Source organism: Tasmannia lanceolata, unplaced genomic scaffold, assembly GCF_043159265.1.
Source record: "Tasmannia lanceolata isolate RefF3 unplaced genomic scaffold, GAP_Taslan_0.1 ptg000015l, whole genome shotgun sequence".
Taxonomy (NCBI): Eukaryota; Viridiplantae; Streptophyta; class Magnoliopsida; order Canellales; family Winteraceae; genus Tasmannia; species Tasmannia lanceolata.
This window is the reverse complement of record NW_027518692.1, coordinates 1,696,088-1,768,176: the sequence shown is the minus strand read 5'-3', so window position 1 is coordinate 1,768,176 and position 72,089 is coordinate 1,696,088. Positions and strand designations below refer to the sequence as shown.

Here is a 72,089-nt window from a genome sequence, read left to right as displayed (position 1 = left end):
GATCAGAAGACAAGTCGAGGTCACTCGACGATTCTTGGGGAATACAGACCTTGCCCCTGATTCGCGAAGGGGAACCAGACATGTTGTTAAAGAAAGCACGAAAGAACGCCTGCTACGAAAAAAGGGGGAACGGAGAGCCACAACGAAACGCCAGGATAATTTCCTTTTCTTAAGCTCGAAAAAGGAAACCCGGCGCCTCAAAACAAGGCGACCCACCTAACGACGCCACCGCTTCCCGGGGATGGCTGCCGGATAAAACGGCACGTCTCCTCATACTCCGGGGCCCCCATAAATGCCCTCATCATGACGTCGCTCGAACGAAACGTTACTCCCTTGGCCCATTCAATGGACCAAAAGAGTAAGGGGGAGTTATGATGGGACACAAATACGGCGTCGCCCCCAGATATCGCCACGTGTCGTCCATGCACAAATAAAGCACAGATCATCATGAAGAAAGGTGTGGGAAAATGGCAAGACCATACGGTCACAACACATGTTGTTTCTCCGCCGTCCAGGCCTCATCATCACAAGTTATGGAAGGAAACACCCGGCAAGGCCACCCGCGCCGGCGAAGCAGGGGAACGGCCCAATCTCGGAAAGGATGGTTTTCTTTCCATAATGATAAAAAGGCCCGCCCGCCTCCCTTTAAAAAGGAGGGACGGAAAGAAGGAAGGGATCCGCACATTCTCGGAAAAGGTTTCCCCCATTCTCAGCTCCACAAAAACAACCGGAAAAAGAGGCGAGGCAACGACAGAGGAGATTAGGAACTTGATCTTACTCTCCTTGCTAGTCCCCTCCGACCCACTCATTCCCACCCCAAAAAGAACCCGCGTTTTGGTCCTGGTAACCCTGATCAAACCCCTTCCTCTTCTCGTTGTCCTTTATATTGATTGGTCGAAGGATTTGACTTGGGTGTCGAAGTGGTCGTTCGGGACCCACCCCGGACCCCCTGACCCCCTTTGTTTGTGATTGGAGACCCCGCGGAGGCCCTCTACCAACCGTGCGATCGCAGACCTGGATTCAGACGCCATCTGGTTGCGCCCTCTAAATGATTTCCAATGTACAATCCAATCCATCCAATTCGGTTTCATAGAATGATCCATACCACCCATTAAAGAAGACCACTATTCGACTCCTACAAAATACGGATTGGGCGGCTACAATTTAGGAAAGGAGAGTGAGTAAGGTCTGTTGGAGTTATTTGGGTTAATCCGAACCATCCAATTTCGTTGGGAGAGATGGGAGAGAGAAAGAGACAAATTAGGGGAGGGTGTTGGGCAGCTAAAAAATAGGGGAGGAGAGAGAGATACGAAATTTTTAGAGAGAGAATTCAAAGAGAAAGAGAGCTAAGTAGTAGGAATTATTTTCCTATTTCTTCTCTTGGTTCCTTGTGAAACTACCAAGTTATCCCCACTTTTCCAATTAATTGTAAGCATGCCACACATTTTTGCAAATGGCTAATCTACCCCTCCTTTGTATTGCACACAAAACAACTAATAATTCCCTTCTCCCCTCTTGATGACCAAGGAATGATCCAAGCCATCCAATTGACTGTCAACTTGTAAATTATTTGCACCAATAAACAATTCCAATTAGATGATCTGAACCGTTGAATTGATGGATCCCAATGTGAATTTCAATCTTACCAATGATCGCACCTCTTGAATCATTTTCATGGGCTAATCATAACCATTCTGAATTAATTGCACCTCCAAGCCTATTGCCCTAATACGATCTCAACTGCACAATTAGTGGGCCTTGTGATAAATTGCTTGTACCATTGTAAATTATTTTCCAAAGCTATTCTAAACCAACCAATTGGTGGGCAATAGATGATCTAAAGCCTTCAAATGATCAAAAATTCATTGGATTTTCATCTCTTTAGCTCCTTTTTCTACAAAAATCCATATATAATCCTGAAACATAGAAAACAAGCAAAATACCTTAGTAGCACCACTCTAATAAAAAATATGCGTATTTTTCCTACCTACAATTCACACATACATGTGCTCATCAAAAGTCATTTTCAATTACTTTTGATAACTCACTATCTAGACTCTTGAGATGAGACCTCATACGGATCGACCAACATCCATAGTCGGTTCCATCAAAACAAGGAAGTCTAGAAGCTATTAGGTTGCCAATATAGATCTTTTCTCTTGAAGAAATTTGAAAGTTCAAAAATCTATATAAGTGCCCTTAGCTTTGATACGAAGTGAATATATGAGTCTCGGTTTGGCAACCTAGAGGGGGTGAATAGGTTGTTTAGAAAACTTTTGCCTTTTAAATTTTTTTACCAAAATCACCTTAGTTTTATCCCTTCTTAATTAAGTTTAATTAGTTGAGCTAAAAATAAATACCAATTTTCCAAGCTCAAAACACAAGTTGTTTAACAAACTTAATTAACAAGCTTGATGGCTTAATTAACAAGGTTAAGATATTTAGGTTTAATGCCAATACTAATAACTCTCACAAGACAAGATATGAAAATGCAAGCACAAATAAGTGAGAGAGAGAGAGAGAGGGAGTGAGAGATATGTACCAACATAAGTGATACAAGGATTTTCAAGTGGTTCGGTCTTAAATCTAGGACCTACTCCACTCTTCTCAAGGTTGCACTTGAGGATTTTCACTAATGAAGACCACACCATGCCGGGCTCCAAGGCTCTTTACAGCCGAAGGGAATTAATGTAGGATGCCCTTGCCACCTTTACAATCCAAAGGGAATTAAATACGGATGCCCTTGCCACCATTACAATCCAAAGGGAATTAAATACGGATGCCCTTTCCACCGATCAACCGAAGGGAATTAAAAAGTATGCCCTTGCCACCGATACAAAGGAAGAAGAAGAAAATAACTTTGCCTCTAAGTAGGCTAGAGTGCAAGTTGAAGATCCTAATATACTCTCAAAGATGAATATAAATAAAGCCTAAACCAATCTCAAAAGATTTTCCTTAATCAAGGCACAATGAGGTTGGTGAGAAATTTTACCCAAAAATAGTTGCAAATGAATTTCTAGGATTTCTTAAGGTTGGAACATGTTCATCATCATTTTTAGACTCATACAATGGGTATATATAGAGTTCCAACTCAATATGACCGTTTGGGGGGTCTCTCAGCGGCTAGTACGGAGGCACTGCACGGAGCTCCATCATAGCCGTTGGGGCTTTTTTATTTTCGGACAGGTTATGCCACGGAGCTCAGTGAGGATCCACGGAGTTCCGTGCATGGAGCTCCGTGGAATCCCACAGAGTTCCGTACTGGATTTTCATGATTCAGCACCTATCTTGTAAAATTCATATCTCCTTCGTTTCTGATCAAATTTCGACGTTCTTATACTCGATTTGAATGGAAATGATGAGATCTTTCTGTTAAAAATATTTAAAAAAATATTTGAAAATATTTTGGACCAGTTATGATAGGATTTAGTTGATGATCCAGGTTTGCCCCTTAGAACTTGTTTTTATACTATGTAATGGAATGCCATATGGGTCCTGAAATGCAAGTGTGACGACCCAAGAGGGGGGTGAATTGGTCAATTAGAAATTTTAGGCTTAATTAAGGGAAGTTTAAAAGTTATTCCACTAATTAAGCACTAATTAATCTAACCCTTGTTCAAATAGATATATTAATGAAAGCTAGGGTTTAGACATTCTAATCATGCACATTTACTAACCCCTGTTCAAATAAACATTATAATGCAACTAGGGTTTATATATATTTCAATCAAGTGCATTTACTAACCCTTGTTCAATCAAAAGCATAAATATAAGTTAGGGTTAGAGTTTACCGATCACCATACGTGCAAAGGAAGAAAGAGAAGAAGAGTCATCCACAAAAGACACGAGATTTTTATAGTTGTTCTGTCTATCACAAGACCTACTCCACTCTTCCAAGTTTTCCTCCTTGGATGCTCCACTAAAGTTGGGATTCCTGAATGGCGAATCACCAAGCCGTACACCACAACTTCTCCAACTTCAAAGGGCACACACCCTTTCTGAACGAAGCCTTGCGAGGGACACGCCCTCTTACATGATTCACCTTTGTTAATGGGTCGAATCGGAGACCCTCATCTTCATAATTCTTAACGTGCCGAAGAGAAGACCCTCAATGAAGAACAAAAGAAAAGGAAAACTCTCAATGCCTCTTAATAGGTGGATTACAACATTTAAGCTCACAATCACTCCAAAGAAATAAGCAAATAAAAGCCCTATAGAGTGCCTCTTGATAAGATGTAGAAATACAAGCTCAAATAGGTTTTTGCTTTTGATTTTCAAAGATGAAGCTCAAAGAGAAGTGGGATTTTTTCTTTCTCAAATGTTCAAAAGCTTGTTTAGATAGGTTTTGATAGTGTATATATAGTGTATTTGAAAATATGACCGTTTGGGGGTAAAACTGTAAAAAACTGGGTTGAAAAAGTCAACCTGTGCAAGCCCCAACGGCTAGTTTGCCCGACTGTTGCGGTCGACCGAGCCACCGAGGTCGCCCACCCCTATCAGGCGCCCTTTTTTATTTTCAAATTTCTTACCGTCACAGTTGACCGACCCATGGCGGTCGTCCGGAGAGGTGAACCTGTTTGCTCAAAAATTCGGCTAAAAAACCTATCTCGGTCGACCGACCCACGGTGGTCACCCTGCCCAAACCCATGATGGAGTGTTCCTGACTTTCTAGGGACACCTCCACGGTCGCCCGGCTTTCCCCTGTCTACCAACCCGCTAAAATTCGCAAGAGCTGGATTTCCAGCTATCTTGCCGCGGTCTCCCAGGACACCCCGGTCAACTGGCCCTGTGTAAAATTCCATTTTAACTTTAAAGATCAGGGGCTTTTGGGCCATGGTCTTTGGGCTTAAATCCTAGGTTTTCAAACACAGTTTTGGTTACGTGTATGGTTTTCAAAGATGTAAAAAGTTAAGTATGAAAACCATTTGTAAACCTTTGAAAGTGCAATTTACAGAATATCAAGAGGACTCTAAATACATTTTAAAATGATACCGTTGAGTCTTCTTGGAATGTATTCGCTCCTTTGCACTTCCTTGGACTTCTTCGGCTTGAGTGAACATCTTGAACTTGATTATATTACGGATATTCTAGATATTCTCCGTGATTCCCTGTATCATGTCCATATTTAGCTCATTAACTTGCTGCTATTAGGACCTTGATTATACGACATGATTCACTGTAATTTGGTTGATTTACTTTCCATATTTATCTCCTTGTATTTTCTATTTAACTGGCAGTCTGTACATCGATTGATTCAATCAATATATGAGAATTGTGCATTGCCCTATACTAAGAGTTTATCATGGTATCAAAGCCAGGGTTGAAACCTACTTCTTCTATCTTTTAATCTTCTCTTTTCTTTATATTGCTACCATGGAAGAATCACATTCTTCAACAGTAAAGAAATATTCACAAGTGGTTGATCCATTCAACAACCCTTACTCTCTCCACCATTCCGACAGCCCCACCGTTGTTCTCATCTCTCCATCTCTCAATGGTGATAATTATGCTACATGGATTCGAGCCATGAAAATGGCTTTAAGGGCCAAAAATAAGTTGGGATGGATCCATTACAATTCCGAGTAAAGATTATGAGCAGTGGATTAGGGTCAACGACATGGTCATCTCTTGGCTCTTGCACTCTATCACGCCGGAGTTGGCTTCAAGTGTGATATATGCAGATTCTGTACATGAGATATGGGAGGACCTAAAGGATCGATTCTCACAACCTAATACCAAGAAGGTTTATCAGATCAAACAAGACATACTGGATTTGAAACAGGGTAACCTTTCCATTTCAGTGTACTTTACACCTCTCAAAATTCTTTGGGATGAACTATCTTCCTACATCTCTCCACCGGATTGTCAATGTGGTGCTTCTAAAAAGTTTGTTGAATTCATTCAACAAGATCAAGGCATGAAATTCTTACAAGGATTGCATGAGTGATATGCCCCGTTAAGGAGTCAATTGCTTCTCACGGACCCCTTGTCGTCTCTTGCTAAGCTACATTCTTTGGCTCTCGAAGAAGAGAAGCAAAGAGAGATATCATCAGCACATCAAACCAAAACGGAGGATGCTGCTCTTGCATCCAATGCCTCTAAAGGGAATTACTGTCCCTCGAATTCACCATATCGAGGACAATAAAATCTATTGCATTGTGATCATTGTAACATTGATGGTCACACTATTAACAATTGCTATAAAATTCATGGATACCCACCAAAGAAGACCACAGCAACAAGCACAAATCGCTGCACTCATTGCAATCGAGACGGCCATACTGTCGAGACCTGTTGTAGAATTCATGGCTTTCCTCCCAAGAAAGCACCAGTCCTCAATCCATGGAACCAATCCCAGCTGAAAGGTCTCCAAGTTGTGGGATCCCAGGACAATAGCAACAATAGGCAGATGAGTACCAGCACTAATTGTCCATCCATCTCACCTGATCAGTATGCTCAAATTCTTGCTATTCTGTAGCAAGGTAATTCTCAACCCTCATCGCAATTGGAAGGTATTGCTCTCACAACTATAGCTTCATCAAATAATGATTGGGTAATAGATTCCGGAGCAAATGAACACATGTGTTCATCTCTTGATTCATTGCATGTTGTGAAACATGATTTACAATCCATAAATGTCCAGTTGCCCAATGGTTCACATGTTCCAATCTCTCACATTGGTTCAGTTCGTTTTTCATTTGATTTGCACCTAAACAATGTTTTGCACATTCCGTCATTCAAATTTAACTTGCTATCCATCTCTCAGGTTACCAAAATATTGCATTGCTCACTCACATTTTTCCCTGATTTTTGCATTTTTCAGGATCTGTTATCGAAGAGAACGATTGGACTGGGCCATGTGCGTGATGGACTTTATTACTTGACGAGACCTACCACCCTCTTTGCTGCATCTCAAGACTCCCTTGATGTTTGGCATCGAAGTCTCGAGTACCCCTCAATTTCTCGAATGGAGACTTTTGTTAAATTGTTAGATCCATCTATTAAAGTGCACAATAAACATTTTTGTGATATTTGTCCTCTAGCCAAGGACTCCCATGCACCCTTTCCTTTGAGTACTACTAAAACATATGTTCCTTTTGAGCTAATTCATTGTGATATTTAGAGAAATTTATTATTCCTAGTAATTCGGGTTGCATTATTCTTATTATTGTTGATGATTATACCTGTAAGCCCAAGGGTCTACTCTCCTATCTTGTTTTGATGATTCTAAACATAATTGATTATGGTATTGAATACTAATCAATTTGCCTTGAAGTGTTGTGTTTAAGATAGGATTGATCATTGAAGAAACCAACACACTACATGGTCATGCTTGAAGATGTACCACACAAGAGTCAAAGAAACTAAGTGGAGCTCACATCATCTCTCAAGCAAGCATACACAAGACCAATTGAAGACCAAGGCTAAAGAGAGGTTGAGGTTTACCTAGAATTCAATGTACATCTTTTCTCTTTAGATTTCTAAGTCAAGGCAAAGTGTTTTAAAATAGTTTTTCAAAAACACTTAAGAACTTAAAAGGTTTAGTGAATGGTTATGTGGTGTACCAACATGTTGGGACCCTCTTAGACAATCAAACACATTAGTGATCATAAATCACTTGTGTATAGGAATCATCAAAATAAGATGGGAATGCCAAGGTGGAAACCATTGAGCTTTCAAAAAATTAGAAGCTCGTTCTTCTCTAGTCGAATCAGTGAAGGATTGACCTAAGTTTCACTATCATCATCATCTCTTTGAAGCTCTGATTTTTTTTATATATATTCAATAGCAGACTAAGAAAAAGGGGTAATTAGAGGAAAATTTCATAATTCAGCGTGCAATTTTGAGGAGCAAGGAAAATTAGAGAGCCAGAGTTCCAGATAAAGAAGGAGGATTTAATTTCTGTCTTTAGAAAGAAAACGAAAAGGCATTGGTTCAGGTAAGTTGTTTCCTTCTTCATTTGATTTCTATGATTCAATCTCTGTTTATGTCTCGTTCATATAATCTTTATTTTTTTTTACTTTTTTTTTTACCTAATTATCCTTGCAAATGAGTTTCATTACATAAATTTCTTCATCCAGTGTTGATTAATTTTAGTTATTCTTTGCCTAGTAGTTTCTTGAATCACCTCTTTCTTATGTTATACTACGCTTGCTTGGATTTTTGTGAACAATACTTGTATCTGCTGGTTGTATCCGTAAGGCTGATATCCAAATTCTTTATTTCTTTGAGAATTCAAGTTTTGGTGTGGAATTTATTATTGTTTTGGCCGTTCCATCATGTTAGGGTTATTCGGCTAATTAGCTTTCTATTTCATCATATTAGATGCAGGTTTATGTTTGAGTGCAAATGAAGTGTGACATGTCATAGTCTCGACAGTTACCAATATGATGTTTTCAAGTTGAAAAGATTAAACCTTACTTGTTTGGTTTCTGGAAATAAATGGGACATTATCATTGCGATGCTTGATGGAAATTGTCTTCTTAACCTTCATCATAATTTGCTCACCTTATAGTTCAGATCTTTAGCATTAGAGAATGCCCTTTATTTTAACGAAATGATTACTTCAGGCCAAACCTTTAAGCAATTTAAGTTGGATAAAAATGTCCAGATCCTGTGTTATCCTTAAATCAATTCTAGAACGTTGAAATGAGTATGGATGGTTATGTAAAGAAGGTAGGATGAGAGAGTATATTTGATATATTTTTTGTCTTGTGTACTTATTCACTTGGTTTTAATAGAGAACAATTGTTAGTAAACCTGCATGAATTATTGAACATATAGATCTAAGTCATCTAGTGGAAGATTGGAATAAGATTTCATTGAAAACAGTAAGATAGGGGAATGCCGAAAAGATTATGTGTATAAGTTGTTTTCATCCTTTCATTTTTTTTTATTATTCAATGATACCTGTCAGTGTACACAACACATATAATGACACTCATATTGTTTTCTTCAGAGGATTGTATAAAAATGACATTGAAAACGCCTTTGTATTTGGAGAGATCATAAAACCTGTAATCATATTCTTACTTGGAGAATGTAATGTTATATTGCATTGTTCTTACTGGTGTCATAATATCACCTCCATTTGGACATTGCTGTAGTGTCCTCACTTTGGCATGTCATAAGTTTTAGCAATTATTGGTTGGTGTTATAAATTGGATGTTACCATCTGGTTGTGTTTTGAGGTGATGAGTCTATTTCCTGTGTTGCTGTGATAATATGCTCATATAGTTAAGTCTAATTGTCCAGGTCATCCCATAAGAAAATGCCGCTTGTTGTATGTCATTTTATTTAAACTTTATAGGTTTAGGATGTCATGTGTAACATTGTTGGTATTGCTTTTGTATATGCATTGCTTTAATGTTTGGAGAATTGGAGAAGACTACAATTTTACCCTGATTTTGAACTTTTGCAGCCATGAGTTGGGAATTGTGTTGATGAGCTGCTAAAATTGATTCTTTTAGGTATTGACTATAGCTAAGGATATTTTATGCTATATGTTAAAATTGCATGTTCAAGGGTTAATGTAAGGGGCATAGAGTTGGAATGGGTTCAATGCAACTAATTTAGCGGATGCCTTAAGCTCAGTTGGCTTTCCCACCTTATTCCATGTGGTTGGGTCTACAGGCTTGTACCTCTTTTTCTGCTACACATGATATATGTATAACCATGTTTTGTTCTGCAATATGACTAGTTTCATATTGATCTATCTTATTTGTTCAATATATGGGATGACATGGGTTGTAGGTCTGCTATCACTGTTTTAGTGTCTAGTAAAGAAAATGGGGATAGTGGCAGGTTCGAATTAATGTTTGTGAGGATATCAAATATTCAGATGAGAGTTTATGAATGGCTACATTTCCTAATGAGTGCTTATTGTTAAGTGTTGTTCATATTGTTTGAGTTTATTTTAAAAAAAAAAAAAATTCTTCCAAAATTTTAGCTAAATGCTTACAATCTCAATTCAACTCTTGAAGCTTCGTCAAGGCTTGTCACTTTGATAAAATTCGTGTCTGTTATAAATAATTAGAGTAGATGTTTAGCCCTGGCCTCATAGATAATCAATTTTCTTGATAAATTGTTTGTTGGATTATTCCTACGAGGCCAAAATATGCCTGAATATTATCTTCAAGCTTCTTGCTTCAGATGTACATTCCTACTGATTTTTAGTTATAAAGGATGTTGGATTCTTGCACTTTTTATAAAAAAAAACTTGCTTAGCCCTGATTTGTTTCACCCCATGAGTTGATGAGGTTTTATATAGCTCTTATTCTACCACTGTTACTTTTTTCCGTTTCTTTCTGTCTCTCTTATTGGAGATTAACTCAGTTTCATGATTCATCTGTCATGTCACATTCATTTTGGCATCTTGAAATAGTTGTACCGAGTAGATCCTATCTGACCTAATTTTGTAGCCTAAAACTTTGTGAATATGAGTTAGTTTACAGGTGGTTGATTTTCATGTTGTTATTCAAAGTAATCCTTATAATGTGCTCACAAGTGTAGTGGTTATTTGTGTTTCTAACTATCTCAAGTTTTTCTTTACTCTGTATTGAGGGGTACAGTACATTCACTGGTTTCATTTTGAGTGGTGCTTATGATTTTTATATTCCAAACATATATATCAGGCTTCAACTGGCATAAATTGGAATATATGCTTGAGATATTAGTAGCATGGACGTCCTCATATAATTTTGTTATTATCTGGAGAGGATGGATAACAATGATTTATGATTCAAATCAAAAGGGTTCATCTGTAGTCTTTGAGATTCAAATGCCTTTCCTATTTGATTGGAGGGGTATGCCCTTGCTAATAAGAGGGTGATATTTGTTATGACTTCTTTAATTACAGATAGGCTTAGTATTAGTAAACATTCTGAATTGTTCACTTATAAAAAAATTCTCTTCTCACCAGGTGATTGGAAATAGTACTAATTCAGTCACATTATGTTAATTGTCATATTTAATTTAGTTCTCCTTCTATAGATTTTATTTAGTAAGTTTGGCATAGTCTCTTAAGATTATCTTAGATGTTCTTCCTTTATTGCAAACAGCGATGAAGGCGTTAGCCCAAGCCCATCATTAGGGGACTTGCTCAGTCCAAGTGTCACTCCCCTCTTTTATTTAAAAGACTTGCCCAGTCTTTTAGATGTGTCTCCCTTAAGACCTTAGTTTCCATTATTCATTGCAAGGGCAATGAAAGAGTCATCTGGAGCCCCCATTTAGGGAGACAAGCTATGTCTCGTAGAAAATCATACATTTAGGGAGACAAACTATGTCTCATATAGAAAGTCATACCCTTTGGAGACAGGCTATGTCTCATTAGTAGGTTAACCCTTTAGGAGACTATCCAAGTCTCACAAGTCACGACCTTTATTATTGGAAGACCGACTTGGTCTGGTAGATACTCTATCCTTTCATCATTGCAAGAGCAATGATAGTGCTAGCTAGAGTCATACCCTTTTAGGGAGATAAGCTATGTCTCACGAAAGCAAAGTTGTATCCTTTAGAGACAAGCTTTGTCTCATTAGTGACTCCATCCCTAGGAGACATGCCATGTCTCATTAGCACCCCTCTTAGAGTCACTAGTCTAGGAATCAGTCATTTCGTATACGAGTCAATCTTTAGCTAGAGAGTCCGTCCTTAGTTAGAGAGTCATTCTTTAGCATAGGAGTAAGTTCTTCAGTCTTTCAGGAGTCTGTCCTATCATCATAGGGGTTAGGATTCTGTCGAACCTCTCATCAAGTCATGTGATTTTATCCAATCTTGCAAGGTATAGGATGTTGTCCAACCCTTGCAGAGTCGTGATTCTGTCTACCCCCTCGCAAAGTATAGGATTCTGTCCAACCTTTGTGGGATATCAGGAGTCTGTCCTACCCTTATGATCATAGGATGCTGTCCTCTTGAGTCAAAAACATCAAAAACATCTGAAAACATTTTAAAATCCAAAACATCTTAAAAGTCTTGAGTCATTAGGAGTAGTTAGGAGAGACTGTTTCCGAACTACGTTGGCTTGATCTTCTTCCACGAGGTACGTAGTGCAGCTTGGGATCTTTATCCCAGGTCCAGGCAAACCTTAAAAAATAAACATTTCAAACCTTCTAAAAATACAAAAATTCTTCAAAACCTTTTAAAAAAGATCTTCCCTAAGAGTTAGGAGTCTGTCCTAGATATTTGGGGTGTCTTAGAGTTAGGAGTCTGTCCTGGTTATGTTGATGCTTTGTGTGTCTTGTCGTGTGAGTGTCCCTAGAGTTAGGAAGCCTCGAGTCGTGGTCGGTTAGACAATTAGTCGAGCCGATGGATAGACTAGGAAACACTTAGTTTGCCCATGGTTTTTCGTAGGACACACAGCCTAGTTACACATAGGATATAGGAATCGCCTGCATTAGCTTAAGGCTAACCAACTTGCATTAGTTAGGACATATAGAGAGTCATAAAAAGTTACAATTCACTTGAACTTAAGCAATCGTGCAAAAAACTTTAAAAACTAGTCGGGTCTAGTTGATCAAGTCTAAGATAGCGGTCTTGGATGGTTAGGCATCGTAGTTTAGAATAGATCACCGAACTATGTCGACTCTGATTCTTACCGAGGCCGGGATACATAGCGAGACGGATGGCCAACTTGGTCCGAGTCAAGTATCACATTAGAGTTTAGGGTTTGTCATGTCAAGTCGTGTGTGAAGTCGAGTTGTGTTGTGTTGTGTGTTTTGTTATGTTTTCTTACTTTCATATACAGACCTTATACCTTTAGCTGTAGCATGCATGTGTTTGTCCATCATAACTTAGACACCAATTAGGCATGACACTCATAACCTAGTTATTCTTAGGTGACATTTCTTTCATTTCTTTTGCGTGTGCTTATTATTCATCTCCGAGACATGCATGATTAGATAGACGTCTTCTCGGAGATATATGTTCCCATTTCACAAGACTTTCGCCCAAAACTCTTCAAAATCAATAAATAAATGACATAAGAGACCAGGTGCTTGCACTTGGGCAGATGAGGTGCTCTTCGGACCTTCCAAATTCGTAACCAGGCACGAACCTTCTTTTATATCTCTGGTTATCCATTGCAACAGAGCATAGTATGGGATCCAGGGCCTACTTCCTTGAATGTCGACTCTTCTTTGTTTAAGGTACGTCTCGAATCAGGGCTAGTCCCCGAATCGAGAGGTATCTCACCTTTCATCGCCACTCATGCTGTGAGAGGCATTCTTTTTTAGAGTTCCTTGGTAGAGCTCTCCTTCACGTGGATGATCTAGAGAGACTTTTTGGGGGCTCGTCCCCCGCCTCTCTCGGATCGGGGTCCATACCAGCAAAGGTAATCGTACGATGAAGGAAAAACACAGCGGGTTCCCTCCCGCCTCAAAAGGATCAGCATCCGAAGCTCAGTACTCCGTGTACTAGACAAGGATATTCAAAAGAATATATTCTCACAGTCAGGGATGCTCAGAATGTACTTTCATTTACATTGCAATGAAAATTGCTACCTTTGTTTCTTACCTTGTATTTAACTTTCTCTTGTCTATGGGAATAAATACACTAGGGGCATTTTGTATTATTAACCATAGAAGTATGATTAATAACACAAAATGCATGATCAAATCATTAAAGAAATCATGCAAGGGGCATTTTGCATTATTAGTCTTCACTAATAATACAAAATGTCCAAAATCAAAGTACCCCATTGCTAATAAAGCAAAATGTCCAAAAATCCAAGTTGTTCAAAGAACTAAAAACACCCATCTAGAATAGATGTCTTTTTATACAAAATTACTCTTTAACAACTACACAAACAATTGCAAATAAAAGCAAACAAATCAAAACTGATCCATATATATATATATATATATATGTTTGATCAAAATGAAAATACATCTCGTCCCCTACTAAGGGAAACCAAAAAGAAAAAAAACAAAATACATCACTGCTCAGGTGGTGGAGGATATCTCGGACCCTGCTCTTGAGGATCTTGTACTACCCCTGGGGTGGACGCAACGTCTGTCATAGGCTGGAAAACTGAAGACTCTTCTGGCCCTTGAAGCCAAGAAGAAAGAACATCGCTCAATAAGCCATCTAGCGTGCTGGACCCCATCTCAATGTCAAGCATGTCTCGGGTCGAACCTGGCGTCACCATAGGAGTCGTAGCAACCCTATCAGCAGGGTCGGCCTCTGGCTCAGAAGGATAAGGAGCGAACATGCCTCCTAGGCCTACCCCGATCCTCACTCTCTTCGCCGGGGAGAGCACACTCTCTCTCATCGGTCTCTTAGCCCGCCCTCTTTCAAGCGGGGTAGTCTCCTCAGCATCCAAGTCCTCAACCTCTGCGACATAGTCCTCGTCGGACGTGTCATCTCTGTCGTCAGAGCTGCCTAGGCCCTCTCGTGCTGGCATCATTGACCTATACACCTCCTCCTCCTACACCCACAAATATGTTAGAATATTGATGATATATCGAAGCATATGGGTAGAATTCCAAAAAATCAAATAAAGGACATGGATGAACTCTCATACCCTGTCTAGCTGGCTAACCCTCGTATGCCTCCAGCCTCTGTCTCAAAGTATCGATCCCCTACTGAAGCTCGAGAATGACCTGGCTGTCCTCGTATCGAGCCCCCTCAAGTCTGCCAATAATATCGAACTGCTTGCCAACGAGGGCCTTCAGGCACCCCACTAACAGCGGTAGATTCTCTGCCTAGTGGCATGGAATCTATAGTAGCAAGAGAAATCAAGTCAAATATAAAAACAATTTCAAAACACTAAAATAAACACGTAAGTAAATTTACTTACCTTGGAAACAGTCTCCAGAATGGGATACCCACATACCCCTCGCGGTCGTACCAAGTCAAGCTCCCCTCTCCTGTCAAAGGTCAGTACATTCCAACCTGGCATCGGGTAATACTCTTGGAGCGAAGAAGGACCGGCTCCTGACGAAGTCGGAGGAGGAGCCCGCCTGCTCAATCCTCGAGCTGGAACTCTTGGCACAATCGGTGGGCGGCGAACTGGCCCCACCGGAGAAGTAGACCTCGAAGAATACACCTCCATCGGTGCCTTTCCTCGGCTACGTGTAACAGGCCCCTCCCTCTCTACTCTGCTCTCTGGCGCTGGTGCGGCGGGAGCAGACTCTCTGATCACTGGACCACCTCTGACCTCGGCGGTTGTGGCCCTGATGGCCTCATCAAAAGCCCTACCTTTTTCATAAGGCTCCCCTACAAAAGCACGAGCCTCAAGGGCAGCATCTGCCTCAGGATCCTTCTGTAGAAGATAGGGTGGTCCATATCAATGATTGCATTTTAGTAGCGAGCAAATCAAAACTGAAAGGAAAGGGAATGGTAAAGAAGAATACATCTCCCGAGGTCAAAGGACCTATCAGCTCTACAGAGGCCCAGGGTCTGTAGTCTTCAGGCCGGAAGTGGTCACCAGGGATGTTGAATCCCCGCGTCTGCAAGATCTCTAGGTGGTTAGACGAGATCCACTCTAGAAGCCTCAAACTGCCAAGTGGATGAGGAGATATCCTCTGGCTCTCATGCCCAAGCGACTGTTGGGCTATCCTGTCTGGCATATAGACCACCAGACCCAAATGGCAAACAAACACTGGCATATAACCCTCCGTGTCACCCTCCGTGTAACTATCCTGTCTCTCATGATCTCCTCGTGATCATCTAGAGGTCTCCACCGGACCTGTCAAGATGCAGGCTATGTGTCAAAGGCATAAATATAATTCAAGACAATATGAGTGCAGTACTGAAAATAAAATCAATTTAAAGTACTCACAACGTCTGGCTGAATCCGGTCAATGGTTCGACGAACCTGCTCTGCCGAGTAAAGGGGGTGTGACCCCGTCTATCCTACAGTCCAGCGTATCTGCACTGGAAAGAAGACTCTCGCCGGCTCCTTCGGCATAGGAGCGAGAAGGCCAAAACACTCATAGGCCCATGCATGTTCAACAGTCATCAAAATTGATTCACTTGCTTACACAATTCATATTATAAGCATTGAATTAAAAGGAGCAAGTAGAATAAATTCAAAATTAAAGAGAGAAAGGTTAAAAGCGTACCGCCCAAATGTACCAGTGGCCACACAAAGAGTGTGATCCGTCTCGAGATAGAACATCCATCTCTTCGATCAGGAAGGCATAAGCTCCTCTCCCCAATCATAGTCCGCCAATCTGTCCATGTTGCAGACTATGCTCAGAAAGTCTCTGCTAAACATGTTCCCTGTGTTGCTAAACAGGGTGCGCCCTAGAAGGGACAAAACAAAACTCATCGCCAACTACCAATAGTACACATCGCCTGTCTCCACTGGTCTCACCGGCCAGTGATCTAATCTACTCATCCGTAGCCTCGGCGTAGAAGCATGTGAGGCTTCCAGGCCTGGTCCCGCTGGTTCTGCTCTGGCACCCCAAAATCTCTCTAACCTCTGCCTCTGTAATTGATGTCGGCAAAATGGGAATCCCTCCCATCTGAAGTCTTGTCAGCGCCGAGAAGGCCACAAGAGTCACGTAACTTCACCTAACAGAAAGTGAAAAGTGTGGGTCGTGTCCCACCATCACTCTGCAAGAGCTAGCACGTAGCCTGCCCCCACACCCTCTGAATTGGTGTAGACTACTCTATCTAGCCCTGTCCCCTGTATATACGCCTGGGCTCTGGGATGTAGGGCCTCCCATCTCGTCCTGGTATCCCTCACTGACCCTCTCTAGGTCATGACAGGAAGAGCCTGTGCAAAAGACAAGAGGCAAATAAACAGCTATACTACCTAAATGGGAGTAAACATCATAAGCAAAATGCAATCCTAGAAATCTAGGAGTCATAAAAAGCTATATCCAAAGGACATACCTATCCAGCGCGATAGAATCACGAAAGATGACCGACCGTACCCGTCAAAAGAGTACCCCGATACCACAGAGTGTGATCCCGCTCCTCATCCCCGGAGGACTCTCTCCCTATATCTCTCCTCCCTCGAATGTGGGGCCGGCGCACCATATCTGCTGACGACCAAAGAAAACTCAAAAAGCGTGCGAGGATGCGAAGAAAACACAAAAACCTTAGAGCAAAAAGAGGTTGAAACAAGTTGAAAATGAATGAAATAAACATTGTATGGATATTTATATCTGTACGACACCTCCAATTTCGCCTAGGGAGAAATTGGGATTCACCTGGGGCGAAATCCCATTTTGCCTGGGGTGAAATTTGGGGAATATTCCCCAGATTCATGGAATATTCCACCATTTGTCGTTCATTTTCGCTCTATTATGGCTCGTTGTTATGTCATTTGTTCGCGAATTTTTACGATCTTTCAAACAACAAAGCCATCAACTCTTTGGGCATTCGCCAATCCTAAAAGATACATTTATTCGGTATCCCCCTGGCGAAATTAAAGCCTCTTGTACACCTGAATGGCTGAAGATATGCATATGTTCCCCGCAGTGTCTGTATAAAAACATTCTCAAGGAAACCAATGCCTCTAAAAAAAATCTCTTCCACCAGGAACTGTCGAGACAATCCAATGTCTCTTACATCATCCATAGCTAAAATTCGATGTGAGTCTCGGTTTGGCGACCTAGAGAGGGGGTGAATATGTTGTTTATAAAAAATTTGCCTTTTAAAAAGTTTTACCAAAATCACCCTAGTTTTTTCCCTTCTTAATTAAGTACAATTAGTTGAGCTAAAAACAAATGTCAATTTTCTAAGCTCAAAATACAAGTTATTTAACAAACTTAATTAACAAGATTGATGGCTTAATAAGCAAGGTTAAGATATTTAGGTTCACTGGTTGGATGATTAAAGATTACAAATATAATGCAAATCCCACAACAAGATAAAGGAATAAGATGAATGGTTTCGTTTAGGCCTTTTATCAAACACTTGGTGGAACCCTAGTTGATCTACTCTCTTTAGTTCCTTTGACAAACACTTTGTGGATGGTTCATACAAGTAAAGCAAAACCAATAATAAACACCATAGCAAGATAATGTAAAATGAGAGAAAGAGCGAAAGAACATACACACAGGATTTATAATGGTTCGGCCTTCAAACCCAAGGCCTACGTCCACTCTTCTTGAGGTCGCACTCAAGGATATCCACTATTCGAAGACTACACCACACCCGGCTCCAAGGCTCTTTACGACCGAAGCAAATTAATGTACGATGCCCTTGCCACCTTTACAATCCAAAGGGAATTAAATACAGATGCCCTTTCCACCGATCAACCGAAGGGAATTAAAAATGGATGCCCTTGCCACCAATACAAATGAAAAAGAAGAAAATAGATTTGCCTCTAAGTAGGATAGAATGCAAGTTGAAGCTTTTAAGATACTCTCAAAGATGAATACAAATAAAGTCTAAATCAATCTCAAAAGATTTTTCCTAATCAAGGCACAACGAGATTGGAGAGAGATTTTACCCAAACATTGTTGTAAATGAATTTCTACGGTTTCTTAAGGTTGGAACATGTTCATCATGAAGTTTTAGGTCCGTACAATGTGTATATATAGAGTTCCAACTCAATATGACCGTTTTTAGGGTATTTTGGTTATTTTCGGGTAAAAAAACTACTAGCCATTAGACCCCCAACTGCTATATTTTTTTGAGTCCAGGTTGTTTTCTCGGAGCTCCGAGGAATTGTCTCGGAGTTCCGAGCTCGGAGTTCTGAGAATAATTCTCAGAATTCCGAGTAGGCCATTTTTAGCAGGATTTCATATTTTGTAAAATTCATAACTCACTCGTTTCTTATCAAATTTTGACGCTCTTATGCTTCATTTGAATGAAAACGATGAGATCTTTATGTTAAAAATATTTTCAAAAATATTTGAAAATGTTTTAAACATGTTTTGTAGGATTTAGTTGCTGGTCCAGGTTCGCCTTCGGAACTCGGTTTTTGTTCAAATGTGATGGAATGCCATATAGGTCCCAACATGTTAGTACACCACCATGGCCATTCACTTATCCATTTAAGTCCTTCTTTAAGCTTATTGGTCTCTTTGAAAAATATATTTTTAGGGGTTTTAAGATGTGCCTTGACTAGAGAAAACCCAAAAGAGATAGGTGATACAATCTACCCTTTTCACCACTCTCTTGAATGAACTCTTGAGGTAGCCATTGCTTGATCTTCTCTTTGAGTGCATGGCTTGCTTTGCATAGCACAACACTCAAGGCAAACGATCATTCCATTAATGACTAATCAATTTGAGTTTGTTAATCATCAAAACAAGGTGATTGAATGAACCCATGAGAACCCTTAGACTAATAATCTCCCTTTTTTTATGATGACAAACCAAATTGATTAGAGAGGTGGGAGGAACCTCTTATGAGGATTAGATAAACAATGTAAGCATAACTACTCCCCCTCAACGTATGCCCCTCAACAATGCATAATTTAGATTTATCAAATTATAGTATAAAATGCATATGAATTATGGACATCTAATCAATTTCATAATTCTGCCCCTTTTGGCATAAGCAAAAAGGAATGATTAACAGTTAAGCACAATACAAAGCATGAAAGATATTCAATAAATATAGATACTCCCCTTAACTTCTTATCATGAATACAAGATAAATAAGGTATAGATGCCATGATAAGAGCATAACATCATAGAAACAAGATACCAAATGTAAATCAAGTCTATGTTGGAGAAAAAGCAAAGAGACATTACATTTTAGCTCAAATATGTAGGGTATATGAATAAAACAAAAAAATTGAATAAACCAATGACCCGTAATTAATTTCACAAGAATAATATGGCAATATAAAGCTCATGATATACTTATCATGAAGAACATAGACTAAATGTAAAGTTTAGCATGATAAGCTCCCCCCCCCCCTTATTAAGATATGAAAATTTAAGTATAATAAGTGGGGAATGTCAAAATGGATAATGCAAACATATCATTATGGTCCATATGAACATAAAGATATCAAAAATTATCTCTCCCCCTAAATATGTAACATACAAGCAAGCCAGCGAGATCACACAAATACATATATCTATCCATGATTGAAATGTTGGCACAAGGCCAAATGATTAAGTATTTTAATTTAAGGTGAATGTACCGTTCCTTCAAAAGAAGGCATGAGCACCGATTGAATAGCTTTTAACATTAAGGTTTGAAATCTCATACATGTAGATAATACCAATCAAGGGGTGATAAGTACATATAGAGTGCTACATAATATAATTAATATCAACACACCAAGGATAGGAAATGTAGTCATTTAAAACACCTATCTTAGGACAAGCAACTTTAAGATAACTAGTTTACTTTGATTTTCTTAGAGGGACAAACTAGTTATTCATGGAGGGAATTGTCAAATACATTCAAGTTTTAAATTTTAGTTTTATTACCCTCATACTTTTAAAATCATTTAGTCTTAAACATTACATCAACATTGTATAAGTGTGATAAGACTAATGTTTAATTTTTTTTAACCCAAGAAGTATAACCTTTGAGTTTCAAGTTGGGTTATTACTCATTTATGTGCATTTATGTGATATATCAATCTAGAATATGCTCACACTCTCTTGATATGATTAAGATTATCTTTTCAGTTTAGATCATGAGATACGAGTTTGAGAGCTTTTAGATAAGTTAAATCACTCAAACTATCATGTGAGTATTCTAACATGATATACATAAATCAAAATACATAAAAGGGAAAGAATATAACAATTAGATCCAAATGCCTTTAATTAAAGAGTTTTAATGAGTATTATTTTTAATGTTCTTTCTTTAATTATGGGTTCACATATACTTGCATTTTTCATGTGTAAACATTCTATGTGAGCATCTTGTAGATCACATGGATATTAATGATAGGAAAGCAAGATGATCCATATCAAAACACCCATGGATAGTCTACTATGTTTGGACACAAAGAACATGACACATAAGGTACATGGACCAAACATCTACATCCACAAACCACATGTAACAAGATAAGGCATTAAGCACAAAGTGCATAGGCCCATTGAAAACCAAAATGTGAGGGAGTCAAGCACTCCCATCACAATGCATTGTGTAACAACCACCACTTTTTAGTAAATGCCCAAATATGATACTAGATTCTTCAATATTCTATGATATTTTCAATTTTACTCGAGTGGGTTTCATACATTAAATCTATACTCATTTTCAACTTCCCTACAACATGTGTTCTTATATGAATCTAGGGAATGATCCAAGGACTCTAACGATATACTCATTAAGTGATAAAAACCTTGGACACATGTATTCCAACATAAACTATCATGACTAAACATAATATATCTAAATTTCAAAATTCATATTAGTCATGAGAGGATATTCAATATAAGCTTTTGGAACACATACACATATAACTCATCTAAGACTTCATATTACATATAGTGATAATCATTTAGCACATAATAAGAAAGTCTTGTGAGTGGATGTGAAGGACAACTAGGTGCATGGAAATAGATATATTTTCTCACTTAAGGCATAAAAGATGTCTAAGAGGTCATCATTTTCCTAGACATGGCATTTAATTTCTTAGTTTTGCTAGAAATGATAAATAAATGTCAAATAATCTAGCAAAAGCCAATTTTGTCCAAACGAGAGTTCAAGTATGAAAGACATATACTTATGAGTTTAACATGAACTCATGGACAATGGTGAGGTTGATAATCATTCAAGCATAGATATGGTTTTCACATTAAGTTCTCTATTGTGGCTTGTCATGTGGATGAATACTAAGTGCAAGGTGGTATAAGTTATAGTGTGTGCACTTAGCCAAAATACATATAGATACGTATCAATCAAACAATATAAGTCTATTGTATCTTTACTACATTTTCTAATGATGTCATTATTAGGCTCAACCTAGATACATAGAGATAGTTTAAGATGTACACATGTATCTAGTAACATATTTTCTAATATTTTCACATTAAAGCTCAAATATAAACTAGATATTAAAATGGGATATCTAGGAAACCTTTTCCAATAGATATTGCAATTAAGTACAACATATCAAAGTCTTATTGTACACAAGTTTAAGCATATAGACTTTGAATATTTAAAAAAAGATATTCATCAATTAAGCTCATATACATATAGATACATGGGAATCAATCAAAGATAAGCTCATGGTATATCTACTACTTTATTCAAAAGATTTTCAAATTAAAACACATACCCCTAGATCTAAGATAAGCAAGATATATTCATGTTGGGGGTTTTGAAACCCAAACCATGTTGGTTCTACCCAAATTTGTCCTAGAAGATAAGTCTTTTCTAACCCAAATAAACTTGCTACTTTTTACAAATCTAAACCTACATTTAGATTTGTAATGTCCATATCTACCACAATAATCAGAAGAAGCACATGAATAGGTAGATGAACAAGATGATCTACAAGAATGTATATGATGGCAAGCATGTTTTGTATTTTCTATTAGATTATGATTTTCCAACTCAAGATTTTTATTTTTAGCTTTCATCTCTTCAATATTATTTTTCAAATTTTCAATCTCATGAGATTAGCTCATTTTAAACTTTTCTTCTGAGTAACTTTCCTCAAATTTCATTTTTCTTAGGTTGCCAATAGGTCATTTTCTTATAGGTTTTCAAATGAAAGCCTCTATAAGAGCCTAAGCTCTGATACCAAGTGAAATTTGATGTGAGTCTCGATTTGGCAACCTAGAGGAGGGTGAATAGGTTGTTTAGAAAACTTTTACTAAAATCACCCGAGTTTTATCCCTTCTTAATTAAGTACAATTAGTTGAGCTAAAAACAAATGTCAATTTTTCAAGCTCAAAACACAAGTTATTTAACAAACTTAATTAACAAGATTGATGGCTTAATAAGCAAGGTTAAGATATTTAAGTTCACTTGGTAGATGATTAAAGATTACAAATATAATGCAAATCACACAACAAGATAAAGGAATAAAATGAATGGTTTCGTTTACGCCTTTTATCAAACACTTAGTGGAACCCTAGTTGATCTACTCTCTTTAGTTCCTTTGACAAACACTTTGTGGATGGTTCATACAAGTAAACCAAAATAAAGAATAAACACCATAGCAAGATAATGTAAAATGAGAGAAAGAGAAAGAACATACACACAAGATTTATAGTGGTGCGGCCTTCAAACCCAAGGCCTACGTCCACTCTTCTTGAGGTCGCACTCAAGGATATCCACTATTCGAATACCACACCACTCCCGGCTCCAAGGCTCTTTACAACCGAAGGAAATTAATGTAGGATGCCCTTGCCACCTTTACAATCCAAAGGGAATTAAATACGGATGCCCTTTCCACCGATCAACCGAAGGGAATTAAAATCGGATGCCCTTGCCGCCAATACAAATGAAGAAGAAGAAAAAAGCTTTGCCTCTAAGTAGGCTAGAATGCAAGTTGAAGCTTCTAAGATACTCTCAAAGATGAATACAAATAAAGCCTAAACCAATCTCAAAAGTCTTTTCCTAATTAAGGCACAATGAGGTTGGTGAGAGATTTTACCCAAAAATTGTTGTAAATAAATTTCTAGGGTTTCTTAAGGTTGGAACATGTTCATCATGAAGTTTTAGGTCCATATAATGTGTATATATAGAGTTCCAACTCAATATGACCATTTTGGGGGTATTTCGATCATTTTCGTGTCAAAATACTACTAGCCGTTGGACCCCCAACGGCTATATTTTTTTGAGTCCAGGTTGTTTTCTCAGAGCTCCGAGGAATTGTCTCAAACTTCCGAGCTCGGAGCTCTGAGAATAATTCTCAGAATTTCGAGTAGGCTATTTTAAGCAGGATTTCCTATTTTGTAAAATTCATAACTTACTCGTTTCTTATCAGATTTTGACACTCTTATGCTTGATTTGAATGAAAACGATGAGATCTTTCTCTTAAAAATATTTTCAAAAATATTTAAAAATATTCTCAACATGTTTCGATAGGATTTAGTTGTTGGTCCAGGTTGGCCTTCGGAACTCGGGTTTTGTTCAAATGTGATGGAATGTCGTATGGGTTCCAACATATTGGTACACCACCATGGACATTCACTTGTCCATTTAAGCCCTTCTTTAAGCATATTGGTCTCTAAAATCCAAGTGTGACAACCAAAGAGGGGGTGAATTGGCCAATTAGAATTTTTAGGCTTAATTAAGGAAAGATTAAAAGTTAATCCACTAATTAAGCACTAATTAATCTAACCCTTGTTCAAATAGATATATTAATGAAAGCTAGGGTTTAGACATTCTAATCATGCACATTTACTAACCCTTGTTCAAATAGATATTATAATGCAACTAGGGTTTATATATTTCAATCAACTACATTTACTAACCCTTGTTCAATCAAAAGCATAAATATAAGTTAGGGTTAGAGATTACCAATCACCACACGTGCAAGAGAGAGAGAGAGAGAGAGAGAGAGAAGAGACATCCACAAGAAACACGAGATTTTTATAGTGGTTCGGTCTATCACAAGACCTACTCAACTCTTCCAAGTTTTCCTCCTTGGATGCTTCACTAAAGTTGAGATTCTTGAATGACGAATCACCAAGCCGTACACCACAACTTCTCCAACTCCAAAGGGCACACACCCTTTCTGCACGAAGCCTTGCGAGGGACACTCCCTCTTACATGATTCATCTTTGTTAACGGGCCGAATCGGAGACCCTCACCAGGTCTTCACTTTTCTTAACGGGCTGAAGGGGAGACCCTCACCATGTCTTCACAATTCTTAACGGGCCGAGGAGAAGACCCTCACAAATGAAGAACAAAAGAAAAAGAAAAACTCTCAATGCCGCTTAATAGGCGGATTACAAAGTTTAAGCTCACAATCACTCCAAAGAAATAAGCAAATAAAAGCCCTATGGAGTGCCTCTTGATAAGATGTAGAAATACAAGCTCAAAGAGGTTTTTACTTTTGATTTTCAAAGATGAAGCTCAAAGAGAAATGAGATTTTATCTTTCTCAATTGTTCAAAAGCTTGTTTAGATAGGTTTAGATGATGTATATGTAAGCCCAAGGGTACCCATGGGTTCAATCATTCACCTTTACCTTCTTGTTTTGATGCTAGCAAAACCAAATTGATTAGTCTTTATGGACTAATCTGTTGGCCTGTAGTGTTGTGCCTTAGACAGGAATTTCACATGTCAATCGCCATTACACAACTCACTCAACTCAACACATCGCTTGCGGATCAACATGCACAAAGGAACCAAAGAGATTGTACACACATGGGAGACATCATCCTTGGAAGATGTTCAAGTCAAAGAGCTCAAGTTGAAGATCCCACAAGCATGCCTAGCAATGTGCTAGTAGAAGCTTGGAGTTGAACAAGCATTGGTGACACCTCATGGACCACTCAACATGCTCAAGGAATGGAGGAAGTCACAAGCACCAAAGAATGTTGAAGAGTTCACTCACAAGTGGAAGATGTTTAAGAAAGTGCGGAGGAGCCAAGCAATCCAAGAAGACTCAAGGTTTACATTTTTAGATTGTAATTGGAGTCCTCTTGTTTTATGCATTTGCACTTTCAAAGGTTTTCAAAATGGTTTTCATAATTAATTTTAACATCTTTGAAAACCATTCACACTCCCCAAAACATATTTGAAAACCTTGGACAAAAGCCCAAAGACCATGGCCCAAAGCCCTTGATTTTTATAAGTTAAAAAGGATTTTCAAACAGGGCCGGTCGACCGAGGTTCCCCGGGCAACCGCGGCATTAAGGGTGGTTATTCGGTTATTACCGAACCGAAATAACCGAAATAATTTCGGTAACTGAAACCGAACTGAAATTTTTAAAAAGCAAACCGAATAGTGGGAGAAAAACAGGAAAAAAATCAAAATCTTGGTTTCGATTGGAGGGCTAGGATCATCCAATCGAAATGATTTTTTGAGCACAACCTAATTAAGCTGTGATCAACCAAATGGACGGTTTTGATCATCCTACGGAATGGCCATATAACACTTTTTTTGAAAAAATAATGGTTTTTATCATAATTTCGGTTATTTCGGTTAACCAAATTTTTTTTTGAGATAACCGAAACCGAATAACCGAATTTCCAAAAAAGGAAACCGAAACTGAACCGAAAAGGGAAAAAAATGAACTGAACCGACCGAACCAATTCGGTTCGGTTCGGTTATTCGGTTTTAACTGATTAATGAACACCCCTACGCGGCATAGTGGCTAGAAATCCAGCATTTGCCGAAACATAGCGAGCTGGTCAACCGGGTCTTCCCAGGCCACCGCGGAAGTGTTTCTGAAAATTCAGAAACACTCAAACATGGTCGGGCCGGACGACCACGGATAGGAATCTAGCCAAAAATAAAAAGGTTCAAGTAGCCCTCGCCGGGCGACCACCATGGGCCGGTCGAACGCGACGATAGAAATTTCAAATTTAAAAAGGTTTGCCAGATAGGGGCGGACGACCGCCGTAGCCCAGTCGACCACGCCGGTCTAGCAAAAAAGTCGTTGGGGCTTGCTCATGTTGACTTTTTCAACGCAGTTGATTACGGTTTTACCCCCAAACAGTCATATTTTTCAAATGGGCTATTTAAACCCTATCCTAAACCAACTGAGCAACCTTTTGCAAGATCATTTCATATCCTTGTGAGCTTAAACTTGAAATCTAAGGTTGTTTTCCAAAATCTTCTTCTATGCTTTGATTTCTGTTTTTACATTCAACAAGAGGCACTCCTTAGGACTTTTATTTGTTATCATTTGGAGTGATTGGTGAGCTATTCATTGTATTATTTGTCGATTTAGATGCTTGAGAGAGCTTAAACTTCTTCTATTATTCATTGTACTCGCGAAGATGAGCTTTTTCCTTTGAGGCAGTGTACGAAAAGGGATCACTACCTTGGGGGCGTTTTGCGAAAAAGTGTGATTTCCTTAGAGGCGGTATTGCGAAGAGGGGATTGTTTCTTGGAGGCGATTTGTAAAAAGGGGGTTTGTTCCCTTGAAGGAGTTGATTGTAAATGCCCAGAGATTCGGCGTGCGGAATCTCAAATAGTGAAAGAAAATCTCAAGGAAAGGCCAAGTACTTGGGAGTGGAGTAGGTTCGTTTATGACCGAACTACTATACATGATCGCGTCGTTTCCCATCTTCTTCCTCCTTCTTGTGGTGATTGATAATATCTAACTTTTCTTTATGTTTATAATTATTTGGACAAGGGTTAGATTTAAACTTGTAATGCTTTTCAAAACCCTAACCAAACTCATAATTGCTAATTGTTAAAATTGCTTTTAACATTACACTTAATTAGGACAAAAAATTTAGTAACCCAATTCACTCCCCTTCTTGTGCTGCCTATTGAGATTTCAATTGGTATCAGAGCTAAGGCTCTTACATAGGCTTTCATTTGAAAAACCTTCAAGAGTAAAAGATCCAAGGCAACCAATGGATTCTAGACTTCCAATATTTGATGGTTAGGATTATAGATCGTGGTCGATCCGTATGATGACCTATATCAAAAGTCTAGAGTTTGGTGTGTGGCAAACCATAGAAAAGAGAGTCATTTTCCCTAGCAATAAAAAACGTTTAATAAAAAAGACACCAAACAATTTATTTTGCATTCAAAAGCTCTAATTGCATTGTGTTGTGCCTTAAGCACTAATGTCTGTGATATTGTTTCATCATGTACAAGTGCTAAGGAAGTTTGGAATAAACTTAAAGAACATTATAACAACCACAACACTTGCAAAGTTGTCTCGCTAATAACTAGAATTGATGAACAAGAAAGTCAGCAACTCAAAACTAAATATTTAAAGCTTAACAAGGAGTTGATGGAAAGAAACAAAAAGGACTTGTTGATTAAAAAGTCCGTTGACTCCATGATATGAAAAATCAAGACCTTAGAAGAAAATTTAGAAGAATTGGAGACAAAAGAGTTTGAATTGCTTGAGATAAACAAAGGTCTATTAAGTACAAACCATGAGCTTAATGAAAAATATTTACATTTGAAAGAAGATGAAGAAGAACTAGAACTAACTCATTTCAAGAAATTGAATATCTTGAAGATAAACTAGAAGAGATGAAGTTGGAAAAATAAAAGATTAGGCTAGAAAACATCAAGCTACAAGAAGAAAACAAGACCATATGTAATCACAATCACTCTTGTAGGTTCATTTCATCTCTTTACCCGTGACCATGCATGCTATTATTATGGTAGAAATGGACATTACAAATCTAGGTGTATGTTTAGATTTGTAAAAGATTCCAAGTTTGTATGGATTAAAAAGAATTCATTATATAAAAAAAACTTGAGTGGGCCCAAGATGGCTTGGGCTCCAAAATCCCCTACTTGAAGCATTTTATATGCTTAGTAGATTTAGGGGTATGAGCTAAAATTGAAAATATTTTGAAAATGGTTTGTGCTTAAATGTTAAAATCTTTTGAAAAAACATCAAGAAGATACATGTATCTTAAGTTAAACATCACTTTGTATCTCATGAGCACTCAATTGTCATATCTATTGAAAATGTTCACTAGATACCTCACATTTTGTATCTAGTCACTTTGTACTTGAATGATAATATTCCTAGTAATCTTACATGCTAGATACATTATACTTAGTGTGTATTCATTTTGTATCTAGTAAATGAATGCTAGATACATAATGCTAATTTGACATCATTTGAATTGTGCCGAAATGACAAATCATTTAAATTCTATTCTAGACATGTTGTAATGATTGAATATCATATGTCTAGATGATTGTACTTAAAAAGATCACATCTTTCTGGAAATCAATTATAGATACACATATATTTGACTTGCTTTATCTATATGTATCTATATTTAAGTGTTCATACCATTAATAACATGATGTAGCATGTTGATATCTATAGACTCATGTTATGGTGCATAATAGAGTACACACTATTATTTTGGTATGATCATGAAGTATGGTCTAAGTGTTTAGTACATCACTTGAAACATAGTAATGCACTTAGTACCCTTATTGACCCATAGGAATAGCTTAGATGATTCAACCTATGTTCCTAAGTCCAACATCTTAAAACTTGAACTAAAATAAAACAAGTCTTGCTATTGCTAGATTTCATTAGCTTAGAGTCATTAATATTGTCATTCTAACAAACATAAAAGAAAGAAAATGCAAATTAAAAATAAAGAAAATGTTGAAAAATCAAGAAAAATGCATAAAAATATATGTCTAAACAAAATCATTGTAAATCAAACCTTGAACTTAACTAAATAAACAAGGTTGGGTCAAAACACAAAACTTAGTGAATTTTCAAAACGATTGTTAATATCCTGAGAAATTCATAAGTTGATTCATTAGCCCAAGATGGTTATCATTTGTGAGAATTTCTTGAAAAACTCTTGGCTATTGAAAATTATCCCTTTGAATTTAAATCTTAGAATAATTAAGGGAAATTGATATTGGTTCAATGTGAAATGACATATGAGTTATCTCTACTTCTCATTGAACTAATCATGTCTAAGTGTTTCAATATGATCATTCATTTATGACATGTATATCACTTGTTTTAAAGTAAGTCTAAGATTAACACATAAGTCTAAAACAAACAAACAAGTGAAATTTAACTAAAGGTTGTGAAGTGCTAAGAAATTTTAATTATCTAAAATACTTCACATCAACTTATGTGCACTAGACAAATAACAATCTAAGTAAAATCTATAAGTGTGCACATTGAAATACATTGTCGTTATGGAATGTGTTTGATATTTGTCATCTATATATATTATCCATATGACATTGATAAGTTCACAAAAGTGATTAAGCTTGAAATAATCTAGATATGTGAACTTGAAACTAAAGTGGACTCATTAAATTTTATTATTATAAAAATCCACTTAAATAGAGGCATGTGATCTAAAGTAAAGATACACACACTTCATGCCTATATATGTGATCTATGTATAACATAGTGAAAGATTCCCAAGCTAGATCACTATAAGTTTGAATTGTTTGAAAATATCTCCATCATATACTCAAACTTGTATTTCATGAGTTCATCACAAGTTGTGAATATCATTAAAATCATAAGATTATGACTAAAAAGCCACAAGTGTGCTAAAAATTGAGATTATGTATATAATTGGCTTTAGAGGGTAAAATGGTAATGAAATGTGTTTTGAAAATCACTTAATCCTTTAAAATGAGCTTAATCCATCAAAACACATATAACAAGCAAATATGGAACATGAACATTAAAAGTAAAAATGATCATTCCCTAAAATAGAAAACTAGTTTGTTCCTATAGGAAAACTCAAAGAACTAGTTGCATTCACCTTCAAATAGAGTTGCTTGCCCTAGGATAGTATGTTTAGATGGTCGAATTTACTTTCCTAGGTGTGCGGTTCATGTGACAAAAAGTATAGCACTCTATATATGTATATCACCCCTTGTATGATATTAGCTGCATATGTGCCTTAAATTGTTATCTATTTACATATATTATATGAACATAGTTAGGGGGAGCATGTATTGCTAGGATATCTTACCACCTCATTTGATATCATTTGAGTATCCTTAGCAAACATGTAAGTGTAGTCCAAGGGTTGTTTTTCAACAATTCACTTTTCATTCCCTTGGTGACTCTGTGTTGGACAGCCCTTTGGATTCATACTTTGTATTAGTCTCTAATAAAAGGGGGAGCTACATATGAAATATATGTCCTTTATATCTTATCATATGTGTTTAATATGGGTATTACATTATATATGATAGGTACACCCATTTGGAGACCTATTTCTCCATTTGTGGAATGTTTGGGTCTTGTTTTGTACTTTCTTTCTGGGATCATCTCTCATTTATAACAAGTACCTGTGGGACCCGATCCCACGAGAAGGGTGGGGCGCGAGCCGCCACGCTCTCTCTTAGTCTCTCATACCCAAGCGATTAGCGTGTGCCCTTTTATTATTGATTTTAATTCATCTTTTATATGAACTTGGGATCACTAAGGCAATCCGAATTCCACATAAAAGAGAGTGACAGAGTCGCCACCTAGATGTGGGATCTAGCACCCATAATTAACCAGAAATCTAGACTCGTTACCTGGTTACGAGAATGGAATGTATGGGGAGTTATCCACCACATGCACCATTCCTGCCCGATAATCGGTCTTCGATTCCAAAAGTTAACTCTTTTGAATTTTTTTTAACGGCTCATTTAACTCTATGTTAGTCTGCTAACTACGTGACATGCATCCTATGATCTAATTTCAATGTAGATCCTAAATGTGTATCTTGATTTCTTAATTTGTTTGAATTCAATCTAAGTGAAAGTTCTCCTAAAATTCTAATTTCATGGAAGGTCCTAAATGATTTAATTAAGAATTTACAAGAAAATTAATATACAAAACCCCACAATTTGTTGTGGAGCCGACTCATGATTGGTATGCCATCAGACATCCAAGCTGCCTACGTACCCAAGCCTCACTGGGATCAGAGTCGACGTAGTTCGTTGCACCTAAGCTAAGCTACTTATGCCTAACTCATCTAAGACATCGATCTAGACTGGATTGACTGTTTCAACAGTTTTAAAAGAAGTTATTTAATTCAAGTTGAAGATTTTATTATCCTAGGACTTCATCTAAGATGCTATATGATCCTATCTAAGTGCATGTTGTCCCTTAGACTAATGCAAGTTAACCTACATCCCAGGTAACTAGGCTTGTCCTAAGGAAAAGTTTGGGTGACTAGTGTAACTAGACCTAAGGCACGGTTGCTATCCATAGCAAATGCCCGTGATGAGGCTGGACTCCTAACTCTAGGACTCCCTAAAACCTAAGACTCCCTAAAACCTAGGACACGGCATGACGTAAGTGTTCCTAATTTGGGCTCTAATGGTTCTTATGACGGAAACCATAATCCAATGGTTCCGAAGGACACGAGACAAATCGATTTAGGTTCTTGAATTAATTTTAGATTTCAAGGATTTTCGGTTTCTGAACATTTAAGGAATACCAAAGGCTCTATGGTTCACCAATTTCGGCCTCGAATAGCATCCACGGAAGGGAATCGTGCGCTCTTTCCTTGTGCAATTTAATACTTAAGTTATAGCACCTTATTGCCTGGCATATCTCAGGATTTTCGTGGACAGTAACCTCGGAGCCAATAACATGCTATAGCTTAAATATTCAAATTGTCAAAGATCGATTGCAATTGGGATACGATTATAGATGCACTGACCATTTTACCAGGAAAATCTAAGGATCCTAAGATTTCTGTTTCAATGGAGCAAAGAATAAATATGTGACAGAAATTTAAGGTTCTTTAGAAACTTTATGATGATTTTTAATTAATTTCAATTTTTCAATGGATTTTATCAATTTTAAACCATATGAATGATTTTACAAGTGAAATTATTGCAAACGAATTCGAAATGAATTAAAATTTCTACAGCAATAAGATGGGAATATATGTAGCTTATTGGAAGAGTTTTACAGATTTTTACATTAAGCTCTTATTAATCCTTGATTTAATAGCAATATGACCAGATTGTTAAAATAACACAGAAACTACTAGAAATAGAAATCTAAATTCATTGAAATTTCTGCAGTAGTAAGCTATGAGCAAACATAACATTCTGTGAGATTTCCATAAATTTTAGAGACTATTTACTATCAATTTCGGAATTTTTAATTTAAGCCCAGATTATGCATTTACACTACATCCTTTAAGACAAAAAATCCAAATCAATTGAAAATTTTACAGCAGCAAGAAATATGGAATATAAGACTACTGTAAAAATTTTGAGAATTTTAATTGTGATCTGATGTCAGTAAAAAATCTCACAAAATCTGATTATTTTCAAAGAAAGCATCAAATAATATACCAAAAAAATCCAAAAATTCTTAAAAATTCATGGTAGAATGTATCAGTACTATTTTATTTTCTCACGAAATTTCATTAATTTGGGAATCTATTTAGTATATATTTTATTTTTCTTCGTCAAAAAGACATTTTTGAAGAGTTTTCTATTTTTAAAACATGATTTTTGAGAAAATTACGACTTCGGAAAATGTCCTTTAACCTTGTTCGGATATGATGAACACACAAAAAATTTAAAATTCCACAAAATAAATCATCATGGGATAGCTATTTTTTCAAACTTCTTAATTTCTCAGTCATTATTTTAAATGAAATTCCATTCTTCCCTCAAATTTTCGAAATCCTTTGATCCAATGTCCGATCTGATCCGATGGTTATTTTAATCTATTTAAATAGATCAGTATATTAAATTTTGAGGCGAATCGGACTCGAAACACTCAGGTAGATCATGATTTTGAGCACACACATATAATATTGAATTAAATTCAATTAAATGTTAAAATCATGCAAAAATATATAAATAAAATACCAAATAATCGTGGAAAAATCTGAGAATAGTGAACCTACCTGTGATAGAGATCCTCGCTGAATCCAAGAGCCGAAGAGTCCGAAAAATCCCGCCGACGTGCAATCCGATACCCTTTCTTCTCTTTCTTTCTTTGTTTCTTTTTATTTTTTTATTTTTTTTGACTGCTGATAAGGAGAGAAAGAGAGATGGAGGGAGAGTGTGAGAGTGAGAGTGATTGAGAGAGAGAGATAGAGAGAGAGATTAAAACCGAGAGATGGAGATAATGAGAGGGATAAATGAGGATAGAGAAGAATAGATAGAGAGATTAATAGAGAGAATGAGAGAGAGGGAGAATAATATAGAGAGACAGAGAGAGAGTGTAATATAAAGAGAGATAGATGGCAATAGAGAGTGGGGAGAGTGAAGAAAAACCGAGATGGAGAGAAAGGATGAAAACACAGAGAGTGGGGAGAGTGAAGAAAAACCGAGAGTTGAAAGGGAGAGAGAACGTGGGAGACAAACAGAGGTATCGGTGAAAAACCGATACTCTGTTTTTCTGTTTTTTCTTTTTTTCTTTTTTTTTTTTTGATCTCTGTGAAGAGAGAGAGAGAGAGAGAGAGAGAGAGAGAGAGAGAGGTAGAGAGGGAGATAGATGGAAGATTGGCAAGGAAGGTTCGAGGGAGTGATAGAGAGGGTGATACAGAGGATAGTGGGAGATGTAGAAAAACAGAAATGGAGGGAAGGAGAGGGAAACACAGAAACAGAGAGAGGGAGTTGGAAGCAGAACCAGAGAGAGAGTTGGGAGAGATTAAGACTTAGAGAGCTACGGCACTCTTTATTTTTTTGAGTGAAAGAAGGTGAGATCGAGATCAACAAAGAGAGTGGGATCGATAGGAAGAGAGGATTCAAAAGTGTCCCGAGAGAAATCCGTCTTTTCTCTCTCCCCACCCACCAGAGATTTCTGTATATTTTTTTTCTTCTCCCTTTCTTGTCTGCCGCCCCTTCCGCTATATTGAATATCCTTCTTCTATCTATATCCCTTCCTTTCTAATTAGCCTAGCAAGTGTTCTTAGAAACATCTGTTTCTTCCCATAATTACAGAGGTACAAAAAACGCCCCATGCCAATTGCCTTCTAAATATTAAAAGGATATCTTATATGGATTACCATGCATTTTAGTAATGAATCTAAATTTAAGTTTTCTTTAGGTGAGAAAAGCAAGTTATTAAATTAGTAATTGCACTATACTCACATGACATTCCCTCAGCCAATTTTTTTTTTTTTTTAAGAAATTCCAACATGCACGGTCCATATGTGGGAATGAGCAACACATGGAAGATGATCTAAACCATTCAATTCATTGGGCTGATCCACATCATCCAAATTGCGGGCATCAAATGCGAATTAATCGTACTCCCCTAATCAATCCTATGGGCTGATCTAAGCCATCCAATTGATTAACCACGCCCTCTAGATCTTCTTCATTAGATGATCCAAACCATCTATTTGATTTGGCCACAACATAAATGAGTTGCACCCTTGAAATTATCTCCATAAGATGATCCGAACTACCTAATTGATGGGATGAGCCGATCCGCCCGATTAGCGGGCCGCAATACAAATGGGTTGGGCCCTTCAAAATCATTTCCACAAGATGATCTTAACCATCAATTTGATAGTCCACCATATAAATTAGCGATGCCGTCTAAATTCCCTCCATTAGGGGATCAAAACCGTCTATTTGATGAGCGACGCTGTAAATTGGTTATGTCCTCTCAATCAACCCTATGAGCTGATCCAAACTGTTAATTTATAAAGTTATGCCTCAAAAATCATTTCCAAGGGTTATCCCAATAGGTCCATTTGATAATCACAACAAAAATTGGTTGCTAACACGACCTCCCTGAGATCTTGACTGCTCCTTTGATGGGCATCCTTATGCATTGGATCGAAGTAGGCTCAAAACTCATTTTTCATTAAAACAATGTGCGGGCCCCCCTGCTTGATCCAAATCTAAACAAATGCTCAATGCGGGCCCACCAAGCGGGTCAAAATTCTCTCTTGCTTGGATTCTCATGAATTACCCTTCTCAACACTTAACGGGAAAATGTGAAATATGGCAGGAATGACCGAAAAGATCGACAAAACATAAGAGGCGGACACTGGAATGGAAAGACACTAGAAAACCGATAAAAAAAACACTAACCTCTTTGTTGATTAAAGCGGAGCAAAATGGGGTGTCTACAGATGCCCCTCTTTGGTAGAAATGACGTGGTCATTGAATACCAAAGCAAAAGTGACAATGCCATTTTGCGTAGCTTTGATCGACAAAGGACTCCCTAGACACAATGCAACCTAACATAATGCAAGACCCTAGATGAAATCCTAGAATTTGAACATATATCAAAATCATTTACCCTAAACACCATGAGACGGCAATTTAGAATAATGGAGAACCGGATTTATTCTGGGTGCAAAAATCTTGCGAACCAGAACAAAAGATGAGTATGATGCGGCGCTGTTTTCGAACGGGCAACAACGGAAGGAGGCACCGTTTTCAACCGGATATTCGGAGGGAAAGGAATACCGTTTTTGGAACGGTTCCAGGGGAAATGAGATGCCATTTTCAAATGGTCTTAGAGAGAATAACAAATGACTTTCGAAAGATCTTTAAAGAAAACGAAGCATCATTTTTGAATGGGCTCAGATATATTTATATGGATTCAAAGGACACGAGATATCATTTCGAATGGATTCAAAAAGAATGAGACCTCGTATTTGTACGGGTTCGAAGAGCTAAGAGACCGTATCTGTACGGACTCAATAAGAATGAGACACCGTAGTTGTACAGGCCCACAAGGAATGAGATATCAGAATGAGACACCGTCTTTGTACGGTTTCCCAAAGAATGAGCAACCATATTTATATGGATCCCAAAGAGGACTAAGAGACCATTTTTGAATAGACTGAAAAAGGATGAGATACCGTATTTATACGACTCTCAAGAGAGTAAGAGACCATTTTCGAATGGACCTGGAGAGAATGAATCAACGTATTTATACAAATTCTACGGAAATGAGACATCTTATTTATACGATGCTCAAAGAGAATAAAAGACCATAGTTGTATGGACTCGAAGAGAATGAAATACCGTATTCATACGGAGCTCAAGGGAATGAGACATCACATTTATATGATGCTCGAAGAGAAAGAGAGATAATGGAATATCGTTTTTATACGAATTGCAAGGGAACGAGACATCATATTCGTATGATGTTCGAAAAGAATGGAGAGACCATTTTTGAATGATTTAGAGAGAATGAAATACCGTATCTATACGGATTCCATGGAAATGAGACATCATATTCGTATGATGTTCAAGGAGAATTAAGAGACCATTTTTGAATGATTTAGAGAGAATGAAATACCGTATCCATACGGATTCCATGGAAATGAGACATCACATTTGTATGATGTTCAAGGAGAATTAAGAGACCATTTTTTAATGGACTCGGATAAGATGAAATACCGTATTTTTACGGATTCCAAGAAAATAAGACATCACAGTTGTATGATGTTCAAAGAGCGGAGACCATTTCCAAATGGCTTGAAGAGAATGAAATAGCGCATTTATACGGATTTCAAGGAAAATGAGACACCATATTCATATGATGCTCAAAGATAACTCAGAAATAATAGAATATCGTATTTATACGAATTCCAAGGAAATGAGACATCATATTCGTATGATGTTCAAAGAGAAGAGACCATTTTCAAACAGATTCAGAGAAAATGAAATAACGTACTTATACGGATTTCAATGAAAATGAGACACCATATTCATATGATGCTAAAAGATAGCTCAGAGATAATGGAATATCGTATTCATACGAATTCCAAGGAAATGAGACATCATATCCGTATGATGTTCAAAGAGAAAATATCATTTTCAAATGGATTCAGAGAGATATGATAATTTGAGTTTTGACAGAGATTATCAGAAAAAGAAAATCGAAATCCCCAATTAGCAATTTTGAAAGCAAAGGATTTAATAACACCATGCAGCAAAGGACTTTCAGGGCTTAAATATGAGATGCCACTTCATTAGCAACCTGCCCCAGTTTGAGGCATTCTAACCTTCTTCTACTCATTGACCAGAGATCATTCTTCAAAGATTTTTCACCATTCATGACAGTCTCACCTTTTCCAAGTTTCTCAGGACCTGTTAATGAACCTGTCTTCAGAGTGATTGCACCCTACAACAATTCTTAAAACAAAATTCGTAAAAAAATTTCTAAAAATAGAACCACAGACATTTGTAATAATAAAAAAAACAAAATAAGAAAGATTGCTCAAGTGATCTCGTGATGCTTCTGACTTATCAGTATTTTCATTTGGGTTAGGCTGGCCTCTTTTAAAGAATGTTTCTTCATTGATAAACATCTTCACTCATTTTTAAGACAGTGATACTTCATATATCTTTCTATCGACTTTCCGATTGCTAAAAATTAATGCCCCTAGTTTCAGGAATCGTTGTTATTTTTGTCTGACCTACTGTGATTTCAGAGATTGTTGTAATTCTTCTAGCGTGAACCCAACCTTACCACGACCAAGTCTTTCTTTTTGGATTTTCAACTTGGCGGACCGCTCGGCCTTAACTTTTGCCTGAATCGCCTTTTCAGGTTTTCGACTCAGCAGGCCACCCCCTTAACTTTTGCCTAAGCCGCCCTTTCAGGTTTTCAACTTAGCAGGGGAATGATCCTAAATTTTGCCTAGATCGCCTTTTCAGGTTTTCAATCTAGCGAATCTTCAAACTCCATTTCTTTTCTTTTTTCTTTTTTCATTTTTTTCTTTTTTTCTTTTTTACTTGAACACCAAAAGGACTTTATAGGTGAGGTAGGGCTTTTCAAAGAATGGCTTAAGGTTTTGCAAGAATTTCGACCGAACCTGTGAACAGGTTGCCTACGTATCCCAATGTAGGAATCAGGTCATGCGTAGTTCAGGGCGAATGCCCCTAGTATATTGGGTTTTTGAAGGAAAATTTTATTTAGGCTCAAAAGAGTTCGCAAAAGGTTATATATTTTTTAATTTTGGGTTGTGAATTTGGGATTTATTCGGCCAAGAGACGGCCTTCTGGTGTTCAAGCATAGAACCTCTTGAGTTGATCAAGATTTGTTGGTTCCGGTAATATTTCTCCATTTAAATTGCGGAGCTTGACGGCTTTTCCGGGTAAGATTTGGTCCACAATGTATGGTCCTGACCAAATTGGTTTGAACTTGCCTCTTGGGTCAAACATTGGTGCTCGATTCTCTTTCAGAACAAGATTGCCTTCTTCTAGATCTCTGATTTTAACCTTTTTAATAAAAGCCCGGGCTATTCTGCGCTGGTAACCCTGTACATGGTAAAGCGCATTTAACCTCTTCTCATCTAGCATGTTCAGCTCTTTATATCTGGCATCTGCTCATTCATTTTCTGGCAACTTGACTTCAGTCAATATTCGGAGCGAAGGTACACGGATCTCAACAGGTAGCACTGCTTCCATTCCATAAACAAGAGAGTAAGGGGTTGCTCCAGTTGAAGCTCTAATTGATGTTCTGTAAGCCCACAAGGCGTATGGTAACTTATTCGACCAATCCTTATAAGCTTCTGACATTTTGCTAATGATAGTCTTGACATTTTTGTTTGCAGCTTCTACTGCTCCATTTGTCTGCGGCCGATAAGGTGAGGATTTATGATGCTTAATCTTGAACTCTTTGCAAAGAGTGATTACTTCCTTCTTGAAATGAGATCCGTTATCTGAGATGGGTTCATGGGGAATTCCATATCTGCATATGATATTGGTTCGTATGAATTTGGCAACTGATGCGGATGTAAGCTTTGCATAAGAAGCAGCCTAACCCACTTGGTGAAGTAGTCAATTGCAACGAGTATGTATTCGTGACCATTAGATGACCTAGGAGAAATCTTGCCAATGATGTCAATTCCCCATATTGAAAACGGCCAAGGAGAGGTAAGAGAATGCAATTCGGTGGGTGGTACATGGATGAGATTCGCATGCATCTGACATTTATAGCATTTCTTCACAAATGTATGACAATCTGCTTCCAATGTTGGCCAATAGTACCCCAGACGTAGGATTTTTCTTGCCAACATCTTCCCATTCATATGAGGCCCACACACCCCTTCATGAATATCTGCGAGAATTTCTTCTGCCTGATCTTCAGTGACACATAAGAGTTGAATTCCGTCGAAAGACCGTCGATACAACTCTCCTCCACAAATGACAAAATTAGCTGCCAATCTCTGCAAAGTCCTTATTTCTTTATTCGACGCCTCATTGGGATGCCCTTGGCCCGAGATGTAGTTCTTTATGTCCGTATACCATGGTTTACCATCGGGACATCTTACAGCTATCTCTATTGCATCAACATATGCAGGAGCCCATTGCTCTTGAACCGTGATGGGCCTCATCTTCATATTGTGAGGTATGTCAATCATAGAAGCTAACGTCGCTAAGGCATCGGCGAATCTATTCTTCAACCTTGGTAAATAACTGAAAGTGATGCACCGAAATTGTTGGGCGAGAGCATCTAGGTATTCATGATATGGCTGTAGCTTTTCTTCTTTGGTTATCCACTCTCCTTGAGTTTGGCAAATGATTAACTTCGAATCTTCATATACATCAAGATTCTCTATGCCTAAGGCCAATGCGGCCTCAAGCCCAACAATGCATGCTTCATACTCTGCCATATTGTTAGTGCAATTAAATTGTAACTTAACGACAAGGGGAACATGCTCATTTCGGGGTGACACAAGCAATGCCCCTACTCCCTGCCCTGTTTGGTTTGCTGCTCCATCAAAATAGAGGGTCCAACCAGTTTCTGGATATTCATCTTCTACCATCATGATCTCTTCATCTGGGAACATCGGCTTGAAAGGCTGATTTTCTTCTCAGGGTGCTTCTGCCAATTGCTCAGCAATGGCTCGACCCTTTACTGATTTTTTGGTTACATGGGTGATGTCAAACTCCGACAACAACAATAACCATCTGGCAGTCCTACCTGTCAGGGCTGGTTTTTCAAAGAGATACTTTAGAGGATCCATCCTTGACAAAAGCAGGACCTTCTATGATAAAAGGTAATGCCTGAGTCGCTGAGTAGCCCAAACCAAGGCTAAGCAGGTTTTCTCTAGGACAGTATACTTCTGTTCATACTCCAACATCTTCTTGCTAAGATAATATACAGCCTTTTCATGCTTAGTTTCTGGATCTTGCTGTGCTAACATACAACCCATTGTGGTTTCTGTTACTGACAAGTAAAGCAGCAATGGATGCCTCGGTATTACTGGTGCTACTATCGGTGGTTCAGCCAAACTTTGTTTTATCTTCTCAAAGGCCTGTTGACATTCCTTCATCCATTCTTTGGAAGTATTTTTCTTTAGGAGCTTAAAGATAGGTTCACAAGTTGATGTAAGATGAGCAATGAATCGTCTTAGGAACTGTATCCTTCCTAGGAATCCCCGAATTTCCTTCTCGGTTTTAGGCGGCGGCATCTCCTGGATAGCCTTAATCTTCTGAGGATCTACTTCTATGCCCCTTTGACTCACCATGAATCCAAGCAACTTACCAGAGGTAACCCCGAATACACACTTGCTAGGATTCAGGCGAAGCTGCTATTTGAGAATTCTTTCAAAGAACTTCTTAAGGTTCGGGATGTGATCTCTCCTTTCCTTAGCTTTTACAATCATATCATCAACATAAACTTCGACTTCTCTATGTATCACGTCATGGAGTAAGGCTGTAGCTGCTCTTTGATATGTCGCACCGGCATTCTTAAGACCAAATGGCATTACCCGATAGCAATATGTCCCCCATTATGTAATGAACGAGGTTTTAGCCATGTCCTCGGGTGCCATTTTAATTTGATTGTAGCCCGAGAAACCATCCATGAAAGATAGTAATTCATGCCCGGCCGTATTGTCTACCAAGATATCGATATGCGGTAGGGGGAAATCATCTTTTGGACTTGCCTTGTTCAAATCCCTGAAATCTACACACATTCTCACCTTTCCATCTTTCTTTGGTACAGGTACTATATTTGCGAGCCACTCTGGATATTCTACTACTTGCAGAAATCCAGCATTCAACTGCTTAGTAACCTCTTCCTCTACTTCAAGACCCATTCGGGCTTCATTCTCCTTAGCTTCTGCTTTTTAGGCTTAATTCCTGGTAACAAAGGTAGCTTGTGCTGAACAATGTCTTCACTCAACCCGGGCATATCTTTGTAGGACCAAGCAAAAACTTCTTTATATTCCTTAAGTAGGTTTATTAATTCATCACGCTCTTCAGGAGATAGAGTATTTCCAATTCGTATTTCTTGTATTAAATCTTTTGTTCCGATGTTTATAATTTCGATTTCATCTTTAAGAGGCTGGGCTCGGCGCTCCTCCTCTTGTTTGAGCATATGCTGCAATTCAAGGGGAGTTTTGTCGATCCCTTCTTCCTCGTCTGAGGAGGGAGTGTTATCATTATTAAAGTCAGAAGCAAACACAGAGACATACTGAGAATCAGATTTCATTGACTGGAAAGAAATTACATCATTATCATTGGACTCATCCTGAACAGGCTCAGGATTCACATTATAAATAAAATCAGAAAATGACTCGCCTGGACTAGGCACTGACACGGATTTAACCGACTTGACTGGACTCGACTTAGCAATAAAATAAGTAGGAAAAACATCAAAACTCCAGTTTGAAAGATTTTCTGTTGCAGGTGCAATCTGACTCTGAGGTTCAGTAAAGGTATCATTGCTCTGAATAACCGCTACTAGCACATCTTCACAGTCTGTCTCTTCTTGTTCTTCAGAATGGTCTAAAACTGGCAACTCCTGCCAAGCAACATCAGGCTCATCTTCTTCAAACAAGGACCCCAACACATCTTGCTCAAGGTAGACTAACCAGTCCTCAATAGTCTTCTCAACATAATATACTGGCGGTTCTACTTCTGGGAGAGTGAGGCCACTGAATATTTCAAAACCGGGTATCGTGATCCCTGTCACTGAGTCATACCATGGTTCAGAAAACCCATAGTACGGAGAAGTCTCGCCTTCTTTGATAAAGTGACCATTCATCGATAAGGAATATGGAGCCATTGGGAGTACCCTTCCGGTGCGGCGGATTTCTTCCTTTGATTTCAACAATTCTTCTATGGCTTCTTCCTCCTCCTCAGTAGGTACATATCCAAGACCGAAAATTCCATGGTTTGCTTTGATTGGGTGCCAGTGAGATGCCTTGCTTGGATCACGGCCCAAATTCATACCAGGAAAGTAATTTATTTTTCTCATCATCGTGACTACCACAGGACTGATGGCAAAAGGCAAGCACAATTCCTCTCGAGAGGCCTCTTCATAGGAAATAGCAGCAACGTCGAACGCGAAACTATTCAAGTTATAGTCTTCTGCTTTTACAACTGGAAGGATCAGAGTTTCTCCTGTTATCTGTCCTATTTCTGGCTCTTCATCACCCCTGACAGTGATCAACTTCCCATCTTTGATGAACTTCAATTTTTGATGAAGGGTTGAAGCAACAGCGCCTTCCTTATGCAACCAGGGGCGCCCCAGAAGCATATTAAACGAGGCCTTGATATCAATAACCTGAAACTCAACCTCAAATTCTTGACCGCCTACAACAATCCTGGTAGTAAGGACCCCGACTACATTTCTGCGGGTGTTGTCATATGCGAGGATTCCAAGGGTTGATTCGACAAAATTAGTAGGACCGAAACCCAAGGTAATGGCAGTTCTCAATGGACACACATTCAACGCGGATCCATTATCTACCAACACAGATGGTACTTTCTTGCCTTCACAGACAATAGTGACATGAAGAGCTCTAGCATGATTCCGACCTTGAGGAGACAGCTCCTCATCTGAGAAACTAATGACTCTGGTGGCCTGGGTTAGAGCAACAACTTCAGTCAGTTGCTCTGGAGATATTTCTGAGGATACCTGTGTGGTATTCAATTCTTTTAACACAGCTTCTCTGTGTTTCTTTGATGCTATCAACAACCCCCAAACAGATATAACGGCCTGAGTTTTCTTCAACTGTTGCACAACTTCATCATCTGGGTCTTTCACATATTGCGGCTCTTCTCCTCGAGCCAATGCCCCTGGATTTTCGACTCTCAATTCAGCAGGTTTGAAAATTCTTCCGCCCCTTGTAACATGTCTGACTTCATCCAATTCTGGCTCATCATAAGTGATGACCTGAGGGACTTGTGGCTCATAGGTGATCACCAAGGGAGGTATCGACTCTCTTAGGTATGACTCATCACAGAAGATGATTTGGGGTTCAGAAATGGGTTCTAAGGCACATATAAGGGTGAGAGGGTCAAACTCAGAATCTCCTATGGTTATGGCATTAACGGCAGCAGGAGGGTTAGCATGACCAGGTAGCGGGTTTTGGGTAACATTGGGTCTTGGCTGGAATGCAATGACTTTCTCATCAATGAGTTTTTGGATTCTAAATTTCAAGGCAATCCAGTTGTCAGTAAGATGACCAGGACCCCTGTGATACTCACAGTGTAGGTCAGCTCGCCAATTTGCAGGTAGAGGATTGGGGGGAGGACGGATGGCAGGTAGGGTTATACGACCTGAAGCAAGACACTACTTAAGCACCTCTGAAGATGGAATGGGAAGAGGGGTAAATTCTACCCAGGTTTGCTGCCGAGGTGCGGTCGTAGGTTGAGCATAGTCCATTACTAGAGGTTCTTGGGACTTAGAGGACTGAGCACTGGAACGAGAGATACTACTGACTTGGGCTGGAGGGGACTTTTTGAAATCTCTGGGGTTTGGGTTGCTACGGTTGGATACACCTTGAGCCATAGCCTCCTCTATCTGGGTGCCTGCCACAATGAAGTTCTTGAAATCTGGATAATATTGCAATAACATGTGATACTGGAGTTGGGGGGAAATGTTTTTCAGGATTATTTGAACTTGCTCTTCCTCAGACGGGCGCTTCATCATCTGAGCTGCTAGTCTTCTCCATCTCTTTACAAAAATTAGAAAAGATTCCCTTGAATCTTGCTTGGTCCTTTCCAAATCCTTTCTAGTAATTTCTGTCCCATCGTCATATTTGAACTGCCTGATGAATTGATCACCGATGTCTTTCCATGTCCTATAACGAGTCTTGTCTAGGACCATTAACCACCTTCTAGCGACCTTGGTTAGGAAAACTGGGAACAATTGAGCCATTTACTCAGGAGATAAGCCTTGAGGCTGACACATGATGGTAAACATCTGTAAATGGGTGATTGGACAACCCACACCATCATATTTGTCGAAATCTGGCATTTGAAAATTAGCAGGGAGACGGATTCCGGGAAACAGTGTAAGGTCACTTGGATTGAAACCACCCTGGTCTTGAAACTGGATGTCTTGAACCTTCCTTGTAAGACTTTCTAATTTCTCCATAACTGTCTTATCAACCATGGACTGAGAAGGCCTACTGCGATCCTCGCTGTACTGCTCTTTTTCCAAATCTTCTTCGGTTTTATCAGGGATGGGAATGAATACTGGCTGGGCAGGTGCGGCTGAAGTAGCTGTATGGTGCATGGGCCCTTTATCTTTGGACAACGACGGTCCCATCTTCTCAGAAAGCTGAGCCTTGATAACTCGGTTCTCTTCTTTGAGTTCTTGAAGTTGCTGGAGAATCAAGGTGAGAGTATCGGTAATAGCAGCGGGTGGAAGACCATCTTGGTTGTCTGCCATTGGTGAGGATGAGATTGAGAAAGAAGGAGATTCTGGGGTTCTCAGAGAGGGTGGTGGAGAGACAGAATTCCTCTCCAATCGTGAAGAGATCTGAACCCAAGGAGTGGTGGGGTTAGCTATGGTGTTTACAGCCCTGAAATATTTGAAAGACATATTTTAAAATCAGAAAGAAGTAGACAATGATGCATGCATAGACCAAGATAATGAGAGAGAAAGATGAACTTTATTGATCAATCATTAAAGCTTGAGTACAGGGTTCATTCTTTCAAAGATAAACGAATAAGATTAAACATGGAACTAAGCATTCTTTTTAGACTTCTTCTTCGGACGACAATCTTCCTCAGCTGACTCTTTTAAATGTTTGATGATTCTGACATCCCAAGCAGATAAAACGGCTTTGACAATCTTGGGCTTGAGATCCTCAGGCGGATAGAAATGACGAAGGGGAGGCACAATGGATTGCTCCCTTCCATACCGACGCAGAATCCTGGCAGGAACATAAAAGGAAGTCTTTTTTAGACCAAGAAGGCGAAAGTAGTTAGCTTCTCCGGTGTTGAAGACAGCTTCTTGGATTCCAAGGATTTGCCAACGAATCTGATCTTGTTGGCGAGAATTTAACCATTCAACCCAATCATTTTTGTGATCGAAAGAAACATCATGACGCCATTCGCTGAAGGTGTATAACGTATGATCAAAATGGACAGGAGCTGCAATTTTTAGCTTGTGGCACAACCACACCTGGAGTAATGCAGGACATCCTGAGAAAGACCCAACGAAAGAGCGAACATAAGAGCCTGGACCCGAGCTGGCACGAAGGCGAGCCATATCATCCAATCCATTGAAAGTTTCGGCAAGTATAGTAGGAATTGGATTGGCGCCACGATCCATTTGATCAACGAGGTCCAAAAGAACAGCTGACGCAAAGCGAGAAGGCTGGACAGTGAGGAACCTGGTAAAGGAGCAAAATCACAAAGCGCGACGTCGGGCTTTTTGAATATCAACAGCACCAATGTGTCCAATAGGAGGGTAAATGTCAATCAGTTGTTGCATGGACACTTCTTGGCCTTTCATGAAAGAGCTCATGGATTCATCTGGATTATTCATTAAGCGAAGGAACAAAGGACGATAATCCGGCACACAAGATGGTTTCACCAGAGGGCCATCCACAGGATATTCCAATAAGGCACACCATTCTTCAAAGGTGGGACACATTTCTTGGTTGCCAAAATGGAAGACATGATGATCGGGATCCCAACACTCTGATGTGGCATAAAGTAATCCCCAATCGAGCTTAATGGTTGCCACATAGCCGAAGAGATTTTTCTCTTGCTCGCTTATGGCATAGATGTGAGATTCTCTTAATGTGCCACGGATCCAATCAAGAATTATACGAGTAGACATGGTGCCTGTAAGCCAAGAAAAGGGATACAAGAATGATCAGGATCACATGAACACGAGATTGAGATAAGTTCCTGCCAGTGCAAAGAAAGTATGAATACATGATCGAATCACATGATAGAAGATTGAAAGACGTACGATCAAGAGATGAGATGAGATAGCATGAGATTGCTTTCAACGGATAGATCATGAATGACTAATCTTATGAGATCTTTGGAAATGATGGGATTTATATCCTAACCCCAAAGAAAAAGTTTTTAATCTTCGCACATTTTAACTTGTTATTAACATGTGTTCGTATAGAGGCATGTGATCTAAAGTAAAGATACACACACTTCATGCCTATATATGTGATCTATGTATAACATAGTGAAAGATTCCCAAGCTAGATCACTATAAGTTTGAATTGTTTGAAAATATTTCCATCATATACTCAAACTTGTATTTCATGAGTTCATCACAAGTTGTGAATATCATTAAAATCATGAGATTATGACTAAAAAGCCATAAGTGTGCTAAAAATTGAGATTATGTATATAATTGGCTTTAGAGGGTAAAATGGTAATGAAATGTGTTTTGAAAATCACTTAATCATTTAAAATGAGCTTAATCCATCAAAACACATATAACAAGCAAATATGGAACATGAACATGAAAGTAAAAATGATCATTCCCTAAAATAGAAAACTAGTTTGTTCCTATAGGAAAACTCAAAGAACTAGTTGCATTCACCTTCAAATAGAGTTGCTTGCCCTAGGATAGTATGTTTAGATGGTCGAATTTACTTTCCTAGGTGTGCGGTTCATCTGACAAAAAGTATAGCACTCTATATATGTATATCACCCCTTGTATGATATTAGCTGCATATGTGCCTTAAATTGTTATCTATTTACATATATTATATGAACATAGTTAGGGGGAGCATGTATTGCTAGGATATCTCACCACCTCATTTGATATCATTTGAGTATCCTTAGCAAACATGTAAGTGTAGTCTAAGGGTTGTTTTTCAACAATTCACTTTTCATTCCCTTGGTGACTCTGTGTTGGACAGCCCTTTGGATTCATACTTTGTATTAGTCTCTAACAAAAGGGAGAGCTATATATGAAATATATGTCCTTTATATCTTATCATACGTGTTTAATATGGGTATTACATTATATATGATAGGTACACCCATTTGGAGACCTATTTCTCCATTTGTGGAATGTTTGGGTCTTGTTTTGTACTTTCTTTCTGGGATCATCTCTCATTTATAACAAGTACCTGTGGGACCCGATCCCACGAGAGGGGTGGGGCGCGAGCCGCCACGCTCTCTCTTGGTCTCTCGTACCCACACGATTGGCGTGTGCTCTTTTATTATTGATTTTAATTCATCTTTTATATGAACTTGGGATCACTAAGGCAATCCGAATTCCACACAAAAGAGAGTGACAGAGTCGCCACCTAGATGTGGGATCTAGCACCCATAATTAACCAGAAATCTAGACTCGTTACCTGGTTACGAGAATGGAAGATATGAGGAGTTATCCACCACATGCACCATTCCTGCCCGATAATCGGTCTTCGATTCCAAAAGTTAACTCTTTTGAATTTCTTTTAAATGGCTCATTTAACTCTATGTTAGTGTGCTAACTACGTGACATGCATCCTATGATCTAATTTCAATGTAGATCCTAAATGTGTATCTTGATTTCTTAATTTGTTTGAATTCAATCTAAGTGAAAGTTCTCCTAAAATTCTAATTTCATGGAAGATCCTAAATGATTTAATTAAGAATTTACAAGAAAATTAATATACAAAATCCCACAATTTGTTGTGGAGCCGACTCGTGATTGGTATGCCATCAGACATCCAAGCTGCCTACATACCCAAGCCTCACTGGGTTCAGAGTCGACGTAGTTCGGTGCACCTAAGCTAAGCTACTTATGCCTAACTCATCTAAGACACCGATCTAGACTGGATTGACTATTTCAACAGTTTTAAAAGAAGTTATTTAATTCAAGTTGAAGATTTTATTATCCTAGGACTTCATCTAAGATGCTATATGATCCTATCTAAGTGCAAGTTAACCTACATCCCAGGTAACTAGGCTTGTCCTAAGAAAAAGTTTGGGTGAATAGTGTAACTAGACCTAAGGCACGGTTGCTATCCATAGCAAACGCCCGTGATGAGGCTGGACTCCTAACTCTAGGACTCCCTAAAACCTAAGACTCCCTAAAACCTAGGACACGACATGACGTAAGTATTCCTAAATTGGGCTCTAATCGTTCTTATGACGGAAACCATCATCCAATGGTTCCGAAGGACACGAGACAAATCGATTTAAGTTCTTGAATTAATTTCAGATTTCAAGGATTTTCGGTTTCTGAACATTTAAGGAATACCAAAGGCTCTATGGTTCACCAATTTCGGCCTCGAATAGCATCCACGGAAGGGAATCGTGCGCTCTTTCCTTGTGCAATTTAATACTTAAGTTATAGCACCTTATTGCCTGGCATATCTCAGGATTTCCGTGGACAGTAACCTCGGAGCCAATAACATGCTATAGCTTAAATATTCAAATTGTCAAAGATCGATTGCAATTGGGATACGATTATAGATGCACTGACCATTTTACCAGGAAAATCTAAGGATCCTAAGATTTCTGTTTCAATGGAGCAAAGAATAAATATGTGACAGAAATTTAAGGTTCTTTAGAAACTTTATGATGATTTTTAATTAATTTCAATTTTTCAATGGATTTTATCAATTTTAAACCATATGAATGATTTTACAAGTGAAATTATTGCAAACGAATTCAAAATGAATTAAAATTTCTACAGCAATAAGATGGGAATATATGTAGCTTATTGGAAGAGTTTTACAGATTTTTACATTAAGCTCTTATTAATCCTTGATTTAATAGCAATATAACCAGATTGTTAAAATAACACAGAAACTACTAGAAATAGAAATCTAAATTCATTAAAATTTCTGCAGTAGTAAGATATAAACAAACATAACATTCTGTGAGATTTCCATGAATTTTAGAGACTAGTTACTATCAATTTCGGATTTTTGAATTTTAAGCCCAGATTATGCATTTACACTACATCCTTTAAGAAAAAAATCCAAATCAATTGAAAATTTTACAGCAGCAAGAACTATGGAATATAAGACTACTGTAAAAAGTTTGAGAATTTTAATTGTGATCTGATGTCAGTAAAAAATCTCACAAAATCTGATTGTTTTCAAAGAAAGCATCAAATAATATACAAAAAAAAATCCAAAAAATCTTAAAACTTCATGGTAGAATGTATCAGTACTATATTAGTTTCTCACGAAATTTCATTAATTTTGGAATCTATTTAGTATATATTTTATTTTTCTTCGTCAAAAAGACATTTTTGAAGAGTTTTCTATTTTTAAAACATGATTTTTGAGAAAATTACGACTTCGGAAAATGTCCTTTAACCTTGTTCGGATGTGATGAACACACAAAAAATTTAAAATTCCCCAAAATAAATCATCATGGGATAGCTATTTTTTCAAACTTCTTAATTTCTCAGTCATTATTTTAAATGAAATTCCATTCTTCCCTCAAATTTTAGAAATCCTTTGATCCAATGTCCGATCTGATCCGATGGTTATTTTAATCTATTTAAATAGATCAGTATATTAAATTTTGAGACGAATCGGACTCGAAACACTCAGGTAGATCATGATTTTGAGCACACAGATATAATATTGAATTAAATTCAATTAAATGTTAAAATCATGCAAAAACATATAAAAAAAATACCAAATAATCGTGGAAAAATCTGAGAATAGTGAACCTACCTGTGATAGAGATCCTCGCTGAATCCAAGAGCCGAAGAGTCCGAAAAATCTCGCCGACGTGCAATCCGATACCCTTTCTTCTCTTTCTTTCTTTATTTCTTTTTATTTTTTTATTTTTTTTTTCACTGCTGATAAGGAGAGAAAGAGAGATGGAGGGAGAGTGTGAGAGTGAGAGTGATTGAGAGAGAGAGAGAGAGAGCGAGAGAGAGAGAGAGAGAGAGAGAGATTAAAACCGAGAGATAGAGATAATGAGAGGGATAAATGAGGATAGAGAAGAACAGATAGAGAGATTAATAGAGAGAATGAGAGAGAGAGAATAATATAGAGAGACAGAGAGAGTGTAATATAAAGAGAGATAGATGGCGATAGAGAGTGGGGAGAGTGAAGAAAAACCGAGATGGAGAGAAAGGATGAAAACACAGAGAGTGGGGAGAGTGAAGAAAAACCAAGAGTTGAAAGGGAGAGAGAACGTGGGAGACAAACAGAGGTATCGGTGAAAAACCGATACACTGTTTTTCTTTTTTTTTCTTTTTTTTTTTTGATCTCTGTGAAGAGAGAGAGAAAGAGAGAGAGAGGTAGAGAGAGAGATAGATGGGAGATTGGCAAGGAAGGTTCGAGGGAGTGATAGAGAGGGTGATACAGAGGATAGTGGGAGATGTAGAAAAACAGAAACGGAGGGAAGGAGAGGGAAACACAGAAACAGAGAGAGGGAGTTGGAAGCAGAACCAGAGAGAGAGAGTTGGGAGAGATTAAGACTTAGAGAGCTACGGCACTCTTTATTTTTTTTGAGTGAAAGAAGGTGAGATCGAGATCAACAAAGAGAGTGGGATCGATAGGAAGAGAGGATTCAAAAGTGTCCCGAGAGAAATCGTCTTTTCTCTCTCCCCACCCACCAGAGCTTTCTGTATATTTTTTTTTCTTCTCCCTTTCTTGTCTGCCGCCCCTTCCGCTATATTGAATATCCTTCTTCTATCTATATCCCTTCCTTTCTAATTAGCCTAGCAAGTGTTCTTAGAAACATCTGTTTCTTCCCATAATTACAGAGGTACAAAAAACGCCCCATGCCAATTGCCTTCTAAATATTAAAAGGATATCTTATATGGATTACCATGCATTTTAGTAATGGATCTAAATTTAAGTTTTCTTTAGGTGAGAAAAGCAAGTTATTAAATTAGTAATTGCACTATACTCACATGACATTCCTTCAGCCAAATTTTTTTTTTTTAAGAAATTCCAACATGCACGGTCCATATGTGGGAATGAGCAACACATGGAAGATGATCTAAACCATTCAATTCATTGGGCTGATCCACATCATCCAAATTGTGGGCATCAAATGCGAAATAATCGTACTCCCCTAATCAATCCTATGGGCTGATCTAAGCCATCCAATTGATTAACCACGCCCTCTAGATCTTCTTCATTAGATGATCCAAACCATCTATTTGATTTGGCCGCAACATAAATGAGTTGCACCCTTGAAATTATCTCCATAAGATGATCTAAACTACCTAATTGATGGGATGAGCCGATCCACCCGATTAGCGGGCCGCAATACAAATGGGTTGGGCCCTTCAAAATCATTTCCACAAGATGATCTTAACCATCAATTTGATAGTCCACCATATAAATTAGCGATGCCGTCTAAATTCCCTCCATTAGGGGATCAAAACCGTCTATTTGATGAGCGACGCTGTAAATTGGTTATGTCCTCTCAATCAACCCTATGAGTTGATCCAAACTGTTAATTTATAAAGTTGTGACTCAAAAATCATTTCCAAGGGTTATCCCAATAGCTCCATTTGATAATAACAACAAAAATTGGTTGCTAACACGACCTCCCTGAGATCTTGACTGCTCCTTTGATGGGCATCCTTAGCATTGGATCGAAGTAGGCTCAAAACTCATTTTTCATTAAAACAATGCGCGGGCCCCCCTGCTTGATCCAAATCTAAACAAATGCTCAATGCGGGCCCACCAAACAGGTCAAAATTCTCTCTTGCTTGGATTCTCATGAATTACCCTTCTCAACACATAATGGGAAAATACGAAATATGGCAGGAATGACCGAAAAGATCGACAAAACATTAGAGGCGGACACTGAAATGGAAAGACACTAGAAAACCGATAAAAAAAACACTAACCTCTTTGTTGATTAAAGCGGAGCAAAATGGGGTGTCTACAGTACCCTTAGCCTAAGTTGTAGTGTTACATATCCTTTTAGGCTTGAGACTTATCTTAGATGGACTCATATAGTATCATATCTTTCAATGATAAGTATGTTGTTCTAGAGTTCAATTTTGAAAACTCTCTAGAACTCTCATTCATAGGATAGTGCTTGAGTTGATTATCTCATTGCCTATGAATTCTCTCTTATCATGTGCTTTTGAAGGTAAATACATCATTCTTCATGATAAGATCAATTGGATATGCTCTTACTGTCATATCTCTAGCCAGTTTGTATTGTCATGCCTTGCCTTATAGGTTTTACTAAAGGCCAATGACAAATACTTAGGAGGAGAGCCAAATTGTCTCATTTGTATAATTATATGAACCATTATAATATGCTCACAATGTCCATTCCCCCATTTGTTGTGCTTTAAATGTAAATCTTATAGATTTAATAAATAAATAAAATTGCTTGTCATGCACTGTTTTTGCTAAAACATTGTGATGAGCATTAAGAGAGCTTAATTTGCAATATCATCATTAGTTACATGGGTCATAGATGTAACCTATAGTATTTTGACACCCTTTACCTATGCCCATCCACATAGCTCTACCTGAGACCAAACATAGGAATGTTTACACTGAGTTCTTATATCTCTATGTTTGATTGCTCTTATCATGCATATTTCACTTGATTCATCTCATATCCATGATAAGTAGATAGGGGGAGTCGCTATTGCACTGCTTGGTACTATATCTTGAACTTTCACTGGTAAAACCTCCCTTTTTGCTGCTGCCAAAAGGGGAGAATTTTGGAATTAATTAGATAGTCCATAGTCTATATGCATTTCTTGCTTTATATTGTTATATTACATTTGTGCATATAGTGAGGGGGAGCAATGCTTCATTGCTTATATCATTTGATGCTTATTTGTCTATCTATCATTTTGATATCTCTTGCCTCCTAACCAATTTGTGTTTTCCATCAACAAAAAGGGGGAGAATGTAAGCCCAAGGGTGCCCATGGGTTCAATAATTCACCTTTACCTTCTTATTTTGATGCTAGCAAACCCAAATTGATTAGTCTTTATGACTAATGTGTTGGCTTGTAGTGTTGTGCCTTAGACAGGAATTTCACATGTCAATCGCCATTGCACAACTCACTCAACTCAACACATTGCTTGCGGATCAACATACACAAAGGAACCAAAGAGCTTGAACACACATGGGAGACATCATCCTTGGAAGATGTTCAAGTCAAAGAGCTCAAGTTGAAGATCCCACAAGCATGCCTAGCAATGTGCGAGTAGAAGCTTGGAGTTGAACAACCATTGGTAACACCTCATGGACCACTCAACATGCTTAAGGAATGGAGGAAGTCACAAGCACCGAAGAATGTTGAAGAGTTCACTCACAAGTGGAAGATGTCTAGGAAAGTGCGGAGGAGCCAAGCAATCCAAAAAGACTCAAGGTTTGGATTTTTAGATTGTAATTGGAGTCCTCTTGTTTTATGTATTTGCACTTTCAAAGGTTTTCAAAATAGTTTTCATAATTAATTTTAACATCTTTGAAAACCATTCACACTCCCCAAAACATGTTTGAAAACCTTAGAAAAAAGCCCAAAGACCATGGCCCAAAGCCCTTGATTTTTATAAGTTAAAAAGGATTTCCAAACAGGGTCAGTCGACCGGGGTTCCCCAGGCGACCGCGGCATAGTGGCTGGAAATCCAGCACTTGTCGAAACATAGTGGTCGACCGGGTCTTCCTAGGCGACTGCGGAAGTGTTTATGAAAATCCAGAAACACTCAAACATGGTCGGGCCGATCGACCGCCATAGGGCCGAGCAACAGCGATAGGAACCTGGCCAAAAATAAAAAGGTCCAGATAGCCCTCACCGGGCGACCGCCATGGGCCGGTCGACCGCGACGATAGAAATTTAAAATTTAAAAAGGTTTGCCCGATAGGGGTGGACGACCGCTGTAGCCCGGTCGACTGCGCCGATCTGGCAAAAGAGCTGTTGGGGCTTGCGCAGATTGACTTTTTCAACCCAGTTTAATACTGTTTTACCCCCAAACGGTCATATTTTCAAATGGGCTATTTAAACCCTATCCTAGACCAACTAAGCAACATTTTGCAAGATCATTTCATATCCTTGTGAGCTTAAACTTAAAATCTAAGGTTGTTTTCCAAAATCCTCTTCTATGCTTTCATTTGTGTTTTTACATTCAAAAAGAGGCGCTCCTTAGGACTTCTATTTGTTATCATTTGGAGTGATTGGTGAGCTATTCATTGTATTATTTGCCTATTTAGAGGCTTGAGAGAGCTTAAACTTCTTCCATTATTCATTGTACTTGCGAAGATGAGCTTTTCCCTTTGAGGAGGTTTGCGAAGAGGGATCGTTACCTTGGAGGCATTTTGCGAAGAGGAATCACTACCTTGGAGGTGGTTTGCGAAGAGGTATGATTTCCTTGGAGGCAGTTTGCGAAAAGGTGTGATTTCCTTAGAGGCGGTATTGCGAAGAGGATATTACTTCTTAGAGGCGGTTTGTAAAAAGGGGGTTTGTTCCCTTGAAGGACTTGATTGTAAAAGTCCAGAGATTTGGCGTGCGGAATCTCAAATAGTGAAAGAAAATCCCAAGGAAAGACCAAGTACTTGGGTAGTGGAGTAGGTCCGTTTATGACCGAACCATTATACATGATCGCGTCGTCTCCTATCTTCTTCCTCCTTCTTATGGTGATTGGTAATATTTAACATTTCTTTATGTTTATAATTATTTGAACAAGGGTTAGATTTGAACTTGTAATGCTTTTCAAAACCCTAATCAAACTCATAATTGCTAATTGTTAAAATTGGTTTTAACATTACACTTACTTAGGACAAAAATTTTAGTAACCCAATTCACCCCCCTCTTGTGTTGCTTATTGGGATTTCAGTATATATAGTGTATTTGAAAATATGACCGTTTGGGGGTAAAACTGTAAAAAACAGGGTTGAAAAAGTCAACCTGCGAAAGCTCCAACGGCTAGTTTGCCCGATCGTCGCGGTCGACCAGGCCACAGCGGTTGCCCGCCCCTATCGGGCGCCCTTTTTTATTTTCAAATTTCTTACCGTAGCGGTCGACCGGCCAATGGTGGTCGTCCGGCAAGCGCTACCTGTTTGTTCAAAAATTCGGCTCACAAAACCAATCCCGGTCAACCAACCCTTGGCGGTCGCCCACCCAAACCATGTTGGAATGGTTCTGTTGAAATATAACCCATTCTGCGGTCGCCCGGCTTGACCTGGTCGACCGGCCTGCTATTTACTTGCAAGTGCTGGATTTCCAGCTACCTTGCCGCGGTCGCCCGGGACACCTCGGTCGACAAACCCTGTGTAAAATTCCATTTTAACTTTAAAAGATAAGGGGCTTTTGGACCATGGTCTTTGGGCTCAAGTCCTAGGTTTTCAAACACATTTTTGGCTGTGTATGGTTTTCAAAGATGTAAAAAGTTAAGTATGAAAACTATTCGAAAACCTTTTGAAAGTGCAATTAACATAAAATCAAGAGGACTCTAAAGACATTCTAAAAATAAGAACCTTGAGTCTTCTTGGAATGTATCAACTCCTTTACACTTCCTTGGACTTCTTCAGCTTGAGTGAACATCTGGAACTTGATTCGGCTCTTGGGACTTCTCCTCCAATCTTGAATGCATATTGCAAGGTGCATGAGGTGTCACCAATGGCTAGTTCAACTCCAAGCTTCTTCTTGACACTTGCTGGGAACTTGTGAGATCTTGAACTTGAGCTTCTTGACTTTGAACATTCTCCAAAAGAGAAAGTATTCACTGTAGGTGCAAGCTCTTAGTCAATGTGTGTGTGGATCCATAAGCCATGTGTTGTGTTGAGTTGTGTAATGGCGATATGACATATCAAAATCTTGTATAGCACACATCTCAAAGCCACACATTAGCCCATTAATGCTAATCAATTTGAGTTTGCTAGCATCAAAACAAGAAGGTAAGGTGAATGTTTGAATCCATGAAAATCCTTGGGCTTACATTCTCACCCTTTTTTTATGATGGTAAAAAAATTGATTAGGGACGCAGAGATATTAAACAAATAGATGAATAAGCATTAAACACTATAAACAATGAAGCAATGCTCCCCCTCATTATATGCACAAGTTTAATGAATGAATGTAAAGCATATGGTGCATATACAATGTGGGCTACCTACCAAAACTCTCCTCCTTTTGGCAACAGCAAAAAGGTAGGGATATGCAAGTGAAAGTACAAATTGAGTGTCAAGATAATAATAGCTTATCTAAAGCTATGAAACTCGTAAATGATATTGCATTAAAGCTCATATGATACTTATCACAAGAGAAAAAACAAGTAAAGTGCCTGATAAGCAATTTTTTTATTTAAAGATAGGCAAGTTAAGCACAAGTAAAGGGGGCAATAGATATTGTGAGCATATCACAATGATCTATACAAACATGAATATGAAACCATTTGGCTCTCCCCCTATGTATTTGTCATTGGCCCTAGGTGAAACCTATGTTAGGGCATGACAAGGAAGAATGGTTGGAAAGGTGATGAGTTCTAACTTTGAACTCTTGGGCAATGAGCAGACAAGTCTATTCCAGAGCATGGATATGCTCTGAACTTATAAAATAACTTTTTAAGAATAAGTTGCTTACCCTAGTGATTTGAAATTAAAGCTCCCCCTGACTTTGTGCATTTGGACTAAATGTAATAGTTCAAGCACATAGGGCAATTGAGTTGTCACTTTACACCTTTAACCATTCATTATTGATCAACTCAAAAGAATTTTTCATTTAAAATGTGAATGGATGAATATCAGACAAAAGATATACCAAATGAAATGAACATGGTCTGATATAAAAATGCACATGAATACAAAAATAGATAAGTAAATACCATATCCATGGCAAATAATGGAACATGTATATATAGATAAAGCAAAATAAAATTATATATACATGAACAAAAAACGGAAGAGATTTTACAATTAAAGCTCAATTTATGATATCATGATTTCTCTCCCAAAGAACGGATCATGTATAGAAGATGTCTAAAGTGAATTATACATGATAAGAACAATCAAACATAAACATGTGGTATGTCAGTGTATGGCACATCTATGTTTGAGGATGGGCAAAAATGAAGTGAATTACTGTAAGGCACTTCTATGGCCCATGAAACTGCAAAGGATATGCTTATAAAGGTTAGGCATAATGAATGATAAGCATATACCTTGCTAGGAAGGTTGTTAAGGAAGCCTTAGACATGATTAACGATCACCTTCGAACTGGCAGATCTGTTACTTTTCGAGATGATTTGAAAATCTCTCGAAAGAAGTAAAATTGAACCGAGCATCATCCTTTCTGGAATTATTTTTCAAAATAATTTAGATGAGCTTTACAATACTCTACATATAGTTAGAGCTCTCACACAAAGCCTTTCGACTCTGTCAGATGAGTTACGAAATGAGTCTCCAAAAGGGAAACGATTGAGATACAAGACTACTAATGAAAGTTGAGAAGAACTTCAATCAGTGCTTGATCTTTTCATCCTTGTCCATAATGTTAGCATCCTTAACAATCTTCCTGGTTTGAGGGACTGAATACTTGTAAGCCCAAGGGCTCATCCTCTTACCTTGTTTTGATGATTCTCAAACTAAATTGACTATATTTTTTGAATACTAATCAATTTGCCTTGAAGTGTTGTTTTAAGACAGGACAATCATTGAAGGAACCAACACACCACTTGGTCGTGCTTGAAGATGTACCACACAGGAGTCAAAGGAGCTCAAGATCACATGGGCAAACTTTCCTTGGAAGAACATTCAATGTGGAGCTTACCTCAACACACTCACGCAAAGCAAGCACACAATGGAAGATCTATGAAGACCAAGACCAAAGAGAAGTGTAGCTATACTTAAACTTGTTGTACATCCTTTCTCTTTGGATTTCTATGTCAAGGCAAGCTTTTCAAAATATGTCTTTCAAAAAGACTAACACTCCCCGTATTAAACTTAATTGGTTAAGTGAATGTTTGTATGGTGACCAACATGTTGGGACCCTCATAACATTTCAAATTATCATAAAAATAGAGTTTCAAAAGCCCAAAAGAAAATCAGCTCAAACAACTTAAAATCTGCTGAAATTAGGCTTCTCGGAACTCTGAGTGTTTTCTCGGAGCTCCGAGCGCGGAACTCCGTGAGTTCCCTCGGAACTTCGAGAAATGGTCCAGGGAGTAAATTTATACTCTGGACATTTTCTCAGAACTCTGAGAAATGGTCCAGGAAGTATTATGCTATACTCTGGTCATTTTCTCGGAACTCCGAGAATGTCGCGACAGTAAAAAAAATATAGCCGTTGTGTTTCAAACGGCTAGTTGATTTTTGGGGTATTTTTGTTACCTCCACCCCAAACGGTCATATACTGATGAGGGCTTATAAATACACATTCAAGAGGTTCTGTTAACACTCTTCAATGATTGAAAAACTATCTTAAGCATTTACAAATACTTGCAACCCATTTGGCTTAAGTTTTAGTTTTCTCGGCCAAACTTGCCTTACACTTGCAATCTTTTGACTTTGGGTTTAGGATTCAATTTGTATTCTCTTGGAGAGTATTCAAGGGGACTTCATTGTGCATCAAGTCTTAAAGGAAGGCATAGCATTCTTCTTCTTCATTATAAAGGTGGCTAGGGAATCCTATTCTTAATACCCTAGGGAGAAGCGCTTAGAACTCGGCGAAGAAGAGTCGGTGTAATGCTGGCAAAGGCATCCTCATTTAATACCCTTGGGATTGTAATCGCCTCAGAGCCAGGCATCGTGGAGGTCTCAAATAGTGGAAATCCTTGAGGACAATCTCAAGAAGAGTGGAGTAGGGCTTTGTCCGAACCACTATACATCGGTGTATTCTTCTCTTATTCTTGCAATCTCATTTTTATTTTTGGTTTGGCATTTCCTTTATTTTAACATTATTTGAACTAACCAAATACTAAGCAAGAGAAGAGAAATTGAATTAAGTTAAAATTTGATTTCAAAACGGGATAAATTTTTGATAAAACCAATTCACCCCCCTCTTGGTTTTCTAGACCTATATTTCAATTGGTATCAAAGCCTAGTCTCTATTTTTTCAAAACCCTAACCGGTTTAGAGAAAAGATCATAAAATGGCAAACTACACTCAACACCATGAAGGTTACTCAAACACTAGGCCACCTTATTTTGATGGAACAAATTTTGGATATTGAAAAACCAAAATGAAAATATTTTTAACCCAAGACTACCAAATTTTGAGAGCCGTTCAAAATAGATATTCCTTGCCCACTAGAAATCTAAATGAATGGACCGAAGCCGAACAACAAGCCTCAAACTATAATGCCAATGCCATGAATTCTTTAATTTGTGCTTTGTCACCCGGAGAATTCAATAGAGTCTCAAACATGAATTCGGCTAAAGAAATTTGGGACACCTTAGAAGTTACCTATGAAGGAATTAACCAAGTTAAGGAATCTAAAATGAATCATCTATTTAGGAAATTTGAACTTTTTCAAATGACACCCGATGAGACCATTGTCGATATGTACACTAGATTCACTAACTTAGTCAATGGGCTAAGGGGACTTGGAAAATAATTTTCAAACAGATTTTTCATAACCAAAATCCTTAGATCCCTACCTCTATCATGGGAATCCAAAACCTCTGCAATCACCGAAGCCAATGACCTGAACACATTGAATGTAGATGAACTAATAGGGTCCTTGATAACTCATGAAATGATTTTCAAAACAAAAGCACCCGAAATTGAAAATAAAATAAAAAAAGAAAAATGTGTTGCTTTTACTTGTAATGTAGGTAATGATGAAGAAGTGAAAGAAGATATGGAAGATGAGGTAGCCTTGCTAACATGAAGAATCAAGTTCTTGCAAAGAAATATGGGAAATAAGAAGAATAGAAAGGCCAATCCTCCATTCAAGAAGAAAAAAGAGCTCGGTGACGGATCATCTCAACCCCGATGCTACAGATGCAAGAAACTTGGACACATCCGTCCGGATTGTCCATTCAATAATGAGCCTACTTCAAACAATCGATTCAAGAGGAGAGAATGCAAGAAAGGAATGACTGCCACATGGGATGAAGACAATGAAAGTGAATGTGAGGCGGATGATGGAGAAGATTGCATGATCGCAAGAAACGTGTTCTTCATAGCTTCAACAAATGACAATCAAAAAGTATGTCTTAGAAGCCACAACAAGAAGAACACCTGGTACCTTGATAGTGGATGCTCTAGGCACATGACCGGAGACCTCGCTCAATTTGCATCCCTCTCACTCAAGGATGGTGGAGAAGTTACCTTTGGAGATGACAAGAAGGGAAAGGTTAAAGAAGAAGGCACCATAGGTAACTCTACCTCACCCATTCATGATGTACTTTATGCTGATGGCTTATCTCATAATCTTATTAGCATTAGTCAACTATGTGATAATGTGTTTGAAGTAGTCTTCAACCCTGACAAATGCATTGTTAAAAATAAGATAGATGGAAAGGTGCTATTCATAGGTTCTAGAGACAATAACATTTACACCATTGGGCTAGATGATCTTAGATTATAAAATGTAACATGTCTCAATGCCGTTAGTGAAGATTCTTGGCTATGGCATAGGAGATTGGGTCATGCTAGAACGGATCTCATTTCAACCCTCTCCTCAAAAGACATAGTTAGAGGTTTGCCTAAGCTTAAGTACACCAAAGATCACATTTGTAGAACTTGTCAATTAGGCGAACAATTAAAGAGTTCATTTGCCCCTAAAAATATGATCTCTACCACTTACCCCTTGCAACTACTTCATATGGATCTCTTTAGACCAATGAAGACAAGTAGTTTAGGTGGAAAGAGGTATGTACTTGTTATTGTGGATGGCTATTCACGATTTTCATGGGTCATATTTCTAGCACATAAAGATGAAACCTATGAAAATTTCTCTAAGTTGTGTAATCAAGTCCAAAATGAAAAGGTTACAGCCATATCTTACATTAGAAGTGACCATGGAACAGAATTTGAAAACATACACTTTGACACTTACTGTAATGATCATGGCATAAAACACAACTTCTCGGTACCTAGGACACCTCAACAAAATGGGGTTGTAGAAATAAAGAACCGAACCCTTCAAGAAATGGCTAGATCAATGTTACATGAGAATGATCTCCCTAGATACTTTTGGGCGGAAGCGGTTAGCACCGCTTGTTATATCATAAATAGGGTGTATATGAGGTCAATTTCTAAGAAAACACCTTATGAGTTTTGAAAAAACTTGAAACCAAGTTGAAAGTGAAGAGGACAACTCATTACCTAGGGATATGAGAATATTGGTAGATCATCCGGAATCCCAAATCTTAGGTGATGCCACATCGTCGGTGAGAACTGGATGATACTATAGAAATGTGAGTAACAATTTGGCATTCTTATCCGAATTCGAACCTAAGTCCATCAAGGAAGCTGAGAAGGATGAATATTGCTTGATGGCTATGCAAGACGAATTGAATCAATTCGAAAGGAACAAGGTGTGGAGGTTAGTGCCTAGACCTAGTGATCATCAAGTTATTGGCACAAGATGGGTGTATAGAAATAAAATGGATGAAAATGGAATAATCACTAGAAATAAAGCTAGGCTTGTAGCCTAATGGTACAATCATGAGGAAGGGATAGACTATGATGAGACATTTGCTCCTGTTGCCCGTATGGAAGCTATTAGGATACTTTTGGCATATGCATCTCATAAAGGATTTAAATTATTTCAAATGGACGTCAAAAGTGCCTTCCTAAATGGCTATATTCAAGAGGAAGTGTATGTTGAGCAACCTTCAAGTTTTGAAGACTACAAACATCCAAATCATATCTTCAAGCTTGATAAAGTTTTATATGGATTGAAGCAAGCTCCTAGAGCTTGGTATGATAGGCTTTGTACCTTCCTAGTAGAGAAAGGTTTTGAGATGGGCAAAGTGGATAAAACATTGTTTATCAAAAGAGAAAATCAAGATATCCTCCTTGTCCAAATTTATGTAGATGACACCATCTGTGGCTCAACTAATCAAAGAATGTGTGATGAATTTGCAACCCTATTGAAAAATGAATTTGAAATGAGCATGATGGGTGAGTTAACTTACTTCTTAGGACTCCAAATCAAACAACACCAAAATAGGATATTTATAAATCAAGAAAAATATACAAATGAGTTAATGAAGAAGTATGGGATGGATAGCAGCAAGACATCAAGAATTCCAATGAGTACAGCTGCTAAGTTAGAAACTGATGAATTTGGCAAGTCAGTGGACAAAAAATATATAGTGGTATGATAGGTAGTCTCCTCTATTTGACAGCCAGTAGACCAGACATTATGTTTACTGTCTGTCTCTGTGCTCATTTTCAATCGGATCCAAAGGAGTCTCATCTATCTGCTGTCAAGACGATCTTTAAGTACTTAAGAGGAACCCAAAGTCTGGGACTATGGTATGAAAGATCTAATGACTTCACTCTTACTGGATATTCAGATGCAGACTTTGCTGGATGTAGAGTGGATAGGAAAAGCACAAGTGGGACTTGTCAATTCTTGGGCAAATCAATTGTCTCATGGTTTAGTAAGAAACAAAATTCAGTAGCCCTGTCCATAACAAAAGCAGAATATGTGGCAGCTGGGGCTTGCTGTGCACAAGTCCTCTGGATGAAAAGCACATTGATGGATTATGGAGTTAAATTGGAAAATATTCACATCCAATGTGACAACACTAGTGCTATAAACTTGACAAAGAACCTCATACAACACTCTAGAACCAAACATATTGAGATTAGGCACCACTTCATTAAAGATCACTCACAAAAAGGGAACATTTGCCTAAAGTATATCAATACTAAGGAACAATTGGCTGACATCTTTACAAAACCCCTTAGTGATGATAGAATATGTTATATCAGAAGTGCCATAAACATTTGGAGTGCATCAAGTCAAAGAAATTGCCAGATAAATACTTCGTGCCTTTCACCTGCTTATATATATATATTATAAATGTATTATCCTTGTTTGGTAGTATCTGCATGTATGAGATGTCAAACCTAAATCTTAAAAGTCACTCATTTGGTACTCTTAGCCTTCTTAGTTCCCTACGAGGGAGAGGTACTTTAACCTTAATTAAAATACCTAACAATTTGGCACTATGCCATCATCTTATCATGAACAGGTATATGTACATTAATTGGCTATATACTCATATCATATACATTTCTTCAGGGGGAGTTTAAAATATATGAATCACTTGCTTATCATGATATGTTTACTTATTTATTTAAAAAAAAACAAAAAAAATATTAAAAAACAATTTGATTGTTGGAGGCTTAGTTTACTAACACTTGCTCTATACATTTGTGTTTGCCTCATTCAAAATCTTAAGGGAGAGTTTTATAGCTAATCATCATGAATCACTTCTTGGATATATCTTTGTTCTTCATGTATGCGTTTCAACTTGATAAATTCTTCTTTTTGTCGATGACAAAAGGGGGAGAATTTTAGAAATTGATTATCTATTCATGTTCCATATGCACTATCTGCTTTCACTTGTTATTTTTCATTTGTGCATATGTTGAGGGGGAGTAAGTGTATTCACTTGCTTATTAAGTCACTCCACACACACCTCATAATCAATTCTGTTTGTCATCATCAAAGGGGGAGATTGTCCCCAAGGCCTCATCCTCTTACCTTGTTTTGATGATTCTCAAACTAAATTGATTATGTTTCTTGAATACTAATCAATTTGCCTTGAAGTGTTGTTTTAAGACAGGACAATCATTGAAGGAACCAACACACCACTTGGTCGTGCTTGAAGATGTACCACACAGGAGTCAAAGGAGCTCAAGATCACAAGGGCAAACTTACCTTGGAAGAACATTCAATGTGGAGCTCACATCAACACACTCAAGCAAAACAAGCACACAATGGAAGATCTATTAAGACTAAGACCAAAGAGAAGTGTAGCTATACTTAAACTTGTTGTACATCCTTTCTCTTTGGATTTCTATGTCAAGGCAAGCTTTTTAAAATATATTTTTCAAAAAGACTAACACTCCTCGTATTAAACTTAATTGGTTACGTGAATGTTTGTGTGGTAGACCAACATATTGGGACCCTCATAACATTCCAAATTATCATAAAAATAGAGTTTCAAAAGCCCAAAAGAAAATCAGCTCAAACAACTTAAAATCTGCTGAAATTAGGCTTCTCGGAACTCCGAAAGTTTTCTTGGAGCTCCGAGCGCGGAACTCCGACAAATGGTCCAGGGAGTATAATTTATACTCTGAACATTTTCTCGGAACTCCGAGAAATGGTTGAGGAAGTATTATGCTATACTCTGGTCATTTTCTCGGAACTCTGAGAATTTTTCTCAGAACTCCGAGAACTTTTCTCAGAACTCCGAGAATGGTTATCGGAATTCCGTGAATGTCGCGACAGCAAAAAAAATATAGCCGTTGTGTTTCAAACGACTAGTTGATTTTTGGGGTGTTTTTGTTACCTCCACCCCCAAGTGGTCATATATTGATGAGGGCTTATAAATACATATTCAAGAGATTCTTTTAACACTCTTGAATGATTGAAAAACTATCTTAAGCATTTATAAATACTTGCAACCCATTTGGCATAAGTTTTTATTTTCTCCTCCAAACTCTCCTTGGACTTGCAATCTTTTGAGTTTGGGTTTAGGATTCAATTTGTATTGTCTTGGAGAGTATTCAAGGGGACTTCATTGTGCATCAAGCCTTAAAGGAAGGCATAGCATTCTTCTTCTTCATTGTAAAGGTGGCTAGGGAATCCTATTCTTAATACCCTAAGGAGAAGCGCTTAGAACTCGGCGAAGAAGAGTCGGTGTAACGGTGGCAAGGGCATCCTCATTTAATACCCTTGGGATTGTAATCGCCTCAGAGCCAGACATCATGGAGGTCTCAAATAGTGGAAATCCTTGAAGACGATCTCAAGAAGAGTGGAGTAGGGCTTTGTCCGAACCACTATACATCGGTGTATTCTTCTCTTATTCTTGCAATCACATTTTTGTTTTTGGTTTGGCATTTTCTTTTATTTTGACATTATTTGAACTAACGAAATACTAAGCAAGAGAAGAGAAATTGAATTAGGTTAAAATTTGATTTCAAAAAGGGATAATTTTTTGATAAAACCAATTCAGCCCCCTCTTGGTTCCCTAGACCTATATTTCAGTATTTGTCTTAAATCTTTTTCTCTCATCAAAATATAATCCTTAAGAGGATTCAGGAAATGCACATGCCAGCCTTTTGTCATGAATCATCAATTTCCTTAGTCTCTTTCATCCTTCACTGTAGAAAGGGATAGGATTGGACAGAGGAAAATTGTGTACATCAACCATCTTATTACATCTGGCACGATGGAGACAGACAAGTACCTAAGACAAGCTGCGAAGAACCAATTATCTAAATTGGTCTTTTCTTTTGTAGACAAGCGAGATGATGAGCAATGGGACATGACAAACTCAAGGATGTTAAGGAAGATACTTTGCCAGCCCAAAGAATCATCTCTCCCTCAAACAATTGTCATTGGCCTTAGATGAAATCTATAGGGTAAGGCATGACAATACACAATGGCTATAGATATGTCTATAAATGTATAGCCATTGGATCTTATCATGATGAAAGATGTTCTTCTTCGAAACACATGATAAGAGATAACTCATAGGAAACAAGATGATCAACTAAAGTATGATCCTATGAGGAAGAGTTCTAGAGATTTTTCGAACTCTAGAACAGGATACTTATCATTGGAGATTATTATATCATATGAGTCCATCCAAGATAAGTATGAAACCTGAAAGGATATATCATTACGACACGGGTTAAGGGTACTTCCCAACAGAGAGACATAGTCTCAGAATTAAAGTACAGGGCAAGACCCAACTATCACACATATGAAGCAATAAAGCTCCATATGAGTGAACTCATCATATGTAGTGAGATACCCATATCATTCCACATATGCTAAGATGGAAAGGAAAGACAATGCATGTAACGCTCCCTCTTTGTTAGAGACTCATACATGGTATGAATCCAAAGGGTTGTCCTAACACAAAAGCACCAAGGGATTTAAAGGTGAATGATTGACAAACCACCCTTGGGGCGCATATGCATGATTGCTATAGGTAGTCATATGGTACCAAAAGAGATTACAACCTAGCAAACCATGCTCCTTCTAAATATGTGCATATAATATATACTAGTATTCCGGCCCATGCTATGCATGGGTGCAAAAGGTGGGCCCCACCTCATCAAAACATAAGGTGCAAGTTTCCAACATGATCATTCATTTGGGTAGACCTACTATACCATAGCCAACCATCATTTAACATTACAAATTATAACAATCCAATCAAGACCTTTTGTCCTTTGAATCTTAATCAATAGCCAATGTTAGTTTTCCTAAAATAGAATATTACTTAAGCTCACCTTTCCATCTAAGTAATTCTTGTAAAAGGAATGCTAAATACATATGCACAACACCCCCAAATGCAAGCAGTTTCACATATTGAAACTTCCATCACATAAGGATAAAGTATGTCACCTATTTTTTGAGCCATAGTGCAGTAACTGAAATAACAAAAAAAAAAAAAAACTATATATGATTTTGCTCATGACAAAGACAGAAATATTGTATTTGTGCCAAGGTTAAAAAACACACTTGTATCTATGATTCTGGTAAAGATAAAAAACCAAAAAAATTTATGCCAAGATAAGAAACAAAAAAATCAGGGCAGAAATCTCGGAATTATGCCAAGATTAAAAAAAACACAGATCTATGATTTTGGTATTTATGTATGCTCAATTCTAAGCAATTGAAATAACATATACTCACCACAGAATTGATTTTGACACCCATGGGTTGAGGCAGTTTCCACATGATCTCATTGAAGGATGAGGAGATTCTCATTTTGACACCCGTGGGTAATGGCAAGGATCGATGGCTGTCACATGGATCAACCAGGAGGGCAATGAAGTGAAAAGAAGAGAGGGAGAGTAAACCAACTTCTCTTCCATTCCAGGATCTTGGCTTCATTTTGTTTCATTATTTTACTCTTCCTCGGAAAAAGATATTTTTTAGGAAGATGAAGGCAAACAGGGAGGATTCATTACATTTAATTGTTGTTTCTCTTCTTGATGAAATGACAGGCTACTAAGAATTCGTTTCACTACTTAGGAAGGATTGTAGAATGTGGTAACAGTGAGAGAATAACTGCAATTTAGTTGTATGATAATGCAAAAACTGAATTTCAGGAAAAGATTTCCAATAATAGCCAGTGCAAATTAAATTTTCAAATTTGTATGGGCGGAAATTCTATAATAATAGCTGCTAATCCAAAATAAAAGGGCGAACATTAAATGGGGCAAACCCAAAATATAGAAAAAACTCAGTTTTCCAATTGCTAACGTTTCCAATTATTAATGTTTCCTATTAATAGTGGCAGCCAAATTAATTGAGCCAATTCAATTTTAATTTAAAACCTTATAATTGAGAGGAATTATTAGGGTATCTCATTTAGGTAAATCCCAAATTATACGGGCATTCTCTATTTTTATGGAGAAACCATATTGATAACGGCAAACTGGATTTGGAAGATCTTAAAAGTGAATAACCGCAAATTTAATTTTAGTGAAGCGGCAAACCCAAATTGAAGGATGCAAACGATTTTGTAGGAGAAAGACTTTTCAGAGAAAAACTTTTCTTGGAAAAAAGACGAATGACAACGGAAAGAAACATGCTTATTATATATTATAGATGTATAACACACAAGGCACATGTGGCTTATCATGGTTAAGATGTTGGGTAGAAGCCAAAGTAATTAGATGTTTTAATTAAGATAATGGTACAATCTCCCTCTTAACTAGTAAGAAAGATAAAAGCACCGATTGAGTAGCTTTTAACTTTAAGGTTTACCATCTTTACCATGAGCTAATACCATTCAATGGGAAATAACTATAGATTATATATACATATGTCTATTAAGCACAAATCTATAAAGCTCAGACAAAAGATGAAGTCTGTAGAGAACATGTCTGAGAGAGACATCCATGGCTCATGCAAGTGATAATATCACTTATGGGTAAACATGAGTAAGGTATGATATTTTTAAGCCTCTATGGATAGTCTACAAAGTTTGGACCCAAATGACATGACCCATAGAGTTCATGGTCCAAACAACTATGTTTTCATCCAGAAATCACCTATAAAATAACAAAGGTGAATGAATCTATAGAAAGTCAAAATATGAGGGAGATAAGTGCTCCCATCACAATGTATTGCATGTCAACTATCACAATGGGTAGATGCCCAATAATGATGCTAGATTCCTATGACATGTGTCTAGTCTATGTCTAGCAAAGTTGACAAGAAAGGCTTTCTAATTGTGGATGCTAAATGCAAATGTGATGTAATTTTGCACTTAGATGGTGAAATCCCAGGGTAGATGGCAACCCAAGAGGGGGGGTGAATTGGGTATTAAAAAATTCTTGCCAAAAACAAATGCGGAAGCGAAATCAAATGGCAAATAAACAAGCAAGCCCACAAAGTAAAAATTCAATGCACAATACAAATTAAAGAACAAGAGTAAAGAGAGAGTGCACCAAGATTTTTATGTGGTTCGGTCCCAACCTCGGACCTACTCCACTCCATCAACAAAACTGCTGATGGCTTCACTACGGATTCCTTTAATGGCGAGGAATCAACCCAATTACAACTTGGTTCGGCTACGCCTCGCAACACTCGCCACGAACCGGAGAAAGCTCCGCGTCTCCAACACTCGCTCTTGAGATGGCTACGCGTCCCTTCGCACTCGCCAAATATACAAATGAATGTAAAAAAAAATGAAAATACAAACCCTCTCCAAGGCTGGATGAAGCTCTAAAGCTTTTACAAATAAAACTTGCTCAAAAGATGTACAAATTGAAACTCTAGATCTAATCCCTTTATATATATCTCAAATGAGGCACAAGGGTGTTTAATTACTCTTCACAAGATTAAAACATGTTTGGGAATATGAGAGTTGTGTCTTGAGAGGTCTTAAATGAGGTATATATAGCTCATTTGAAAATATGACCGTTTGAGGGCAAAAGGGTAAAAACCAGTGTTGAAAAAGTCAAGCCCCGGAGGCTCCAACGGCTACATTGCCAGGCCGTCGCTGTCAACCGGGCCATGGCGGTCGCCCGCCCTTATCGGGTTCATCTTTTTAATTTCAAATTTCAAACTGCAGCGGTCGACCGGTCCATGGAGATCATCCAGAGAGAGCAACCTGGACATATTTATTTTCATCCAGATTTCTATCCGTGGTCGTCTGGCCCAATGGCGGTCAACCGGCCCGACCATGCTGGATTGTTTCTGGATTTCCAGAAACACATCCGCGGTCGACCGAAACACCCCCTGTCGACCGGCCCGCTATTGAAAGCCAAGTCTGGATTTCCAGACTTGCTTCAACGGTCGCCCGGCAAACCCCGGTCGCCCGGCAAACCCCGGTCGCCCGGCCCTGGTAAAAATTTCATTTTAACTTTAAAACTTCAGGAGCTTTTAGTCCAAGGTCTTTTGGCTTTTCCCTATGCTTTCAAATATATTTTCAAATATATTTTCAAATATATTTTCAAGTTCATTTCAAATACATTTTCAAGTTCATTTCTAATATATTTTCAAGTTAATTTCAAATAGATTTTAAGGCCTTTGAAACTCAATTACTTGTGCTTCTAAAAGGGATGTCTAAGTGTGATTAGACTTACATTCTAACACAAGACAATTACAAACAAATCTTCAACTTTGAAGCTCTTCATGTCTTGGTCACTTCCATGGATCTTCTCTTGATTCTTTGGCTCTTCAAGATGTCTCCTTGATTTCTCTAAGCCTTCGAATTCCTTTAGCTTCGAATGAGATGTCTTCAATTGGTTCATGCCACGATCCATGCTTCCTTGACTTCGGTGTTTGATTTCTTGATTTTCAATATATGCACTTTGAAACATCAAACACATTAGATAAACAACACAAATCAACTTGTGTTTGGAATCATTAAAACAAGAAGGTAATGCCAAGGTGGGAGCCATTGGGCTTACATTCTCCCCATTTTTGATGATGACAACACACAAGGTGATTGCCACATCTAAGCACAATAAACCTAAAACTTCTCCCCCTTTGTCATCAACCAAAAATGATGGGGTGAGAGTTTAAGCATAAGGGTAACAGATATACAAATAAAACTCCCCTTTGTCAAGGAATGAAACAATCTAAAACTCCTCCTATTTAAAAACAAAATTCAAAACATGGAGGGTTTAGAAACATAAACGGGGTTTTGAAAGATAACACAATTTCAAGCTTTCCCAAAATCAAATCTCCCCCTATTTGAAATACATATAGAATATATGAGGGGTCATCAAAACACAATGCCAAGGTAAAGATATAACAATCTAAACAAGAACCATTGGCACAAAAAAAAATAAAAAAATCATAAAGATAATCAAGATAAAGCACAAGCCCCTAATCTAATGCAAAAGCATAGAAAACTAGGTTAGGGCCTTTAGAACCCACACCCATTTGGTTCCAATAGGTTTAGATTTACCTAAAATATTCTTTTCAACCCAAATCATCTTAGTTTTAGGTAATAGTCTAAACACACATTCATTTTTAAAATGTCATACTCTACCACAAAAATAACATTTTGTGCAACAAGTAGATGGACATGCAAAATCACAAGAAGTTTTATAATTTTCAAGAGATTTCTTCTCTTCTTGCAAACCTTGGTTTTCAAAAACCAATTTTTCATTTTCGTTCTCAAATGAATTACATCTTTGAATCAAAACATTGTTAGCACTAATCAAGTTTTCATTTATTTGATTCAAAGCTTCATTTTTTAGCGAGAAATTTTCAATTTCCATTTTTAAAGAATCAATTTCTTTTTGCATGTTGAAAATTGAAATGTTGAGATCCTTTTCAACATCAAAACATTTTACATGGACATTAGGATTTACAACACAATCATGTATATGAGATTCATTAGAATCTACAAATGCAAAATGACAATCATGTGATTTATAAATATTTTCAAGTTTAACCCAAACTTCATGAACATTTTTGCATTTTGAAACTTTCTCAAATACATGAGGAGACAACGAGCAACAAATAGCGATTAAAGCTGTAACACTCAAATCAAGCCATTTGGAATCAATTTTCCCCCTTTTCTTTTTAGAAAGAGATGAGTCATTTTCAAGCAAATCCAAAATCTCAAAATCTAATGATTCTAAAAAGAAACTCATACGAATTTTTCATTTATCAAAATTATTTTCATCAAAAATAGGTGGATCTAAAATCGATTGACCAAGATGAAAATCCATGGGATGCCAAAAGAAAATCTTTTTCTCTTTTGAATTTTTAAAATTCAAATAAGAGCCTTGAGCTCTAATACCAAATGAAATCCCAGGGTAGATGGCAACCCAATAGGGGGAGTGAATTGGGTATTTAAAAATTCTTGCCAAAAACAAACGCGGAAGCAAAATCAAATGGCAAATAAACAATCAAGC

General features: G+C 37.9%; 2 protein-coding genes across 2 annotated transcripts; one reads left to right on the top strand and one right to left on the bottom strand.

Moving 5' to 3' along the window:
• The first annotated feature begins 5,617 nt into the window (after nt 1-5,617).
• Nucleotides 5,618-6,867, top strand: LOC143846570 (uncharacterized). The gene is made up of 2 exons (XM_077355040.1): nt 5,618-5,915; nt 6,824-6,867. The coding sequence occupies exons 1-2, from the start codon at nt 5,618-5,620 to the stop codon at nt 6,865-6,867; spliced, it is 342 nt and encodes a 113-aa protein (XP_077211155.1).
• A 7,019-nt stretch (nt 6,868-13,886) lies between these two features.
• Nucleotides 13,887-34,315, bottom strand: LOC143846810 (uncharacterized). The gene is made up of 7 exons (XM_077355378.1): nt 33,363-34,315; nt 16,840-16,988; nt 15,779-16,720; nt 15,351-15,685; nt 14,795-15,259; nt 14,519-14,714; nt 13,887-14,422 (listed from the first exon to the last, which is right to left on the bottom strand). Exons 4-6 carry the CDS (start codon nt 15,603-15,605, stop codon nt 14,700-14,702), a joined length of 735 nt encoding a protein of 244 aa, XP_077211493.1. The 5' UTR covers nt 15,606-15,685; nt 15,779-16,720; nt 16,840-16,988; nt 33,363-34,315; the 3' UTR covers nt 13,887-14,422; nt 14,519-14,699.
• Nucleotides 34,316-72,089: the final 37,774 nt, after the last annotated feature.

What these genes read in the sequence shown, in the direction of transcription:
- LOC143846570 (XM_077355040.1), top strand. Translation starts at nt 5,618, where the DNA reads ATGGTCATCTCTTGGCTCTTGCACTCTATCACGCCGGAGTTGGCTTCA. An exon ending in ATTCATTCAACAAGATCAAG is followed by an intron (nt 5,916 to 6,823) that starts GCATGAAATTCT and finishes TGCATTTTTCAG; the next exon opens with GATCTGTTATCGAAGAGAAC.
- LOC143846810 (XM_077355378.1), bottom strand. Translation starts at nt 15,605, where the DNA reads ATGCCAGTGTTTGTTTGCCATTTGGGTCTGGTGGTCTATATGCCAGAC. An exon ending in GTCCTTTGACCTCGGGAGAT is followed by an intron (nt 15,260 to 15,350) that starts GTATTCTTCTTT and finishes TATCTTCTACAG; the next exon opens with AAGGATCCTGAGGCAGATGC.